We start from the raw sequence: 72,089 nt of genomic DNA on the forward strand, positions 1-72,089 counted from the left end.
ACAAAGGTAAAATTTAATAATGACAGAACTAATCAGTAAAACAACAAAATCAGAAAGTTTAAATCAGGGTAATCTATCATTTTTTCATAATATTTTCTGATGGTTTGTTCATTCTGATTTTGGAGGGCCAAAATAACATATATTTCAAACAGGTTTTACAGCAATGTATTTTATTCAATTGGCTATTGCTTTTAAATTGTGTCATTCATTACAGGTGAGAGATTATAGGATACAATTAATATAATTCAGAGCTTATTTGTTTGCCATATGTTGCAGATTACTGTAAATAATTAACATCTATTTTAAAACATCAGCTTCTCCGAATTCAACTTTCACTTCACAGTAAGTTGTTTGTTTTATAGTTGCTTATAATTATTATTCATTTATTATTTTTGCAAATACCAATATGAACAAGATAACACATTGATGTCAAAGTGGTAGGCACTTAAAGACAGAAGAATTAGTCACAATGTTTAATTCCAATGCTTACTATTCCAACAAGCAGAGCAAACAATTTCCTGATGTTAGTGGTTATTCATATAGCCATTATTGTATTTAGCTCATTAGATGCTAATTATAGACTTGACACTGTTAGAAGTTGAGAAACACTGTTACATTTACCAAGTGCTGAAAAGAATACTTTGTCTTGAAATGTCCTTTCTCCTTCTGTGCTTGATAAGTTTAGTTTCTTCAGCATTCCTGGATTAGCTGTCTGGGTCTTCAGATTCACTGTCATAGCAGCATACTTTGCCATTTTATGTAATCTTTTTTTTTTTAAATAAATTTCTCCTTCCCTTTAAATGAAAGACTAGAAGAAGGAGGACATTAAAAATGTGAATCTACCTCTATTTAACTGAATTAGTGACAATTCTTTCTCCATAGAGGTCAATGTAGCATATTAAGCTATTGACAGGAAATACAAATAAACAATAGATTTATGAGTCCTTTAAACTGAGACATAGGCATAAGGGAAAGACTGAAAATCACACCAATAATGAGAGATCAAGTCTGTTTTCTTCCTGATTTCACATCCCTTCCCTTGTCCAAAATACACATTATTTATGAAAAAGACCACTGATAAGAACATGCTCAAAACAAGATCCAAATTTGACCATATGTAGAAAGACTGAAGGTGAAGATTTTAATGGATTGAATTTTCCATGACATGTTCTTTGAATATGTTTTCTCTAATGGACATAGACAAGTTTCTATCTCAAAGTCTGTTATGCCTACTCTTTAATGCAGCCCAAAACTAGTTAAACAATGTAGTTAACAGCTAAGATTTTGAATGAAAACTTGATTCCATAAATTTTAGTCTATGCATTCTAGTGAGATTTGGAAGTAGAAATGGGAGTTGTGTTGCTGTTTTTCTGCTTGTTTTCTCCTGCACAACGAGAGGTGAATCTGTAGTTTATCTTCCATAGGCTTTCCAACACAGGTAAAAAGTTCATTTTCCTTTTAGCACCCTATGCAGCTGGATTTCTGCAGAGAGGCTGAGAGCTGGACCGCAGCTTTCAAATAACAACTAGCATTGTTCTGAACAGGTTTCTTCAAGCTCTGAGTGGAACTGATTGCAGTCTTACTAGGCAGTGAAGGAAAACATAACTGATTGGTTAATGGGCTCCTGCCTTCTTCCTTTTCTTCCCCAGAGAAACATTTTTTTCTGCTGCCAAGTTGCTGCTTCTTATTTTTTTTAAAATAAATTACCTCATTATATGAAGCACTGTCTAATCTAAGAGGCACTGAGATCCTTGAGGGCACATATCAAAAATGTTCATTTTGTTTACTTGCTTATTTATATTTAATTGACATGTGATGTGTGTATTTATTTATCATATAGTATATTTCAGTAAATTCATATAATATAGACTGATCAAACTAGAATAATTAGTACTGTCATCTTTTTATTATGATTATGTTTATGTGATGAGAAGTTCTACCTCTTCCCTAGTCAATCTGAAATGCATAATTAAGAATACATTGATAACTGTTATTATCCACATTTAATAGCTATTGTTTTGCCCCATTGGGCAACACTGTGTTGGTACTGTTTTCTCATAATATTGTTACTAACTTTGCTCATCTTACTACTACTTTGTGTCTCTCCATTCTAGACTCTACAAGACTCTCATCTATTTTCTACTTTTCCATGGTTCAATCAAGAATGTTCATGTTTTTATTCCCTAATTCTGTTTAAGGGGCTGACTCCTGCTTTACTCCCAGGTCAAGCAAAGTAGCAGACATGAGCTTTACCTGCTTGAGTGCAGACAGGCCACTCCAGGCTGGGCTCGATGGCAAGTCTCCATCACCTCAAGGGGGTCATTCCACTCTGGGCCTAGCCAGAAGTACCCATCCCTAGCCCCTGAGTGATTAAAGAATGAGTTTTACTCCTTTATTTCCTTGCTAATACCCACATAAGAGGGACCCCAATTCCAGTTCCTTGTATAACCCCCAAACTCGTGGGAAGGTATGTGTCTCTCATTGGCAATAAACAGTCCTAATCTGTTGAGAATCGAGTCAGGTTTATTCCTTTTCCATTGTCTTCCATTTTCTTCAAACTGTGCAAAATACATATATAAAAAGTAAACAATTATTTTTATACATTAGAACTTGTGTTTAGCTTATTTTTTCAACTTACTAGAAGTTTTGTCTTTAAGAATAATTATTATTTTTAATTCAGATTCCTAAATACGTATGAATAAAGACCCCAAATACTTAGGAAAGAGGAGAAATGTTTTTAGATACCTATCACAGCCTAAAGTAGTAAGGCACTGTGATGAGAAATAAGAATGTAGCAATTTTCTTCAGTACATGGCAGAGGGTTCTGGAAAGCTGTGGATCAGTGCCAGCTAGGAAATGAAGGCATTGAAATTTATATTCCTGGTTTTCAATCCTACATTTCTGTATATTTATTTCCTTGCTGGAATTTTCATTTTGACTAATCAAAGCAGCATTTAAATGAATGATACTAAGTTTCTTATAGTTCCTGTTTCTATTTTTGAAGACAGTTTAAATACTGAATCGAAGGACACGTAGGTCAGAGGATCAGGCTCAGTGTTTTAACACAACTGTTTCATTGATCATATGTAGTCCTTTAAAGCCCTCTGAACCTGATTTTTTTTCCAGGCTATTTCATGAGAGTCAAAATAGTATTAAGTGTTTGATTACTGCATGTCCCATTTTCTGGCTAAAGAAAATGAAGTTGTTAGAGTACACAGAAACCACAGAGGCCAGAAAACATAATATGGGCCATGTGTCTGTATAGATGGGAGAAGGAGGAGGTAGATGAGTGTGTGTGAGGGGGTGAGCACATGAGACAGTATGTGCTTCTTACTATTTTTCTCAGAAAATCTTAGGGAAATGTATTAGAGAAAATATTAGTGAAAAATCAGCTACTAATTTTCCAACTAATTCTCAAAGATTGAAGGACTGCCTGTAAACAAGTGACCCAATTTCATTTCATAATCTATTTTCCAGACTAGAAGACATTAGGAAAACTTGGTTATAAAAGATTCATTATTCCTACTGGATTTTTTCCTCTGAGAATTTGTCTATGTTTCACCCATTCAAACAAACCTACACATGAGGAAATCCACATTATTGATAATAACAGACCATCTATGTATCCATTTGTTATAATCCATAAATAGAAATCCAGAAATGAGGGATTTAATTTTTTGAGCTGTATGTATATTTTAGATATAAGGCCCTTATCTGTTGTGTGGCAAGTGAAGATATCCTACTCTGTGGGCTATTTATCTTGCTGGCTATGTTCTTTGGCATACAAAGCTCTGCAGTTGAATGCAAACCCATTTGTCCAACATTTCTTTGATTTGTTGTGCATCTGGGCCTTTGTTAAGAAAGTGTTGATCTGTGCTGAGGAATCCAATTGTGTCTCCTATTTCTTCATGTAAAATTTTCAGGGTATCTGCTTTTACCTCAATCTTTGACCCATTTGGAGGTGATTCTGGTGCAGGGTGACATATAAGGATCCAACTTAATTTTCTACAGATGCTTAACCAATTCTACCTGCATCATTTGTTGAAGAGGCTCTCTTCCAGCCAGGGTTTTGTTTTTTCTTGTTTTGTTTTGTTGCGTTTTTTTGTGGGTCATTTGGCTTGAACCCTGAGCTCTTCAGCTCAAGACCACCGCCCTACCCTTGAGCCAAGCCCCACTTCCCTTTTTCTAGAGGTTAATTGGAGACAAGAGGCTCAGGTCCTTTAGTGCCCTGGCTGACTTTGAACCCTGATCTTCAGATCTCATCCTCCAGACTAGCTAGGATTATTGGATCCCTTACTGAAGATTAAATGGCCATGGGTCTGTGGGTTGATTTCTGTATCTTCAGAAATCCATTGGTCCTCAGTCCTGTTGTTGTACCTGTACCAAGCTGTTTTTATTACTGTAGCTTTGTAATCGAGTTTCATGTTTGGTATTGATCTTCCTCCAATGCTGTTCTCTCTGTTAAGGATTGTTTTTGCTATATGTGGTCTTTTATTATTTCATATCAATACTTGGATTGGTTCCTCTATCTTGTTAAAGAATAACACCAGGAAATTGCATTGAATGTGTAGACAGCCATTGGCAGGATTGGCATTTTCACAATGTTAATCTTCCCAATCCAGGAGCTTGGGAGGTTTTTCCATTTCCTCAGTTCTTCTTTTTTTATTGTGATTAATAGAAGGGTTACATTACAATCACCAGACAGAAGGTGCATAACTTCACAAACATTGATACCCTTTCTTATGACATGGTCCCCATTCCCCCCCCCCTTATCTTGATTTCCCTCCTTCCCTATCCAATTTCAAATAACCAATTAAGCACATATAAAATAAATCAGATAACAATGCGAAATATTGTAACAATATGAGATAACCAAGGGATGGGAAAAGTGATGAGAGATAACATAGTGCATTAAGAACAACAGTCATTCAAATTATATGGCTTTTGTTATCTTATCTTGGAGGTCCTTACATTTAGTGTCATACTATTTGGCCTAATGTCTCTACATTTTATTCTATTGTAAATCTCTGCTAGGGGAGCCCAAGGTTTCTAATGATTATGACAAATGAGGGAGACTATTGGGCCTATGTTCCTTTGAGTCTGGCTTACTTCACTTAATATGATTTTTTCTAAGTCTTTCCATTTCCTTACGACTGGGGCGATGTCGTTCTTTCTGACAGCAGCATAGAATTCCATTGTGTACAAATACCACATCTTGTTAATCCACTCATCAACTGAGGGACATCTGGGTTGGTTCCATATCTTTGCTATGGTAAATAGTGCGGCAATGAACATCACTGTGCTGGTGGATTTATGTCCACCTGATTTTTGATAAGGGAGCCAAAAAAATAGAATGGAAAAAAGACAGCCTCTTCAACAAGTGGTGCTGGCAGAACTGGTTAAGCACCTGCAGAAAACTAAAGGTGGATCCTTCTTTGTCACCCTGCACCAGGATTAACTCCAAGTGGATCAAAGACCTCGAGGTAAAAGTAGATACATTGAAAACTTTACCAGAAGGCATAGGAGATATACTAGGCCTCCTTGGCACAGGTCGAAACTTTCTCAATAAGGACCAAGAAACACAACAAATCAGAGAAAGGCTGGATAAGTGGGACTGCATTAAATTGCAGAGCTTCTGTATGGCAAATGACATAGCTAGTAAATTAATTAGGAAGCCTACAGAATGGGAGAAGATCTTCACTAACCATAAAACGGACAAAGGCCTTGGGCCGGGAGTTTGGCCTAGTGGTAGAGTGCTTGCCTACCATGCACGACGACCCAGGTTCGATTCCTCGGTACCACATACCTAGAAAAAAAAAGCCGGAAGTGGTGCTGAGGCTCAAGTGATAGAGCTCTAGCCTTGAGAAAGTCACAGGACAGTGCTCAGACCCTGAGCTCAAGCCCAGGACTGGCAAAAAAAAAAAATATATATATATATATATATAGATATATAGATATATATAAAGGCATGAGCCATCAGTGCCTAGCTTGAGTTACTTTAAGGGCCGGGAGTTTGGTAGAGTGGTTGCCTAGCATGCACGAAGACCCGGGTTCGATTCCTCCGTACCACATACATAGAAAAAAGCCAGAAGTGGTGCTGAGGCTCAAGTGGTAGAGCTCTATCTTTGAGAAAGTCCAAGTACAGTGCTCAGGACCTGAGCTCAAGCCCAGGACTGACAAAAAAAATAATAATAACATGGCCGGGAGTTTGGCCTAGTGGTTAAAGTACTTGCCTAGCATGCATGAAGACCCGGGTTCGAATTCTCGGTACCACATATAGAAAAAAGCCGGAAGTGGTGCTGAGGCTCAAGTGGTAGAGCTCTAGCCTTGAGAAAGTCCAAGGACAGTGCTCAGGCCCTGAAATCAAGCCCAGGACTGGCAAAAAAAAAAAAACAAAAAAAACCAAAAAACGGATAAAGGCCTCATATCTAAAATATATCAACAGCTCAAAAAATTGAATCACTCCAAAACTAATCTCCAAAGTAACAACCATCCCATTAAAAGATGGGCCAAAGACTTAAAAGAGAGTCTTCTCTGAAGAAGAAATAAAAATGGCCTATAGACACATGAAGAAATGCTCAACATCTCTGGTCATAAAAGAAATGCAAATCAAAACAACTCTAAGATTCCTCCTCACTACAGTTAGAATGACCAGGATCAAGAAAACTAATAACAACAGATGCTGGAGGGTATGTGGCCAGCAGGGATCACTACTACATTGTTGGTGGGAGTGCAAACTCATTCAACCACTATGGAAAGCACTATGGTAGTTCCTCAAAAGACTAAACATAGAGCTTCCCTGTGACCCAGTAATTCCACTACTTGGCATTTACCCAATCGTCCAGAAACAAAGGCATACTAAATCCTCAGTTCTTTTTAATTTCCTTCTTCAGGTTTTTAAAGTTTTCATCATAGAGGTCCTTTACTTCCTTTGTTAGTTAATTCCTAAGGATTTTATTTTCTTTGAGGCTATTGCAAAACGAGTTGCTTTCCTGATTTTAGCCTCGCTCTTCTCGTTGTTGGTATATAGGAAAGCCATTGACATTGGAGGGTTAATTTTATACCCTGCTACTTTGCTAAAGTTTTGTATTAGCTGAAGTATCTTGAGAATGGAGACAGTAGGGTTTTTTCAATACAGAATCATGTCATCTTCAATGAAGGGGAGTTTTACTTCCTCTTTCCCTATATCTATCGCCTCTATGTTCAGCTCTTGTCTTATTGCTCTACCTAGGAATTCTCATACCATATTGAAGAGGAGTGGGGTGAGTGGGCATCCTTGCCTCATTCCTGATCTTAGAGGAAATGGCTTTATCTTTTCACCCTTAAATATAATGCTGGCTGTTGGGGTGGCATATACAACCTTTATTGTACTGAGGAATCTGAATGAAATAAATATCCCATTAAAGTTGGGCTAAAGACTTAAAGAGAGACTTTTCTGAAGAGGAAGAATAGCCAATAGACACATGAAGAAAATTTTCCACATCTCTGGCCATTAAAGAAATGCAAATCGAAACAACTCTAAGATTCCACCTTCCTCCAGTTAGAATGGCCATTATCAAGAACAACAGGTGTTGCTGGGGTTGTGGCTAGAAGGGATCACTACTACATTGTTGGTGGGAGTGTAAACACATTCAGCCACTCTGGAAAGCAATGTGACAGTTCCTCATGTATTTACCCAATTTCCAGAAACAAGGCCATACTAAACCGACCATCACAACCTTGTTCGTTGCAGCATTATTCACCATAGCTAAGATATGAAACAAACTCAGATGCCCCTCAAGAGACAAATGGATCAAGAAGATGTGGCATGGATACACAATGCCATCAGAAAGTATGACATGGCCCCATTTGTAAGGAAATGGAAAGACTTGGGAAAAACCATATTAAGTGAAGTAAGCCAGTCCCAAAGCAACATAGGCTCCACGGATTTCCTCATTTGTAATAATTAATATGTATCTATGATTTTCCTAGCGGAGGAGTGCAATAGCTCAAAAGCTACATGCGTATGGCCATAAAGGAAAAGGCTGAAATGAACTCCAGGAGAGGGAAACAGATTTATACTTGTGGTTGTTGTTTTTAATGTTCTATGTGAAGATTCGTCTTTACTCTTTTTTTCTTTGTTTTCTCTTTTCCTTTTTTCTTTCCCTTATGGTTTATCCTCTGTTGTTGCTGTATCTGACTTTGGTACCTGGTATATTGTATATGCAGTTTACTTATTAGAAGCAGGGAAGGGAAGGGGAAAAACTAGATGATGAGCCAAAGGACAAAGGTTAAACCAGTATAACAGAGATGTTCATAAGACAATATGTTGGAAATGAACTCTACAACTTGGGAGGGGAAGTGGAAAAAAAAGCGTGGGAAGGGGTAACAATATTTGAAAAGTAATATACCCACTATCTTATGAATGTAGCTGTAACTCCTCTATACATCACTCTGATAATAAAAGATAAGTTAAAGAAAAACAAAGAAGAAATCCAGAAATGAATTTTTTCCATCCAGTTTCTAAAGATTCAAAAGAATTGTCAGATTGCTCACCAGCATACTGTCTTGTTACCTATGTGTCTAATCCATTCAAAGGGATCTAAAATAATAGCTCTGAATTGGGGGCTGTTAATTGATATTCTCTACTTCATGCATGGCACTTTTAAAAGGTATGGATTAGCAATATAAAGGCAAAAAAACTTAAAAAAATAACTTTTTTGTATAAGAGGACTTCATATGCATTCTCAGCAACAGATGAAGTCAGAAGCTAATCATTATAATACCCCTTTGCTTATCACTTGTTTTTGGACAAAGTATAGGAGTCCTTAGCTTTGTTTTCCCTGTTGGTAAAAATACCATGATCTTTGTCTACAAATTACATGCTGAGGGAACAAGCTTCAAGGGTCCCCTGAAAGCACTAAAGCAAAAGACCTGAAACCAGGATTAGGTCTCATTTGATTGCATTTGTTTTCTCAATTGCTCTTACAGAAAGTGAAAATTTTATTTTTGCATATAACACTTTGCAGTTTCAGTTTGAGGATATTCTGAAACCTTAATATTGCTTTCTACTTATCGTATAATTGTGTCAGTAATTGATTTCTTCAGTTTCAAAACTCTAGCCCAGTGCAAATTTTCCCCTTTCATATATGTTAAAAATAGTTCTTTATTTCAGCTCTAAGTTATTCAGGTAGATTTAAGCATATAAACAGAATATGTGTTACATAACTTAAGGATAGTAAGTAAAATGAAAAAGATGGAAATGAATAGAGCTCTGGGACCTTATAGAAATGTAGTGTAGATATTGTATTAGTTAGTGAAATAGAATATTTGTTTAACAACCCAAATTCTAATAAGAGCATATTTATTTTTTAAAGACCAGATGGTTTGGGAGGTAAAATATCTCCTGACCCAAAGAAGGAAGACAAGCTTCTAACTGAAAATTAAATTTCAAATTTGACTAAAGTAGGGCAAGGAGGCTAGAATATATTTGTGTTTATAAATTACATTTCAATGATTTTTCTCATTTTAAGTCAGATGTCAAAAATGTTTAGATGTTCTTTTCCCTAGACATATTTGTCTCTAAAGCTCCAATTCCCTCACATTTTATTGCTGAACTTCTGGGTGCAATTTAGTGGAGATAGAGCACGGAGCTTTCAAGATAGATGTAATTTCAGTGTTCATTTGAGTTCATCTCATCATTACACAGTTTATAAATTTGAAGCTGAGTGAAAATATGAAATATATTCAAGATTACACAGCTAGTTTAACTAAAGACTCTACTTGACATCAGATCATTGCTATTTTTAATTATTTGTAATCTTCCTTTTGTTCCATACATTGGAATTTATGATTGGTTGTCACAATACACTATTTCAATGAATAAATACGTACATAAAATAACTTGAATTTTTTTTGGTGTGAGTGGGAGATATCAGAATGTTGAAACAGTGGCTATTGAGGTACAAAATGGAAATTTTGGCCATAAGAAAATAGTACCCAAAGTTTTAAAGAATTAACAGATGGTATTTGTAGAATGATTGCAATCTGATACATGGGACCTAAAAATTATTTACTAATCATTTAAGGCCATGTTTTTTTGTAAAATTTTAAAATATTTTATTCTCATTTCTCCTTTTCCCCCTCACACTGCTTTTGCTTCAATGCCCTTGGTTACAGAAAAATAGAATCATATATATGGCTTATTTTAAATAATTATAAAAAAGGCAATCATCTGTCTTGAAAACAAAATATTTCCCTCTTTTGAATGCAATAAAGTCAATGAACTTTGAGAATTAGCTAATGCTAGGATGCAAAAAGATAAATGTACTTCTCCCAACTGAAATGGGCTACATTAAGTGTAATATTTTTGTGCTACAGATGGTTAAGTTAGAAATTAAATGTCCCCTGTGCATGTCTCCTACCTGCTAAAGGCTAAATCTAGACTAATGTTTCCTGTGACTATAGAATAATGTAATTTTTAAATATTCCAGTTCTTTGAGAAGTCATGCTGTTGACCTATACATGTGGACATCTTGAGGAGTACCATCTATTTTTTAGAATTATTAACTGAAGGTGACATTTTAGTAGAAATTGCTGAAAAAGTAAGCATCCAATATAGTTATGAACTCTATGGCTTAATTTCCTATTGAAATATATAATGAGTATGTAACATATTAAGACATTAAAATTACTATACAACTGAATTTATTTGGCAACATAATTATAATTATATGACTTTATCAATGATCATGCCTTCTTAAATATACTTTAGTCTTTTGGGGAGCCTCTGTGTGTAAGAAAGTTAAGAGAAACCAAATCTATGAGTTTATTCGTCTTTGAAGATTTATTACCAATCTACAGATGCAAAGGAACTAATGTCGGGCTATTGCTCTTACATTTTTAGAAATACTACCCACTCAGTAAGATTTCCTGACCTTGCAGGCTAATAAAATGTTTTAATATATCAGAATCAGCAGAGCATGTGGGCGGATAAGTCACTGAGCTAATTAGTCATCCTTCTCCCAAGAGCAGTGTATGACTTACTGGAGTGTGTTTAGCAGCACAAGTAAATCAGCATTGTTTCATTGGGAAAGCAACGTTTCCATAACTCTGCCACCTTGACTTTCCAATAAAATCCTCAATGTTTATGGCTCTTGTAGCTTATAAAAAGGGAATATAGCAGGAAGGGAAATTGATGTCATGCATAATCATATGATAACTATAGTATATAAGCTTGAAGAATCAGAATGGAATTCTTAGTAATGGAAGTAAAGATGCAAATAAGTCAGTCTGTGTATATAAATGAAACATGGTGAGTAAGTCACTTTTATTAAGGTTGACCCAAAGCTACAGCTTTGGTATTTTTTTCTTCTACTTTTATTTATTTATTTATTGGAGTAGAGTTGAATAGAAAAGTGATTCTGGAATTTGTAGAATAGCTGGATTTGAGTCTCAGGCAAGAATTCTGAGAGTTGCAAAGAGAATTGACATAGCTTTTCTTGAGAAAGCTTTTGAAGAGCAAACAATAAGCAGTAACAAGAATGAAATTTATTAAACATCCTGAATATTCCATTTCATAGTTTTTAACCCTTTTTCATTCTTTATAATCTATTTCATTGCTATTCCTATATTAGATTTCCAGAGAATAAATTTACAAGGTGGGCCAGACTAAGGATGATCTAATTTTATTACAAGGACTATCTAATTTTATTGATAGAAAATGAAATAATTATGAAATCAACTGATCAAGAGTATGTATTTAAATTAAGAATAGATGTATGATTTAATACTGGTACTGGATGATGAATGAGAGCCTCCCTAGCTTCCCAGTTTTCACATAAAAGTATAGATCATTGAGACCTTATAAACACACACACACACACACACACACACACTTCAGCATGTCTCACAATAGGGAAAGTCTCTCAAGATGCCCCTGGCATTTTATCTATTCTGCCTCAATACCAACTTCACATGATGTGCACTATGTGCAGAGTTAGTAGTGTAACAGGGAATCACAACAAGTCATGTTTACCTTTTCTTCTTTTCACCCTTTGTCTCAAAGAATACATGAAGTCAGCTTCCCTAGTTCTAAAATTCAATGCCTTGGCTTTGGTTTTATTTCCCATTTCTCTTCTGAATTCCAAACATTTGAAAAGAACAAACAACCTTTACTTTCTTACCAACAATTCCCTTTATAAACATTTGCCATCTGGCTCTTGCGTTTCACTACGTAGAAATTGTTCTCTTGATAGTCACCAGTGTTTATCCCTAACTCCAATATTTTGTTCTTGATAATTCCTCCTCTCTCCTTGGGCTCTTGGCAACATTTGGAAGACTTGAAAACTCCTTAAACTATCTGTAGTCTGGACTTAACTAATTGCTGGGAGCATAGGAAGGAGTGTTTTTTTTTTCAGGCCCCACATCTGATTCTTCTTGACTTTAAATGAGCCCTTGTGAAGTTTCTTTCTTTATATCTATGTCTTGTGTGCCAGTCTCATGTATTCCTAAAGGCTTAAAACATGTTGCCTGTTTCTGCCAAATTGCTCTCCTCAGTTTCAACTTTTTTCTTCAGCAACTATCCCATATTTGTAATTAATCTATTAGAATTTTATGTACACTCAGTTTAACTAAAGCTACATTCATATAATCTTATTCCTCAAAATCATTTCAATTATTATTTCACCATCCATTGGGTCACCTAGATAAAATCTTGATCTGAAATTAAGAAGTGTACAATAGAGTCACTATTTAACAAAGTGGTTTAAGAATACACTATCTCTCCATCAATATCACCCCTTTCAATATTCTCACTCATTCTTCCCTTACCCACCCCTTCCCTCATACTTCTTAATTTTGTAGGATATGCATTGGATTACTATCTCCACTTGGATGTAGGGGTCAGGGGACTTGGAACACAAATCTGGCTTTACACCTGCTAAGCCAGCTCCATGTCACTGAGCTACATTTCTGACTGGCAACATTTTTATCTTCCTCCTCTCCTCTTCTTTTTTCATCCTCCTCCTTTTTCTCCTCTTCATCTTTTTTCCACTTCCCCTCGCCTTCCTATTCCTTTTTCTCCTAATATTCTCCTCTTCTTATAATTTTACTACTACTGGACAAGCTATATAATTTATGGAGCCCATTACACATTGAAAGTAATGTTCTTTTCACATCCAGCAGGAAAAAAATAAATTTGTTTGTATTGCCTTTTATGCTCCTAGCCACACTTGCAAGGGAAGTTTCTGATTTAGAATGAGCAGTGCCAGAAAGAAATATTTATTTTGTATAGATATTCATTCAATATAAAGATGGATTTTATTATGACTATGAAAACAAAGAGAAAGAAGATATTAAAGATGCTGAAATCTGGGCTCAACTCCATTGTAACAATAGTGGGAATCTTTTTAATTGTTGGGATGTGCTAAAGGAACGGTACTGAAGGGGAAATTGTTTCATGTGACTGTTGAAGTTTGTCAGATCATGATTGTCTGAAGGAGAAGCAAACATTTCTGCATTTGGGATAAGGGGTTACTTTGCTACTGTGACCAGTTAGCCATTAATGTGATGCTCTTCCTTTTCCAAAGCATTGGAAGAGAGAAGCTTCCTCTTTGGAAAATGTATTTCAGAGATTGTTCTCAGGTCTTTGAGGAGGTAATTCTGGGTTGTAGAATATTTACGTCTCCAAAGGACGCAAAAACGCTCAGGTATAATGCCCAGACCCTGAGCTCAAGCCCCATGACTGACAAAATAAATAAATAAAATAAATAGAATGTTTAGGTATCAATATCTGCTATTTTCTGAGAAATAGAACTCATATATGACATGGGAGTTTATGCACACACACATATGATTTGTCTGTATACATCTTTATTTCAAAAAAGTTAGTTGACATGATTTTGGATCTTGAGAAGTTCTGAGATCAAGTCGGAAGTGAGTCCAAAATCAAGAGAAAGGAGATCCTGTGAGTGACTTTTCTACTCTGAAATCTGACAGCTGGCCTGATACTCAAGAAAAGCAAATATTTCAGTTTGCATCCAAAGACATCATCAGAGGAGGGCAAAATATGATTATAGTATATGAATGTTTGAAATACTAAGTTAAAAATAATTTGAGCAATTAACATATACTTAAAAATAGAAGTTAAGACTGTAAAACAGGTGTAGGTACTAGTGGGAGAAGGGCTGGTGAAAGGAGAGTAAGGGAGGATGAATGTGATCAAAATGTTTCATATACATTCATATATATGTATATGTACATATGGGAAAATCTGTCCATGAAACTTGGAACTGATTTGGCAAGAGGGAATGAGGGAGAGCACTGGAGTAAGCAAATCTGATCAAGGTACATTATATGCATGTGTGTGTGTGTGTGTGTGTATATATATAGAGATAGATAGATAGATAGATAGATAGATAGATAGATAGATAGATATTATCTGTATCAAATGGCAACCTCTTGAACAACTAACTAATCAAATATAAGGAAATATACAGTATTGTATTACAAGACAGGCAGGAATAAACCTCTCATTCATTGGAAGGTCAGGTATTTTTGTTCTGTTTAGGTCTTCAACTGTTTGAATGAATCACAATCATATTAGAGAAGACTATTACCCTTAGCATTCTATTACCATTAAAATCTTACTTTATAACACTCTTACAGATATATCCAGAACAGTAAATGATGAAATATCTGGACCAGATGAGTTGTTTCAATCATGTAGCTATTAGAGTTGTATTTGGGTTTCTCAGGTAGTTGATACAGGAGATCTGTGGTAATACTTGAGAGATGGCCAGTGGAAGCTATGGTAGACTTTGGTGCACATTTCCAGTGTGAAGGGTTCTTGAAGTCATTTGAGGCATGATTTGCTAATTATTGGTAATCAACTAACATCAAGATGTTTTATTTTTCCTTATGAGCATTTTATGAGACTCTAAAATATTTTAAGCCACATTAGAATCTAAGAAAAATTTAATTGTAGATTTTCTCTGTTTTGTTAAAAATGTTATAGTAAAGATGATGCACAGTTACCTAAGTCAGGTAATGAGTACATTTCCATTTGGACAGTGATACTCACTCATTCTCTCCCAGTTAGATTTTCTATGAAAATAAACATTGATGTATGTATCAGTAGAGAAATCTGAAGTGTAGAGTTGAATTAATTTTTGTATTTCAAAGAAAATAAATTCAGCTCGTACTGTTTTTTATATTCAAATTGCTGATTCATTGATGTCTTTTTTATATTTTGCCATACACATGGTCTTCAGTACACTGAAAATTTGAGAGCAATGAACTCAGCGATACAAGTTTGTAATTTCAGAAAATATTCTTCAGGCAAAATAAAGAGTTTTATGTCATATAGTTTTCTTTCTAAAGATCAGTGTTCTTCAATTTATTATTATTACATACCTGGATCTCCTTATAGAATTTTATCACTATAATTAAATGAATAATGAGTAGAATAAATATTTCCTAAGTGTACACATAGCATCAGGCACTATAGAAGACAAGGTTTTTTTTTCTCATTTTGAATACACATTTCCAGCTCTAGTATCCTTAATTTGAAAATCCCTTTCCAAGTGTGATTGCCTGCTCACCTTCTAAATCAAACCTCAAACTTAAGTCACACATCTAGTTTATTTTCTCCCATGAGTTCCCTAAAGTACCTTTTTTGAGTTTTTTTATTAAAGAATTTATTAACGTTGATTTTTACATCATATTTTAAATGACAAGTTTAACATACAAGTGTTCAAGGAGGGAATCTCTATTTACAATCACTGGGACTTAGTATTTAGAACTTAATCACAATTAGGCTAAGGGTTTGTATGTCATAGAAACATTAATTTATGAAATAAAACATTATGTCTATAGAGTCACAGGTTTTTTGCATTTTTTATTGCAATTAGTAAAAGGGTTACATGATATTTGCCAGATAGAAGGTGCATTAATTCACGTACATTGATACCCTTTCACATGTCTTGGTACCCATTTCCCTCCCCCCCACACCCCCCACCCATCTTGGTTTTCCCCCCTTCCCTATCAAATTTCAAATAACCAAATACAAATAAATTCAATATATCAGATAACAAAGTGAGATACTATAACAATATGACATAACCAAAGGACAGCAAAGGAGATGAGAGACAACATAGTACATTAAGGACAACAATCATTCATTATATGGCTTTTGTTTCACTATCCTGGAGGTCCTTTCAATTAGCTTCATACTATATGGCCTTATGTATCAAGATTTTGCTCTATTGCAGATCTCTGCTAGTAGAGCCCAAGGTTTCTACTGATTATGACAAATGAGGGAAACCATAAACTATTTTGCTTCATAGGAAGCAACTCAAGCCAAGTGTATATTCCTAAAGCATATCTTTCACTGTACAATTTAACCTATTTCCTTAACATCAAGCTTATAAATACAACGTTCCTATATACAGTAGCTAATTACCAAGAAATTCATAAGAGAGATCAACTTGTATTATCTCAGATACATTTATAACTTTTCAAATCTTACTGTATATAATTCATCATTATTTGAGCTTTTATTATGTGCTACATGCATTTATTGTCTGCTTCTAACACTTCAGAATACATTAGACAATGAAAGAGAATCTGAGCCCACCTGTATCTTTTATTTTAATTGGGCAATTCAAGGAATAATTGCAAAAATTGAAGTTGATGAATGATAAGGTTTATGAATGAAAGCCATGAGGAAAAAGAAGAGAAAGTAGATGACTTTTGTTGAAGCCTTGGTTCAAGAATATAAAATAAAGCCATACAATGAATGATTGTTGTCTTTAATGTACTATGTTATCTCTCATCTCTTTTGCTATCCCTTGGTTATCTCATGTTGTTACAGTATCTCACTTTGTTATATTGGATTTATTTGTATTTGGTTATTTGAAATTGGATACGGAAGAGCGGATAACCAAGATGGGGGGGAGGTGGAGGGAAAGGTAATGGGGACCAAGACATGTGAAAGGTATCAATATATGTGAATTAATGCACCTTCTATCTGGCAAATATCATGTAACTCCTTTATTAATTACAATAAAAAAGAATTAAAAAATAATATAAAATAAAAGCAAACAAACAAGCAAATAAAAATAGATCTAAGGAAACAGTTCTGTGCCTTTCTTAGTATCTAACATTTGGAGACACAAATAGTCTCTGTCAGCAGCCGACTTCAGAGAGGATATGAGGGGATTTCCTGGGAATCCAGTGAAGAACGTAGCAAGAACACCTTCTCAAGTAAAGGTAAACAACTAATAACAATTTGTTATTAGATCTACAAATGTAAAAAATATAGGAGAAGGCAAGTTCAGTTAACTGTTGGGTGAAAGAATTGGTTTATAATACAATGCAAAAGAAATCATGACATCTAGTAAGATTCACAAATTCCTTTGATGAGTTACATTATTACTAAAATATGTTTATTACTAATAATATAATATTAGTAAGATATAGTAGCAAAAGAACATCTATTAAATAGTGGAGAAATTATACTGCATGTGGTTATCTATGGGACAGATTTTAAATCCTGTTTATATCTGTAGAAGAGAATTGCATGGTAATCTCAGTATCATTTAGAAAGTTATTTAGAGGATAAGATCTTATCCTTATGAGTCAGCTAGAGAACATAAAAAGAACAATAATTGTAGAAAAACAGTACATGGTACTCAGATGAAATGGAAACTTGATATCCTTAAACTTACAAAGCTTGAATCTCAAGATTAGGAAGATTTCATCTCCTTTGAATTTGCAGTCATTTTCTAAGCATGCTTATGTATCACCTTGTTTTATATTCTGAAAAGCCTCAGTGATAAAGGAAAGCTATTCTACTTTCATGTGAAAGCAATAAATTGTGGTTTCTAGGTTGAGGGGCTTTGCTTACCCTTTCCAGTAATTTTTTTTCCAGTCCTTGGGCTTGATCTCAGAGCCTGGGCACTGACCGTGGACACGTTTTACTCAAGGTTAGCACTCTGCCACTTGAGCCACAGATCCAATTCCAGGTTTTTCTTTCATATATTTTTTATTGTAATTAATAGAAGGGTTACATTATATTTGCCATGTAGAAAGTGCATTAATTCACATACATTGATACCCTTTCTCATGTCTTGGTCCCCATTTCCCTCCCCCCCACCCCTCCCCCTCATCTTGTTTTCCCCTCTTCCCTATCCAATTTCAAATAACCAAATACAAACATATCCAATATATCAGGTAACAAAGTGAGATACTGTAACAATATGAGATAACCAAGGGACAGCAAAAGAGATGAGAGATAACATAGTGCATTAAAGACAACAATCATTCATTATATGGCTTATGTTTCTATATCCTAGAGATCCTTTCATTTAGCATCATACTATATGGCCTTATGTATCAAGGTTTTGCTCTATTGCAAATCTCTGCTAGGAGAGCCCAAGGTTTCTACTGATTATGACAAATGAGGGAAACCATTGAGCCTAAGTTCCTTTGAGTCTGGCTTACTGCACTTAATATGATTTTTTCTAAGTCTTTCCATTTCCTAACGAATGCCGTGATGTCATTCTTTCTGACAGCAGCATAGAATTCCATTGTGTACAGGTTTTTTATGTGTATGTGGTTCCAGGGAATCAAACTAAGGGCTTCATTTATGCTAGATGAGCACTCTACTTCTAGGCCATGCTCCTGGCCCACCAGTAATTTTTATTTCCACACTGGTCATTAATAAATACCATAGCTTTGTACTTTTGCACAGTCGTTATCTTTGCACTTTAAAGATACAGTCACCTGTATCTTTATCTGTATTTATAGCACAGTCATTTAAGAATATAGTCATTTAAAAATATAAAATATGTGTGTTTTAGACACCAAATTCTACCATCATATAGATCCACATAGGTGCAAATGCATATATATATATATATAATCACATTAATTATACACGAGTGAAACTGGTTGGAGTAAACCTTTTGAATAATTTACTACATTGCAACAGTAAAATCAGGAAACTCAAATATGGTTTGAATGCAGAGAAGGATTAGAGAAAGTGGAATGAATGAATATAGAAAAGGGACTGTTAGATGAATGCTAACATAATACTCCATGCATATATGTAAAAAAGTAATTGAGAAACTTGATATGACTGGTATAAAGAAAGGTGTAGGTATGGTACAGAAGGAAAAATTGTAGAAGGGGTGACTGATCAAAATTTACTGTATACATAATGGACATGTTTCATTGTAACTCCCTTGTACACCATGCGTAACTAAAATAAATAAGGGGAAAAATCAAACATTTGCAAGAGATAAGTTGGGAAATGCAACAAAAATGTTTGTAGTCAAGTAAGGTACAGCATATTTTCATGTAGGGAAGAGACATCATAAATACAGAGAACAATGAGATTTTGGTTTCCAGCTCCACACAGACAGAACAATTCAGAAAACAACAATCACAGCAACACAACCAGGATGAAGAGGGCATATGTTATCCTTGTTAAACACATTTTTAATTAATAAGGAATTATCACACGAGCTATAGCAGGAGGATGGCCTATTTCTCAAAGAATTAGAAAGCAATAGAATGTACTTATCACTGCATTAAACCTAACACAATTTAATCATTTAAATGACTCCAAAGTTCACTAGAAGTATTTTCCAAAAGTCAATGAGATTCAACAGTTAGAGAATGTGACACAAATATAAGAAGCAGGTTATTGATTAGATTCTAATTTGAGGTGGACTAACAATACTTAAGTTCAACTTAGAGAAATGGATAGGTCTGACAAGTGATTGTTGTATAGATGAACTGTGACAAAAGCATCTTCATTTATTCAACCCACATTGGGTGACAATATGAAGTGAGGTTGAAATTGTTTGAGATGTACTGAACAGAATTATATTAACAGATGTTTGTAACTTCAGGGAGCTGACAGAAGCATTCAGGAGGCAGAGAAGGAAAAGATGGGAACATTTGCTTATTATTGTAACACAAGAAGAAAAATTTAGAAAGAGAAACTTTAGGGGCAGAAAGGGTAAATGCCTTTGTACAACTGATCATACAAAATAATATTTATTATAATGAGCTTCCAGAAATGGAAACATGAGTTTTGTGGTTTGTTTAGTTTTTGGTTTGGGGGTTGTTTTGGTCTGTTGTGGGGCTTGAACTCGGCCTTGACACTGTCCCTGAGCTCTTCAGCTCAAGGCAAGCATTCTACCACTTGAGCCACAGTAACATTTCCAGTTTTCTGGTGCTAATTGGAGATGAGAATCTAATAAACTTTTAGTGACCACCATGATTCTCATATCCTCATCCTCCTGAGTAGCGAGGACTGCAGGCATGAGCCACTGGTGGCTGGCGGCTTTCTTTTCTATCTGGTGGCTTGCTTTTCTGTTTGTATTGTTTGTCTCTGTGTTTTTCACAGTGAAAGAAGGGACACTGAAAGGGAGGAATAAAGAGTAACTGAGTGCCACTCGCTGGACACCAGGTTGAAAATGAAATATACAACTTGTGGCTAGGATGGGAGGGAAAACTGGAAGCATGTGAGAGAAAGGATGATGTTGTCTAAAAGGAAATGTATCTGATTTATGGAACAGTAATGCTTCTATTTGTAGCACTTTCAAAATAGCAAAAAGAAGAGGCACTTTAAGGGCTGGGTGTTTGGCCTAGTGGTAGAGTGCTTGCCAAGCATGCAATGAGTTCCATTCCTTGGTACAACATATACAGAAAAAGCTGGACGTGGTTGCTGTGGCTCAAATGATAGAGTGCTAGCCTTAAGAAAATCCAAGGACAGTGATCAGGCCCTGAGTTCAAGCCCTAGAACTGAGGGAAAAAAGAATGCTAAGAAGATAAATTTAGAATTGAACTTGAATAGGAAGAAGGTTCACTTTGTTTGTTTGTTTGCTGCTCTTTGGTCTGGAGCTCAGGGCCTGGGCACTAGCCCTGTGCGTTTTTTTTTTTTTTTTCTAACAATTGCTACAGGCAAGCACTGTACCATTTTAGCCATAGCTCCACATTGGGTGTTTTAGTGGTTTATTGGAGATAAAATTCTCAGGGCCTTTACAGGTTGGGCTGGTTGTAAACCTCAGTCCTCAGATCTCTGTCTCCTGAATAGCTGAGATTACTGTGTTTGTCACCACAGTATATGGCTAGTGCCTCTTACTTTTATATTCCTGGGGTTTCTCACTGCTATATGTTTAAGATATATGAAGCATATTTAATGTGGAGGAAAATTCGTGAATGTAATCAAGTGAACAAAGGCAGGTAATAGTCTGGTTCTTTCACATTACTTGTTTACATTTTAAGAGGCATTAGTGTTGGAGTTGACTGAAACAGTGTTAGAAGTTACTTTTCACTGACTTAGCACTACCATGAGTGACTCATATTTTATCTCTAAAAGTTAATATATGTATCCCACGATAGAATTTAGCACAAAGCATCATCCTATTTTAATATATTTGATTTTAAATTCAGCGTATGAACAAAAACATGTAGGCAAATGGATTGAAGCAATCCATTAAGTATTTTAATAGTGGCATGTTACTGACCCAGGTAGGAGACAGAAGTCAGACAGTCTTTTCAATAAGGTTTGTTTCAGTGTCATTTTGATTTGTTTCCTTTTTCTTTCTTTAATGAAGACCAATGAATGTTTGCTGCCACTCACTGGAGATCTTCGAGGTGATAAAGGGAAGACTAAGGTGTCAGAAGCTAATAACTGGTGGACAATGGCTCCCTTTAAGGCTGGAAAAACTGAAGCAGGAACTCCGAAAAAACAGGATTTCTGTGCAGTGGCTCATGCTAGAAATCCTAGCTAATCAGGAGGCTGAGATCTGAAGACAGTAGTTCAAAGCCAGCCAGGGCACTAAAGACTGTGAGACTCTTATCTCCAACTAACCACTAGAAAACTGGAAGTGGCGCTGTGGCTCAAGGGGTAAGGCAGTAGGTAGCCTTGAGCTGAAGAGCTCAGGGACAACACTCAGGCTAAAATTCAAGCACCATGACCCACAAAACAAATAAGAAAAAACAGGATTTCTGCATAATATCTCAGAGGTTGAAAGAGGGGTTAGAGTTGTTGCTTGTTTCATTGATGCTGATCCTTTGAAGGCATGTGATAAGGCTGGTTTTTAACATGTTGGGCCAAGTGCAAGTTGAAATCAACTGCTGCTGCTGAAATGAGATGTTACCATCAGGTGCAGAAGTGTTGCTGTGGCAAAGCTGAGTGCAGCAGGAAGCAAAATAAAAAAGGTGACAGGAAACAAGAGCATCTTTCTGTTCTCAGTGCTTCAAGAGCTGTTTTTACATGACATGCTAGAGACTTACAGACGCCAGCTAAACACAGCCAAAGTATCACCAGCAGGCTGAAACCCCCGCATGGTAATTCTGTGCACAGAGGATGGGGGTTTGAAGCTGAGAGATAGTCAAAAGAGAAAAGAATTTAAACCCATGAATCCTCAGCAGTTAGCCCTCCAGAACACACGTTTTCATTAGTTCTCTGTAAATTCAACTGGTAGCATGAAAGTTGTATTTTATCCACTGAATTGGCTCATGAATTGGCTGTTGTTCCCACTGGGCTAAATATATTGGCTACTCACTCATCGTATTTCAACTTGTAAGTTTGGTATGACAAAATTTGTTACATGGTTGTTCACTAGGATCTCCATCTGGTTCAAAACACAGAAAATGCAACTGAGAGGATGGTGATTGTCTTCCTGTAGTTTTCTCCTTTTCCATTTTAAATAGAAGTGATACTTTATTTTGTTTCCTGGATGTAGTCTGAAAGTTTTCACTCAGTTAGGTCTATCAGAGCATCAAAGATAAAAATATGTGCCTAGCCCAACAGTCTCCCTCATTTGTCATAATCAGTAGAAACCTTGGGCTCTCCTAGCAGAGATTTACTATAGAATAAAATCTAGAGACATTAGGCCAAATAGTATGACACTAAATGTAAGGACCTCCAGGACAAGGAAACAAAAGCCACATAATAAATGACTGTTGTTCTTAATGTACTATGTTATCTCTCATCTCTTGCCATCCCTTGGTTATTTCATATTGTTACAATATTTCACCTTGTTATGTGATATATTTTATATGTGCTTAATTGGTTATTTGAAATTGTATAGGGAAGGGGGGAAATCAAGATGAGCAGGGGGAGGGTGGGAGGGAAATGAGGACCATGTCATGAGAAAAGGTATCAATGTTTCTGAAGTTATGCACCTTCTATCTGGTGAATGTAATGTAACCCTTCTATTAATCACAATAAACAATTATAAAAAATATGTGTCTAGGCTCTCCTAGCAGAGGTTTACAATAGAATAAAACCTAGATACATAAGGCCATATAGGATGACGCTAAATGAAAGGACCTCCAGCATATAGAAACAAAAGCCATATAATGTGTGATTGTTGCCCTTGTACTATGCTATTTCTCATCTCTTTTGCTGTCCCTTGGTTATCTTACTTTGTTATAGTATCTTACCTTGTTATCTTATGTATTGTGCATATGTTTATTTGGTTATTTGAAATAGGATAGGGAAGGGGGAAACAAGATGAGGGAGGAGGGGAGGGAAATGGGGAGCAAAACATGAGAAAGGGTATCAATGTTTGTGAAGTAATGCACCTTCTATCTGGCGAATATAACTTGACCCTTCTCTTAATTACAATAAAAAATGAATGAAAAAATATTTGCCGGACATGTATTTTTAGATATTCTTTTTCATGTCATAAAAAAGAATGTGTACTTTTAGTCTTATAGGAGCAGTCACATCATAGCCTTATGCTTCCTCCTCATATTTTAATTAGCATCAATTATTTGAGAAAGAGAGCATCATTTTTTCATGTCCATATGTGTATACAATTTACCTTGAACAGGTTCAACCCTCTGTTTTTCTCTCTCATCTTCTCTGCTCACATCTCAAAGCAGTATCAACAAGCTTCCTCATTCTATGTTCACATATGTACAGGAGTTATTATTTTTTTAACCAGGCTTACTCTTCTTTACCATCCATTTACCTTTCCCATCTGACTACTATTCTCACCTCATAATAAGACCTGTTTCACTTTCCTTTCATGTAATTTTTAAGTGTATTTACATAATATTTTGCACAATATACAGTTCTCTAATCAGATTATCCTTAGCTCGCACTCATTCTTCTTTAGCGTTTTGTTTCTTCTACATTGTTCATTCTTTAATAATCTTTTCTTCTCACCCTCTAATCTTCTCAAGCATTCTCACATACACAATTTTCTGTGTATGTTTGTCTTCTAGGTTGCATCTTCACATATAAGAGAAAAATGATAGATGATCTTTGTGCTTCTGAATCTTTGACATATTGATTTCCAGTTCCATTCATTTCTCTGTTAACAACATAAGTTTATTTTTCTTGGTGGCGGAATAATACTTCATTGTGTGTATATAATATGAAAATTATGTACACATATATTATATACATAAAACATTTTCATGATCACTTGCAGGCCATCTCAACTTTTTCCATAACATGACTAATGTGAATGTTCATGGCAGCCTTAAGTAATTATAATTTCTCATATTTCAATGAACAATCATTCTTGGCTTTCTTTTCTCTCTAGTAATCTGAAAAAGAAGATGAGCTTAGAATAGCCACAAATGAACAAGTGAAAGTATTACAAATATTCTAATAGTGACTCTACTCAAAGAAGTTAGTCAACAATGAAATTGCAAAAAATCATTTATTTTACTGTATTAATGTTGGTATTGAATTGTTTGACTGGGCCTCATGTCAAAACTGAGCTGTGTATTTCTTAAGGGAAAAAGGTAGACAGAGAAGTTGACCAAGCAAAACAATAAGAAATAAGATTTTGTAAAATAAGTAGATTTGAATTGCATCAATTGTGAATGTGGTTTTTCCCTCAAGTATTCTAAGCCAGTTTTATGTGCATCATTGCAGAATATCAAAGTTACTTATCCCTCATTTAGATTCTTGCTTCTATTCTTAGTTTTTTCATCTACAATTTTAAGCCTATCTATATATATACACGTACATATATTACCTACTCCTAAAGATAATGTAGTTAAGTTTTTAAAAATTATTCAACAACACAATTCATTACTGTTGGTGTCTTGAAAATCCTATGGAATTTTGGTTCTATTTTTCTGATGCTATTTGGCCAGTATGAGAATTGTAACATTATGTTAGAAGCTTATGCCTAATATAAATTTTGACATTTGTCTTCTCAGTTTACAAGGGGATATATTTTTGTGAGAACTTTTTAACAGTATTTACTTCACACTAAATGAAATGTTAATACAATTGCATTTTGATGCAATTAGCTTATTAAGATGATAAGCTTGGCTTAAAATATGATTTAAAGCTTAAGATTTGATATTTTTAGAAATATCAACAAAATATTTAAGCATCTTTATTTAAAAGGGAGAGCAAGTGAAGACATACTAAATTGTCCACATATTGAATAACATGTTTTTACAGTTAAATAAGAGTCTATGCTAAGGAGTTAAGTCAGGTTAAAATGATATTCATGTCAGTACTGTTTATATTATGAGTTTAATCATTTTGATCAGTATTGTGTAAATTTATTTATGCTCACTGAACTATGTTTATTAATAAATTAATTTTTGTGTTTACATATTAGGCAAAAATCAAGAACTTCAAACTTTAAATAAAGATTGTATATTTGTGAGTGTGTGTTTGGGGGGGAGGGAACAGGGAGAGCTGGATCCTGAACCCAAGGCTTCAGAATTTATACGCAAGTTCCCTTAATCTAGATCCTTTCTTATTTCTTTATAGCTAAAACAAAGTAAGCTAAAACAAAAAAAGATTTTTAAAAAATATGGTTTCCGGGGCCGGGAGTTTGGCCTAGTGGTAGAGTGCTTGCCTAGCATGCACGAAGACCCGGGTTCGATTCCTCGGTACCCCACATACACAGCAAAAAGTCGGAAGTGGTGCTGAGGCTCAAGTGGTAGAGTGCTAGCCTTGAGAAAGTCTAAGGACAGTGCTCAAGCCCTGAGCTCAAGCCCAGGAATGGCGAAAAAAAAAATATATATGTATGGTTTCCAATGACTTTATTTCTTTACTCTTGTAGTGATTTAATGAATACAAGGTCTGTGTTGTATTCAGATAGCTTACTAAATAGAGGTAATTCAAGATACCTTCTGACAAGGAACTTGTACAGGAGATAAGAGTAAATGAAATTGATATATTCATACATGCTAAGTCATATCCTTGTAAATACTGTGGAGGCCAGGTGTGATTATAAGAAGGGGAGGAAGGCTTATCTTCACTACTAAAGGGGATTGAGAAAGACCATGACAAGAAACTTAAATAAAAAACTGATGTATGTTCTGATGGAGGGAGGAGCCAGCATTTTAGAAACAAAGACTGGTATATTTTAAGGCCAGTTGCTATGGGGAACACAGAATTTAATAGTTAAACAAAACAAAAGTGAATATTAGATAGCTAAAATACAAATTGAAATACATTGAAATGCACAGTTCACAGTAAACAATTTGATATTTGTAATAGAAATTGAGATAATCCTGACAGACTTGCATGGATTTTCTTTTTTTTCATATATTTTTATTGTAGTTAATAGAAAGATTACATTAATTGATACTCTTTCTCATGTCTTGGTCCCTATTTCCATCCCCCACCCCCACCCCTCATCTTGTTTTCCCTCACTTCCTTATCCTCAAGAGTAGGGCAGTAGCCTTGAGCTGAAGAGCTCAGGGACAGGACCCAGGCCAGAGTTCAAGCCCCATGACACTCCCCCCCCAAAAATATATATATATATAGCTATGTAGTTGACAATAGGACAATGTTGCTTTCAACATTCATTTCTGTGAATTTGAATGTAGAATATATGTTTCAACTTACTTTTTTTGTAAGTTTTGTCATTAGGAATCAGGGAAATAGTGAGTAAAATTATTCTCACACAGGTACTTCTCTCTCTCTTTTTCTTTTTTTGCCAGTCTTGGGGCCTGAATTCAGGGCCCGAGCACTGTCCTGGGGCTTTCTTCAAGGCTAGTGCTCTACACATTGAGCCACAGCAGCACTTCTAGCTTTTTTCTACATATGTGCTACTGAGGAGTTGAACCCAGATCTTTGTGCATGCTAGGCAAGCACTCTACCACGAGGCCAAACTTCTGGCCCACACACTGCTCCTTCTATGGTGATACATGTATAGATATGTGAATGAAATATAATAAACAAGGGTTATTAAGATTATTGGGGAAAAAAGTAAGTAAAGTAATATTTTATTAAATACTAGTAGACTCAAAAGAGAATAGGTATTATATGAAGATTGATAAAGATGAATGCTTTGGGTTTCCAGTTTCACATTGCTAGAAAATATTTAAAATACGCTACGGAGTTGGCCTAGTGGTAGAGTGCTTGCCTAGCATGCATGAAGACCGGGTTTTGATTCCTCCGTACCACATACATAGAAAAAAAGCTGGAAGTGGTGGTGTGGCTCAAGTGGTAGAGTTCTAGCCTTGAGAAAATTCAAGGACAGTGCTCAGGCCCTGAGTTCAAACCCAATGACTGGGAAAAAAAATTAAAAAAAATGTCTTCTCCTTGCTTTTTCATCAGAGACAGATCTGTAATCTCATTTTATACTTTTTTTTTAATCATTCATTCTTGTAGAATATTTTGTTTCATAATAAAGGAGAAGAAAAATCACACCAACATTTAAACTATAATGTTACTTTTGAACTTTGCAACACATTAAAAGAAATAATAAAGTAAAAACAAACTTATTCAAATAGTACTATAATGATAGCAGAATATTTTCATCTTTCTCTCTCGGGTGCATTCAGGGCTCTATCATCTCTTCTTACTTATCCAGAGTTAGAAGGAGCTGTTCACTAGAGGAATGCTGAATACCTTTGCAGAGATTTATGAAATATTTTGTGAGGAGCATATAGCATGTTTGAATGTTAATGCCATTCTGCACGCAATTTTAAAAATAATATAAATTCATTTATTAAGCATAGTTAAGGGTTGACCATTTTCACTGATCCTCTAATGTTATCTCTCTCTGCATTTGGTCTTAAAAAATAAGTTTTATAAAAACAGTAAAAATAAAATGTAAAAATGTCCAACACAACAACAGTAAAAATTCCTTTCATGACTTAACTTTCCACAAACAAAAATCCATACCAGTGGTCAGCCCTATGCTTCCTCTAGTCAATGATAGATTCCAAATACTGAAAATATTCCAGCTATTTTAAATTCTATCTTAACTTATGGCCCTAATGTGCAAGGTAACAGCGTATCTTTTATAGTGCTTGCAAGGAAAGTACATTTGTGTCCTTGGAAAATTATATGGATAATATCTAGCATTTTATTAACATTGTGGTATATACCCTAAGGAGGTTCATGGAATGAAGACATAAAATCCTGCACTCTCCAATCATACATTCTTAAAGCACTGAAAAAGTAACATTCTACAATTGTTTTTTAATTTTTTTCTTTTGTTGCTCTATTCATGTTTAAGTTAAACCAAGCTTGCTTGATTTCTTCCATGATTTAACAATTCTCTGTTTGCCTAGTGCAAACAAAATAAAGCTTTTTCTACAAGATAAAGGCTTGCTTTTTGCCAAGTGATTGCAAAAGGATGCTAAACAATAGTGAAATGAACAATGCTAACCTTGATTGTTAATTGAGGTCATTGGTTAGTTTTAAAGTACACTGTATACACAATTAAGCACGCATCTCACACTGCTTATTTCTTGTTAACTAGTTTTGAGATATTCTGCTGGACAGGAAATTGATAGGCTCAGTCAACATGTTCTAGTTGCCTAATTAGCTCAGGTAGTACAATTAGGGACGTTCAATATCCATCAACAAAGCAAAGGTGCTTTAAATGTCACATAAACACTAGAAATAAAATGAAAGCACTAAGGGATTTCACATGACTAGCCATCTAAATGGGAGTTGAATTTTTGTGAAACCCAGTTTGGGATCATGGAAATTCAAAACAAAACAATTAAATTTCAAATAATCCTTCCTGACAGTTTGAGATATATGTAAGAAAATGTCTTTTAGATTTAAAAAGTCTCAGATTATCTTGGCCTGCAAAAATAGCCATTGTATCCCAATAACTTAAATGACAGTACTATCAGTTTTTCCATTTGTGTCCTCTTTTATCATGATTTGTGATTTGCCAGCAGACTTCAATGACTAGGAATTCCATCCTATGAAATGCTGTGAAATGAGCACCCACATATTAGACTTTCATGTTCAATTTCACTTCAGGTATAAATGTCTATAATATGGTTTTATTCTTGTGTATTATCTTTAAGTGCTTACACAAAGAGGTTTCAGTTCAATATGTCAGTGTGTGAGTAAAATGAGTCTTGGTCAATATCATCCCTTTCATATCCTCCTATTTCTTCTAACTTCCTCCATCCTCTCAATTTGCCTGGCTTCATTTTCATATATGTGCATTGAATATTATGGCTTTATTTTTAGCCTACTCTTTCCCATTCAATTTATCTCTTTCCTTACTTCCCCCTGTTTTTCTAATAGCTTCTCACAAATGATTGCAAATGACCTTCTTAGTATGCCCGGTCTTCCTTCATGCAGTTATTGACCTGTCAGGTTCGGGATGGCAGTAGCATATATTTGATATATGGACAGGCTGAAATGGACAGCCATGGTTGGTATTTCAGTGTTCAGTTCTTTTCCTTTTTCTGAAAAGACCTCCTTTCTTTAGTTCCTGTGATTCAGGCAATTTGCTTTTACTCTTTATACACAGGTGATGCCTGATCATATGACATAGTTCTAACCAGAAAATTACCAATTTGAAAGGTCCACTGTCTTTAGAAATCTAGAGACTGAGAGGCCAGGAGTTTGGCATAGTGGTAGAGTGCTTTGCCTAGCATGCATGAAGACCCGGGTTTGATTCCTTGGTACCACATACATAGAAAAAAGCCGGAAGTAGTGCTGAGGCTCAAGTGGTAGAGCTCTAGCCTTGAGAAAAATCCAAGGACAGGGCTTAAGGGCTGAGCCCAAGTCCAAGACTGGCAAAAAAAAAAAAGAGTGTTTTGCCTGGAAATCTAGAGGTTGAGCTAGGTGAGAACAGCAATGTATCTGGATTCTGTAGAATGTATTCTGTAGAACAGAATAGTTTTGGTGAGGGCATACATGTACCTGTATTTGTGGGTATATATTAGGGAGAGACAGATGGAAGACTCAATTTAAAGACTATTATGCAAAAGAACCCTAGTTGCATTTGCTAATGAACAAAGTTGTGATTCCGACTTTTGATGACCCTAAGTCAGACTTACACAGCAGCAGTCTAAGAAGCTGTTTTAGTGTATGACTCTTTGGTTTAAAAATAATCAAAAATAATCAACAGGGTTGAAAACTATCCCTCATTTATATGCTTTTAAATGTACAAGTGAGACACTCAATGAGAACTCCAAACTGTTTGTGACATGTACACTTATCCCCATTGATTATATTTACATTTCCTATAAAAGGGAGCGTGACAGAATGAAAGAACTGCACACCACCGGCAATTACTCTGTATTTAAAGTAGGGAGGGAAAGCAGGATTGATGTCCATGGCACTTGGTTCAAGTGCAGTAGTAAATTTCCCCGTTAGGCCCTCGCTCCCTTGTCGAATTTAACCTTGGACCATGTTAGTCTTTACTCCTCTGTGACTTACAAGGCATAACAGTTATTAGCTGAATATTATGCACAGTTGTTACCATTAATTACATTGATGGTTGAGCTGGGTAATATCTAGTTTAAAATGCATGAAAACTTTTTATAGCTTCTTTTTCTAGAGTCTGACTTGTTAAAAGAAGGTGGGGAGAGAGGGAGAAAAAAAGAACAAGACTCATGCTTACAAAAAGAAAAAAGAAAAGAAAAAAGCAAATAATTAACCTGAGAATAACCCAACAGCAAAGTAAAACAAAAACACTAAAATGTTATTTTTGGCCTCCATTCACCAATTTAAATTAAAAAGAATTTACTTTTTACAAGAAGGCCCAAAAAGTTATTGTCTACTAATTCCATATTGTACATGCTGGTTGCTCATTTCTCATAAAGTATTAATAAATTCATGATACAAATGAAAGCAATACTGGGAAGGCATGTGTTAGTCCCTCAGTTATCTTTTCTTTTTAATCCATTTCCTTCATTTCTCTCAATTATTAGGTTAAGAAGAGATTTTAATATTAGCCTTCAAAATCTTAATTCTGAACATCTAACAAAAGAAAAAAAGGTGTCTACATGAGAGTTTATCAATACGTTTGAGAGCTGTCAGACTTCTCTGGAAAGTTAATTAATAATTCATGAAAAATAGAAAACTATCTCATCCATGACCATTTGGTCTCAAAGGTGTAAACTGAGGCATAAGATCAAAAATAATCTGTAGAAACCTATATGACTACAGGTTTACCAATGATGTAACTTAAAGCCTAAAAATACTCAAACAACAGGAACAACAAAAACCCCAAAATATAAAAATTTTCCCTGTCTTGTAACAAGACATTTGAAAAAGTCCCCCAATGTAAGCAGTTTGCATGAAGAAATAAAGACATGACACTTGGAAGTACTTTTACTTGGAAGAAGAAATGCTACATTAAAAGTTAAGTACCTCATGAGACTGTCTGATGCTGATGTAGCGAATGCATACATTTCTCTGAACTATAAATGTATATTACAAGAACTGTATTTGTTTTCTTTCCAATTTTTATCTCTTCCTCCTTGCCAAGCTCATTATGAACATCCATATAATGTGAAAAATAATAAAAGGAAATATAAAAATCTAACCACACATCCACCTACTTAAGAAATGTGTATGCAGGTATGCATTTTCTAGATATTTTTTGAACTGTGGCTAGGTAAAAGCATTTTCCACAGTACAATAGGAGAAACAAAGGGTAATTAGGGTGTTGGTCCAAGAGAGACATAGTTGGCAGAAAACATAGTGCACAGTTGGAAGACAAATGTGGGAGTGGGCTTGTTGCTTCTAGTTAACTTTTGATTGGCTGTTACAATACTAGTTACATTACTTTTGATTCCACCTCTTTGGTGGAACCTATTCATTGTCTTTTTTCTACCCATGTCTCAAATTTTGCATGCATAGAAACGGCATGAGCAATTGTTTTCATATCTGCATTCCACTTGGGCCACTTCTTGGCTTGATCAGCTTCCTCACCCTACCTGATCTGTTCTTCATGCTTGGCTTTCCTACCTGGTCTTTGCTTTACTATTATTATTCTTTCCGTTCAACATATTCCCTTCAGTGGCAGCCTTTCCCACATATATCATGTATTATTATCTTCTGTTCTAAGAATATAACTCATTTTGTTTGTGAATTTCAAAGACCTGTTCCATCAATTAGCAATCTCTTGTGAGTCTTTGCATTTCTTTCCTAGATCCTACAATATAAAAACACCCAACATGCAGAAAATCTAGGCCATTTTTCAGTCTGTGAAGTACATTGTACATACGGCTGGCCCTTAACCACCCTTCTTAGACATCTGTCTAAATTATCTGCTAATTCAAATTATTGGTGTGAACAGACAATAATTATAGAATTATTATCTTTTATCATTATTATTATCATTACATGGTAATGATATTGATAAATCGCATCTCCATTTATGCTACCAAAACACTACAGATAGGCATATGATCGCCTTGTAATGTTTTGTAACTACGAAAGATGTTGCACTAGAACTTCTGTAGATAATATCCTAAAATAAAGGAGCATATTTGGAGAAAAATGGAATTTATTTTAATTAATATGTAGAATGCCAAATTAAATTATTTTCCAGATATCCCCTAGTAATATTATAATTGATTTCACTGCATGCATCAGTGGTTGCCATCATTGTGTTTATGTTTTCGTTCAAGTCTATTTAATGAGTACCAAGTTTGTACCTACTTTCACATATTTCATTAGCCTTAAACTTAAATCTTTTATGGCATGGGTGAGATTTTAATTTCTCTTCTTTTCTTTTCCTTTCTTCTTTATTTTTCTTTTCTGTTTTCTTTTTCTTTCTTATTTTTTTTGTCAGTCATGGGATTTGAACTCTGTCTGAGCTTGCGTGCTGTCCCTGAGCTCTTCAGCTCAAGATTAGCACTCTACCACAGTGCCACTTTCAGTTTTCTAGTGATTAATTGGAGATGAGAGTCTCATGGACTTTAATGCCTGGGCTCACTTTGAACTGTGATCCTCAGATCTCAGCTTTCTGAATAGCTAGTAATATAGGACTAAGCCACTGATGCTCAGCTTTCAATTTCTTTTGAATTTTAGTTTGTTTAACATTCTTAAAATAACATCATACTTACTACATTTTGTATCAGAGATAATTTCCTTATTGACATTGCTAAATATTTCCCTACATTTTTAGATATATTTGATTTATTTATGCTATACTAGAGCATGTTTATAATTTCAAAGTAAAATATTTATGATTCACCTGATGCTTATCTTTGGCTTCCTATAAATGTTATTAATTTATTAAGTTAATATCTGAGTTTATAATCTATCTAGTTCTTGCTTCACATAGTGTAAGATAGTGAGATCCACTGTTATTCTATTATAGCAAGTTTATTAATATTATGTATTATGCACATATTCATTTTCTACATTGCATGATTTTTTTCAGGTACTTTGATGGTATGGCTTTAAGATATGAATTGAGAAAACATAAACATTCACTTCTTAACACTCTTCAATAGCCTTTCTCGTTTCTGTTTAGCAACAAATGTGATATTTACTTCACATCTTCAAATACCCACTGTAGGGTTTCATAAATTTAGATGATTTCACCACCACTCTCCTCTCTGATCTCCAAGTTGAAACTTTGTCCTCTACCACTAAGCTGAACTCCTAGCCTTTATTACATTTTTTCTTGAGTCTTATTAATTTCTTCAAATCCTCAAATGATAAAGTAAAATTTAGATGCTGAAATGGCCCTCTGTGAATTTTTCTGTCTTTGCATAAGAAAGCCAGCCCTTGCAAATGCATTTCCTAAAGGAGCAAGATGATGATAAATAGGAGCAACAGAATGATTAATAGGAAACCAGCTCTACTCTGTATGGAGTACATATATGGAATTGTTAATATAGATGCTATTTCCTCTGGTATAAATTAGAGTTACTACTGTTGCTATTGCTTGTACGCTTGTTCAGAAGATAACAGGTGAACTAGGAAAATAGAATTTAATAAATATGATCTACCTTATTATAAATGCTATACTCATTAGGAGTATGATCTTTAGCTCACAATTTATGACACATGCAAAAATGACTTTCAATTGAGAGGGCATGGTGGACAGACAGCCAGGTGATCTCCAGATTATCACATTCTAAAGCCATATCTTGCCATAATCTCCCACTTTGAAGACTGGGAGGGCCTGTGACTGTCTAACCAACAGACTATGACAACAGTGAGGAGATGTCATTTCTCTGATTACCTTGTTAAAAAGACTGTCTAGCCAACAGATTGTGGAGTCTCTGTCTCCATTGCTAGCTGTGAAGCAGGAAATTACCATTTTTTTTCAACTGGGGTTGGATACATTCCAGGCATTCCGGGCTCAGTCAGTTACTGGCAGAGTTTGTTTCACCAGCAGGCAAATTCCGCTGACAACCAGAATACACCTGGAGCTGTGCTCACTCCTAGTTGAGCCTTCAACCATGGCCATAGAACCTTGCAGGCAACTCAGGTAAGCTATGTTTCCCTATTCACAAAATCCAAGAGATTAAATATGTGCTGTTTACAACCATTATGCCTATGGTAATTTGTTCTATAACAAAAGAACCTAGGAAAGGGAACCATAAGGCTATTTCCACACAGAGCTAGAAATTATTTGAATTTTGTTTCAACTCTGTCAATCACAATTGTTAATAAAAGAAGAGTAATTTAGTAGTATATTGGATAGAAATATACAAAATTCAACAAATATAACCATGTGCAGGTCTTTACATGAAAGGCAAAGTAGGTAACTTACTTATTTTTTTAAAATTAATGATAACTGCGGTTAAAGAACAATCTGGAAAAAAAAAGCGTGGCATGGAAAATTAGACTTCCTACTTTTATTTCATAACATAGACAGCCAAAAGGTAGCTGAAGGATGGCATTTACCTTCCTTTGATTACAGTTTTAATGACTAGTGAAAAAAGTCACTAAACCATTATAGAGATAACTTTTTTTTTATTTCCTGACCTAGTTTAGTGGCAGAATGCTACAAAGAGCTATCAGGATTTAAAGTGATTGCATAAATATTCAATTAAATCCAACACAAAATTATCGAGCAGCTACTAACGTAAGAAACTACCACAAGACATTAAGAGTTTAGAGGTACAAGTTAAAAGGTCAGCTTAAAGGCACCGGAAAATCTCATATGACTATCTAATGGAGTGTAATGCCTCTCCAGAATGCTATCGATGGCTAATTTTTAATGTATTATTCAATTTTTTAAATTTTGACATACAATTTGACATTTTTAATTTGAATTTTAATCTTTTTTTCTGGCTGCTATTAGAATGACGTCTTTCTGAAATAAGAGAGCATAAAGAAATAATATTTTAATATATTTTTATTGTAATTAATAGAAGGGTTACATGATATTTGCCAGATAAATGGTGCCTTAATTCCCACACATTGATACCCTTTCACATGTCATGGTCCCCATTTCCCTTACCCCCACCCCCACCCCTCATCTTGTTTTCCCCCGTTCCCTATCCAATTTCAGATAACCAAATACAAATATATCCGATATATCAGGTAACAAAGTGAGATAGTGTAACAATATGAGATAACCAAGGGACAGTAGAAGTGATGAGAGATAACATAGTACCTTAAGAAAAACAATCATTCATTATATGGCTTATGTTTACATCATATTTTAAATGACAAGTTTAATAAACAATTGTTCAAGGAGGGAATCTCTAATTACATTCTCTGGGACTTAGTCTTTAGAACTTAATCAAAATTAGGCTAACGGTTTGTATGTCATAGAAACATATCAGTTTATAAAATAAAACATTATTATTATAGAGTCATAGGTTTTTTTGTCTATATAGTTATGTTTGTATTTCCATTACCATGTCCATTGCTTTGGGTATGCAGTTATTGAGTCCTCGCTCTTGTACACTTTGGATTTAATCACCACATATTAAGGGTACCATGCGTCTTTTGTTCCTTAGGTCTTGACTTGTCTCACTCAGCATGATTCGCTCTAGATTCATCCATTTCCCTGCGAATGCCATTATTTTATCTTGTCTGTTGGCTATGTAGAATTCCATTGTGTATATATACCACATTTTCTGTATCCATTCATCTGCAGTAGGGCATCTGGGTTGTTTCCATCGCCTGGCTATTGTGAATAGTGCAGAGATGAACACAGCTGAGCAGGTGTCCTTATCATATCTTGAGTTATGGTGTCCAGGATGGATGCCCAGAAGTGGTATGGCAGGATCATAGGGAAGGTCTATTTTCAGTTCTTTAAGGAACCTCCACACTGCTTTCCAGAGTGGCTGAACTAGTTTACAATCCCACCAGCAGTGCAGTAGGGTTCCTTTTTCTTCACAACCCCGCCAGCAACTGTCATTGTCTGAGTTCAAAATCTTGGCCATTCTTGTTGGGGTAAGGTGGTATCTTAGGGTTGTTTTTATTTGCATTTCCTTTATGACCATAGATGATGAACATTTTCTCATATGCTTTTCTGCCATTTTAATCTCTTCTTCTGATAGGTTTCTCTTTAGTTCCCTTGCCCATTTAGTGAATGGTTTATTGGGTTTTCGGGGGATTAGTTTCTTGAGTTCCCTGTAGATACTGGATATTAAGCATTTGTCAGATGTATTGTTGGTGAATATCTTTTCCCAGTTGGTTGGCTGTCTCTCTACTTTTGCAACTATGTTTTTATCTGTACAGAAACTATTTATTTTTAGGTAGTCCCATCTATCGAGTCTCTCTCCAATCTGTTGTGACCCTGGAATTCTGTTCAGGAATCTGCTGCCTGTGCCTATGAGTTCCAATGTCTCTCCTACTTTATCATGTAGCAATTTCACGGTTTCCGGTCTGACATTGAGGTCTTTGATCCACTTTGAGTTAATGCTTGTGCATGGAAAAAGGCTAGGGTCAATTTTTAGTTTTCTGCATGTGGCTGCCCAGTTTTGCCAGCACCAATAATTGAATAGACTGTGTTTGTTCCATTGTATATCTTTGGCTCCTTTGTCAAATACAAGTTGCCTATAGGTAAGTGGTTCTATTTCTGGGTCTTCTATTCTGTTCCAGTGATCTTCTGGTCTGTTTTTGTGCCAGTACCAAGCAGTTTTTGTTACTATGGCTCTATAGTAGAGTTTGAAGTCTGGTATTGTAATACCACCAGCATTGCCCTTTTTGCCTAGAATTGTTTTGGCTCTTCTAGGTCTTTTCTTGTTCCATATGAATCTTTGGATTATATCTTCAATTTCCATAAAGAATGTCTTTGGGATTTTGATGAGGATTGCATTGAATTTGTATATCAATTTTGGCAGTATAGCCATTTTCACTATGTTGATTCTCCCTAGCCATGAGCATGGGATGTCTTTCCATTTCCTAGTGTCCTCTTTAATTTCTTTCATTAGGCTTTTATAATTTTCATTGAATAATTCCTTTACTTCTTTGGTTAAGTATATTCCTAAGTATTTGGAAATAATATTTTTTAAAAGGTGAACTTCTCTGTTGGCTCATGTAAATGAGTTGGATGAAAAGAACAATAGCATAGAATCTATTCCCAAAGAAGCAGCCTCTTGAATCCTGGGATAAAGCATGGAATTATTACACTGGTGGGATTATTAGATAAAAATAGTGTCATTGTCATAGTCTTCTCTGGAGGTAGTGTCTATCTCTCTCTATACATATATATGTAGTAAACCCACATACTTATAAACCTTAAGTGTATATCCCCCTTTACATTCACTTTTATAAACATTTGTCTACTTGTCTACACATTTCTGATGAAACTAGTCTCATTTTAAAAATCTATTTTACAGATATTTGTGGGATGTTTTGTGTCCTAGGCTTTGTTGTAGATGTACGGGATATTCTGATGAGCAAGGAACATGAAACTACAAATAACCATGGATACTGGGAACAGAAGGGCTATAGAGATTCTCAAACTTGTAACAAGAACGCTTAAAGCTGTTATGTCTGAATGTGAAGGAAGGCTTTCTTGTGAAAGGCAGGTAGTCTGAAGCATTGCTTGGAGTTGATATAAGTGTTTATGTGAACACTTTGGACAATGAAAATAAGATGCAGATGCTATGTGCAGAGTGGGAATTCAAAAAGTGTGAGGAGTAGGCAAGTATGAATAAAAGCTCCAAATAAATGCAATAAACACAATCATCCCCCCCCCAAACCCATTCTTCATCTTGTGTTTTCCAAGTCACAAAGAAGTCATTTATTTTTCTTACTTTGGTATTTTTTTGTTCTAAAATCCTTATAGATGAAAAAATAGAGACCATTTTTCCTCTGAAATAAATTTTAAATCTGATATGTAGACATTGTTGTGTGAAAAAAATCTTCTTTACCTCCTGACAAAGGTTCTGTGAGAGCAGAGGTTAAAAAAGCTGTTGAAACTTCAAAAACACATGTGAGTGATGAATATCATTTCTGATTTTTCCTGTAAAGAGACTCATGGTCAATACATGGCAGCTCTAAATTCATGCACATACAAAAGCATATTGAAAATGTTCAATAAAGTCTATTGCACTTGGGTTCTAATGACATACTCATGTACCTGTGTTTGACTGTCAATAATTTTGAAAGTATATGCAAATATTAGCTACTTTTCCTTTACATGGGAGATTTCTTCCCAAAGTTCATAGGGCTTGGCCAGCATTACAGGGTCATCGTTTAAGGATAAAGTGAGGGACACTAACATTCATTTTCTGAGTTTAAGTACTCATTTAAAAAGCTGAACTGTTGGAGATCAATTGTTTTTTTGCATTCAGGTTTTTGTTCAATCTGTCTTAAAAATCTTTAACTAGATTCAGAAAAGTGTTTCAGTCAAACAGGTAAACTTATAATTATAATACATCTTGATCAATGGTATCCCTTCTGTCATCTCCCCACAACATCCTAGGTCCTCTCATCCCCTAATGTTCAAATTTTGTTTTACAGGCTTTTGGTTATTGTTGTTTTTGAGTTGGGGCAGAAGAATGATTACCCCCCAGCCATTTTTATTAGATTATGAGAAAGCTATTTTGTACTTTAAGATGGTCAAATAAGTCAAATCGCTGCATGTTTCCTTGTTTCCTGGGGTGAAAATCTGAAATACTGGACTGTTCTCTTTATCAAAACTCAGTGACTAGAGAGCTGATTGAGGTCTCCCATTATTGAACCTCCATTTTCAAATGACTTAAATGTTTCTCCTCCTGACCCTATTACTTTAATCATTACAATTGGCATCAAAGCTTAATACCAGCCTAGTCTCAGAACATTCTCCGGCAGTCTTTGACACTTTTTTTCTGTGCTATAGCATCTTGTAACTTTGCTTCCTTAAATCTCCTTTTACTGTCCTTTGATGAGCCTTATGAAAATATTTTTCTTCCTTGCCCATGCCATAAATCTAAATGTATTGCTCCCTCTGCTATTGTTTAACGTTTAACACTAATAAAAATGCTACTTAGCATTTATACATGGTTCCTATTTTTAAAGTGCTTTACAAGGACTATTACTCAGGTCTTTTTTAATGAGAGTATTTTCAGAGGTAATTTGTATAAATATTCAGGAGACAGTATTAATGTGAAAATTAAAGCTCTGATCCTATAAGTGTGAATCTGTGATCTATTGAAATAGGTAAGCTGGCACATTAAGCATAAACTAAAAGGAAACATGTATATTGTATAGAGGCCAGAACAAAATATTAACATCTGTAGTTCTTGCTATATGCTTTTATATTACTTGGAAAGTTTTTTTAATAGAGGAAAATGCTTATGAACAAGTTTCTTCAAAAACTTGAGATCAAGTGGGCTAATTCATCCCTATAATCCCAGCTATATAACGTGGAGTGATCAAGCAGATTATGGCCCTAGGCAAACCCACTTGTTAAATTGCATCCAATAAGTGGGGTGTGATGAATCATACCTGTAATCCAAGCCAGACAGGAGGCATGGGTAGGAGCATAATGGCTGAAGGCTAAACTTAAAAAATAAAAAAATAAGCAAAAATCATATGACCTTATCAAAAAAATAACTAAAAGCAAAAAAAGGTCAGAAATGATAACTCAAATAGTAGAGCATATACTCAGCAAAAATAAGGCCCTGAGTTCAAAATCCTACTAGTACCAAAGGTTATATATATATGTACATTTGCACACATTCATACACATACATGTATTCATATATACATGCATATATATAATCTTACTAAACTCAGATATTTTCATTAAAAGCAAGGTTCTATTTAATTTTAAATCTAGGATTTTAATTTAAGGTTTCCTGCACTGTTGGTCTATCAGTTTAGTTTAATTATGGAGTTGATACAGTTTAAATTTATTAAATTTATTCTGGCTTACAATGGAGTATATTCTATTCTCCTATTCAACCATTCATAGTCTCAACATAAAATTCATTGCTGTAGATGGTGAACATTAAGTCTCATAATAAATGCAAAACTATTTGCACTCCTAATAATTCTATCATTATTTTTTGTCCATGAGTAAGTAAATTTACCAACATTTCTCCATAGGCATATATAGGTGTATATGGCATAATATTTCAAACCATATAAGTTGCTAGTTAAGGAGAGTTCTTGGGGTGATCATTTCATGGGTTTTCATTTTGTCACTTGTGAGCAACGGAAAACCATATACAAGTTTGGTATAGGGTTCAAAACTAAATTTAAAGTGCATACCACAGTTCAACTGACCTTCATCTTGATTCTCTCTGGTATTCTCTGCTTTACTCCTTGTCCCCAGAACTCCAGCCACAGAACCTTCTGTTCTCTTGATTTTGATAACACTTTTGTCGTCTTCACCATCAGTTTCTTTTATCCTCTGTGCTTTGTCTGTTCAGTCCTTGTCATAGAAGTCTACACACCACACACACACACACACCACACAAAATGTCCATTCTGGTTCTTAAATTCCGGGCCTAAAAGCTGTCTTCTCTAAGACAGCTCAAGACTCATGTTCTATCACTTGTGCCACACCTTTTTGGTGTTTTGGTGTTTTGTTTTTATGTGTTTATTTTTACTATCTTCTTGGACTGGTTTTGAACCAAGATCCTCAGATCTACTTTTCCTGACTAGCTAGAATTACAGCCATCAGCCACTGGTGCTTGGCCTGTAAACATCATCTTTAAATGAAAATTCCTGACCTCTTAACTTCCCAAATTCTGGGAGATTTTATGAAAGTTTATTTTTTAAGTGGCTTGGCCACTTAAACTTCTTATGGATATTTCTGTAAGGGTGCTTTGGAATGAAGTTTAAGGTTAGCATGGTTCCCATTGACATAAAAGCATTCTGATTATTCTTCATAATATGTGTCCATCTCATCCAGTCAGCTTGGAGGCCAGGGTAAACCTGTCTGATGTTTCACCCAAGTTCCAGCTAGAGGAATTCTGCAGCTGAGTACTTTACTCACACTTGGACTGAAAGTCAAGCTCTTCATTGTATTCAGTGGCAGATCACCTTTGGCCTTTGCACAGAAAGCCTCTTTTCCTGGGGCATCTTGAGAGCCTGGAGTAAACCTGCAACACTGGCAGCCCATCCTGCAGATTTTGCTCTTGTCAGCCTCCATACTTGAATTCACCACTTTCTTTTAATATAGTTCATTTAACATCTATTTGTACACTATAGTATTCAAAATAGACATATCTTTCCTGTTTCCTGATGAAAATTAGAACTCCTCCATGTCAATCATATCAAGCATATCATATCCTTTGATCATTTCTTAGAGTACATTCAAATTCTCTGTTGCTTCCTACATGATATATTGATAATGACCCCCACCTGCTATGTCATGGAACAACAGAACTTAGTCCTCCTATTAAAAATGACATTGTATTGGTCACTTCAATTGTCCTCCAACCTATTTTTTCCCAGCACTATTCTATTCTCAACTGCTATGAGATCAACATTTTTATATTTTACTTTTCTGTGAGATCATATGGTATAAGTCATCCTTCATGTTCTATGAGAACATAAGATTAATAATTTTGTTCTTTATTGTATTATCAAGTCCTTGCACAAATCTGCTAAGATAGAGTAAATGCTATTTTAACTGATGGCTTGTTTCATAAATATCAATTATATAGACACTTAAAGAAAAATAATGATAGCACTTTACTTTTAATTTACATTCCCTTGTGTTAGTTACAAAACCAATTATTTATGGACATATGAGTGTAATCTAATTACAAAAAATCTATTGAAAGAAAATATTAATTTTGAAATTATTCTGTAGTTTAATTACCTTGTCCAAGTATTAATAAAAGCTCAAATAGCATCTATTGTATTATTATTAACTGTGAATGCTTGATAGATTATTAGATATATTTAATGGTTGCAGTATTTATCAATTTATAATAAAATAATTCAAAAGGATAGTTACTATTCTCATTGACCCTATGTTTATTTCAGTTTGTTCATGTATAAAGGAGGGCAACGAAATTATCTCATAGAACTATTACATTAAATGAGCTAGAACACTACTTGCCAAATTGTTTCTGTTAGAGTTGTTATTACTATAATTGTCATAAATCTGCAAAGTATGGATCAAACAATTTTACCAATTAGGCTAATGAAATGAAAACTATAAAAATGAAATCTTATTAGTTACTTTCCTTGAAATTATATTTTATATTATATATATTATATATATAGAAACATTTTTTCTTTTTGATATTTTGTCTGCCAGGGCTCCCATCCCTGATATCTTCAGCTCAAGGCTACTGCCCTACTCCTGGGCCTGAGTGATGTCCCTGAGCTCTTCAGCTACCTTTGAGCCAAGCCCCATTTCTCGTTTTCTAGAGGTTAATTGGAGATAAGAGTCTGAGGTTCTTTTGTGTACAGGCTGGCTTTGAACCTCGATCATCAGATCTGAGCCTCCTGAATAGCTAAGGTCACAGGCATGAACCACCATACCAGACTCGAATGTTTTCTTTTTTAAAAAAATAATTTTTCTTTCTCAGGAATGCAAATTTAACTGTGGACATTGTGTTGACTTCACTGATTATTTCAATTTCTATGGTTTGTTTGCTTTCCCAAACTTCATAATTTATTTGGAAAAAACATAGTTTTACACTTTTCACCATTCTTACCCATCTTTCTCTTCCCCTAACATTCCCTTCTCATGTTCTTCTTAATTTTGTAGGCTATACTTTGAATTCTTGAATACATTCTTCCCCTCTTTTCTTCTTAATTCGTCTACTGTTGCCCCATTCACCCCACTAAATCCCTTTCATGTACGTGCATTATGGTGTTTATTTTGTTGAACTCTGACTTTGCCTTTCTAGGGAGCTACACTATTTGAGTTCTTTGAATCTACCAACTGGAAATCAACCATATTCATTGCAGTGCCACAGCCAAGGTATGGAACCATTCCATGGCCCTTAATGAATGAAGGATAAAGATAATGTGGTATATATTCACAAAGGAATTTTACTCATCTGTTATAAAGAATGAAAGGTACCATGTGTAAAAAAAGAAAAAAAAATCCCAGAAAAAATTATCTTCAGTAAAGTCAGACCTAGGGAGATTTAAAAAAAGAAAAGAAATAACTTTATATAATACATTAACAACAACAACAACTTAAGGGGTGGAAGTTGAGGGGGGAGGGAAAATGAAAAGAAAAATTAGGAGGTGTGTATCACTTCTATATTTCCCTGGTTTTAATTAATCATTCATTTCTGTTTATGAAGATCTCTTCACTTCCTCCAATCTTCTGATACCAGTCTAACAGTTTCAGGATTTGCCAAAATAATTAGAACTGTTTAATGAGTCTATAAGACAATTAACTAATGCCATATCATAACTGTTAAGGAGTTCAATTGATGTGCCTCTCTCCTCATTATTTCTTATATCTTTGAGAAAAGGTTTAGCGTTTTGGAGAATTCTTGGTAGTGCTATATTCAGTTTCTACTTACATTTAAACCTATGGTTCTCTTTGTTATTTATTTCTAGTATTTTGAAATAGTATATACTTTTTAAAATAATACTTTTCTAAAATAGTAACAGTTAACTGCAGACCATTTGCAATAAAATAAATTATTTCTTTTAAATTTGAATTTATTCTAGTGATATGGGGCAAAGGAGAAAATACTGATTTTTTAATTAAAAGTGTTTAGAAGTTTTCCTTATTGCAATATTCCTTATTAAGCATAGAACATATTTAATTGTTTTCTGCTTTCTTAAGTATCATGTTGGAGCATTCCTTTTGTAAGATTCCTATTCACCAAATTCAGTAATTTAATCACTTCTTCCACTGCATTTTCCTATGGGAATTCGCTACTAACTCTTTTAATTTTCTCTATTCCAATAATCAGATAGCATTTTTTGAAGAGATACAGATGAACAAGTTGTTAAAAAACAAGTTGAAACAAGTTGTTAAAAAAAACCTTTTGCAACTCATCCCAGAAAATTCTGGGGTGAATATCTTTGCATCATACTCATTCTTTCATAAAAGATTTCCTCTTAGAATATGATACTGTCACCATTGCTTGAGAATTATCTTTGACATCTCTAATCCACCTACCTAAAAATACATATATCTCCAGTAGGTTCCTGATGGCTCACTCTTTTTTTTTTATTGTCCGGGTAATGTATAAGGATTACAATTACATTCTCCAGATTGTAGGTGCATTACTTCTTATACGTTGATACCCTTCTCATATTTTTGTCCCCATTTCCCTCCTCCCACCCCTCCCAATCATATTGTTTTTCCCCCTTCCCTTTCCTATTTCAAATAAACAAATAAAGATATATCTAATATATCAGGTAACAAAGTTAGATACAGTATCTATGAGATTAACATAAGGGCAAAAAAAAAAGAGAAGAGAAATAACATAGAACATTAAGAACAGCAATCTTGTCTTGTGTGATGGCTTACCCTTATAATCCTAGATACTCAGGAAGCTGAGATCTGAGTATCATGGTTTGAAGCCAATCTATATAGGAAACTTCATGAGGCTGTTATCCAAAGAAAACCTTTATAAGCCATCCATTATTCTCACCATCTACTGATCTTTCTTCTGTCCTTTACTAACAGAACAATGATCAAACACCTTTCCAACATATCTTCTCTAATCCCACCGAAAAGAAGTGGGCATAACTTTCCTTCTTTTCAATGTGTTAGTAGCATTGCTTTTCCCAAGTCTTAATTAGCAATGCCATATTTGAGAGTAGCTTTCTTTTACTTCTTTGCTTTCCTTTTGGCTCCATGTGGTTTGGGAGGAATCTTTGTGGGATGTGGCTTCAAGTAGCTGCTATTATTCTCTGAGAGCCCTAAAGCCCAAAATGGTTTTAAGACTTTATTGGCCAGTGTGCATTTTCTTATTTTCTCCTGTATATGTGGCAACTCAAGGCTGTGTGTGTTATACTCAGGCTATTGTCTTAAACTAAACACTCAGTGGTCCTTTCTCTCCATGACCTTGTATGGTTGTTCACAAAGAGATGAAGAGCCTAAAACATTGCTAGCTACCTTTATAATGTGAATTCATCTGTATTCACATCATCTAACAATTGTGGTGGAGCTCCTTTTTCCAGCATTGCTTGTTTGAGTAAGATTAAGGAAATAATTTTGTCTTTGTCTGAATGTACTCTGAGCAAGAGTACTCAGTACTGTAGTTGAAGGTTTCAACCTATGTTTTGATAGCCCTTTAGTCTTTAGCTGAGTATATATTGGCAAAAATGCTACAACAGCTCCTCGTCCTCATTCTATATTAGCTAGAATGATTGTTCAAAATGTGAATATGTTTATGGGGAAAAAATAAATAGTAATTACTTCTTTAAGTTCATAAAAAATAACAAAAGGATCACTTGCATAATTGGTAAGGATGCACAGAACAAGTACAGCATAAAGACAGAAAGCAAAACAGTTGATCCCAGTGTGTCAAGCATGCCCAGACTGATCACTCCTGTTAGATACCAGAATGGAGGGCTCAGAGCAGGGGTGGATATGATAGAGCAGGAATGTCGATCTGAAAAGTTCCTTTCCCAATGGGTCTATAAGAATTGTGCTGCCACAAAATACCAGGAGTTTGTAGCGGAAGTAACACTTCTTCATTTCAAACGTTTATAGGTGTTGGGCAGAATAGAGAGCAAGCACTCACAATTACTAATTGACAGACTGATTTAGGACTGAGAGACTATTTCAGCAATCATTTTCGAAACCCTTGGAAGGAAATACTCTGGCAAAATGTAGGTGAGGACTGAATTACTGTGAAAGCACTTTTTTTTTCTTTTTAGTAAGTGACATTAATTGCAAAATAATGGCCATATATTTTACAATCAGACTTGTGCTGACAGATGAAATTTTATTATTGTTAAATTTATCACCTTATAAATTCAGTTGGCCTGCCAGAACTCCTTCCTCAATTTCCTGGAAATCAGCCTGGGCTTTGTTAGCAAGCCCCTGCTTGATACATGCCAAGCTGTGGAATCATCTCAAGTTAAGCCTTTATTATTTTAGCATCCCAAATACCCAAACTAAATCTTAAAGATCAATAAAAATTTCTTTCCAATGTTGGATTCCAGTGGTTCTTAACTAAGCTGTAAACATGTGATATCCCAAGACACTTGACATAGCACATTTCAAGGGTAAAAGTATCTTTTCATGCAACATTGTTCATTTCCGCTCCGTTTTAGAAGTTTAATGCAAACAACTTTTTTTCAGCATAGTGCAGCATTTCTGTTATTGATGATAATGACTAAATGTTGACAGGTTGTTTTTGACAGGCTTATATTGCCAGAGTTACATCTTATTTATTTATTATGAGCACAAACAAAACATCTTTTACTTGTGCTTGTTTCCCTTGTTTGGGAGGACTACATAGTCCCAAGAGAAGATGGTAGCTGCCTTGGAGAATGCAATGCTTAACTAGCTCAGTTCACTAAAATAGTGAGTTTGGGGTCCTTATTGTGTTGTTCTTTTCTCGTTCATTAATATGCATAGAGTTTTGAGCTTTTCTTTTTGTTTCTAGATCTGTCAACTTTCTGTTACAAGATGATTCACTATGATTGGGTGAGCCCCTCACATTTGAATCTGTGGGGAAGTGGTTTATCATGGTAGAGGTGAATGGTAAAACTCTTGCAATTGTGACCATGAGCAAATGGGAGAGGAATTGAGCAGGGAACCATAATCCTCTTCAGAACCTATTTGTGATGACTATCCATCTTCAGCCAGACTGAACCTATCAAGATATCCATCATTTCTCACTGCTGCCAAAGAGGGAAGGATCAAACCTAGGTCCAAATGTAGCAGTTTTCTAACAAATCCTTCTCTGTTACTCGTTCACGGCTAGTGTTATTAACTTATGCCCTAGCAGCGGTGTTTCCTGCGCCCTAGCAAATTATTTGCCTGTGACAATTTATTAAAAGTTTAGTAAAGCAATGGACAAATGCAAACTACCTACATTACAAAGGATTTCCAAAAGATCTTGACTCATGTATTCAGAGAGCGTCCATGGCGATTCTAATAATGTAGAATTAGCTTTAAAACCTGGCATAGTCACTAATCTATGATAAAACTTTCACTTGCTCTTTCTGGCCTCAATATTCTAAATGGTCTGCTTTAAAGAATTATTATTGTTTTATTTATTTATTTATTTATTTATTTATTTATTTATTTATTGGGCTTGAACTCAGCCTGGGCTGTGTCCCTGAGCTCTTCAGCTCAAGGCTACTGCCCTAGCTTTAAGCCAAGCCCCACTTCCTGTTTTCTAGAGGTTAATTGGAGATAAAAGTCTCAGGTCCAATTGTGCCTGGGCTTCCTTTGCTCTCAGCCTTCTCAATAGCTATGATTACAGGCTTAATTGTTGTTTTTCATATAAACAAAGATAAGGCTATTAAATATTGGGTTCTTATGGATATTATGTGAATTACTCTAAATATATAATCACAATATTATTTACAAACTACTAACAGAGAAATTTTTTCATAGGCTTAATTGGTATGCTTACTATTAGCAAATTGACCTGCTTTTTTCCCTTCCTTGTTTATTTGCTTGGCTTTTGATTTAGAATAATAAAACCTTATATAACACTAGTGAACTCTATTAAATGCGATAAATTCACTACTACAAATTAACTTTTCTAAGCTCATATTTTCCTGTATAGAAAGGTTTCCTTCGGTAACTAGGTTTTAATTTCTTTAACAGATATTGCCATATCCTGATAACCGTTTCATTTTTCATAAAATTTGTCTAATTCACCTTAACTGTTAATTTCACTCCAATGATTGTACTTGATATAATTATATAAATTAAAATCTTTCTGTTATTGAATATATTGTCCACAATAAAATATTCAGTGTTTATCAATTTTTGTGATATAGAATATCAGAAAATCCAATATTCCAGAAAAAGTTACATGAAACAACAGATGATAAGCTGAAACTGCTAAATTTAATCAAGTATCTTAAAATGGTATTAAATATGAATAAACTCCAAATTTTAACAGAAAGAAAAAGGTTTAGACTGGTCAAAGAAAGCAGCTACATTCTATTTACAAAAGGTTTTTTGGTAGTTTACTAGATATTTATTTATTCTTTCCCTTTTTTATTTTTTTCTTGTCTAAAGATAGATATGTCTTTATATTCATAGATATGTATTTTCTTACTTTGCTTTACTTTTAGTCACTACTTACAAAATGTGTTCTATTCCAATCTTTTGTTTGTTTGTTTGTTTTTGCCAGTCCTGGGCCTGAGCACTGTCCTTGTACTTTCTCAAGGCCAGAGCTCCATCACTTGATCCTCAGCACTGCTGCCCCCTTTTTCTTATGTATGTGGTACCAAGAGTCAAACCTGGGTCTCGTGCATGCTAGGTAAGCACTGTACCACTAGGTCAAACTCCTGGCCCTCAATCTTTGTTTTTTTATGCAAATATTTAAATTATACACTTGCCTATCAGACCAACTTCTGCTTCATCTTACAGACTTGGAAAACTCACCTATTTATATATTTCAGTTAAAATATTTTGTTGTTTTTCTAGTGATTGAATATCGTGATATTTTGGTTGACTTCTGAATATTTTGAATTTTGGAGACATGATGTCTAGTTTAATCATTTTCATATGTAAATGTATTCTGCAAGAATCAATGTTTTGAATTTTGGATGCTTTAAAGTCCAACAAGTAGTGTTTTATCAGTAAGAATTCTGGTTTGAGTATGAAATATGTCTTTTATGCTCCTGTTTTGATGATCTGCTATTTGGAGAGGTGGTGGAAATTTTAACAGGTACAACCTGGCTAGATGAAGGAGTTCATCAAGAACAATGTTTTGGAGTAATGCTTGCTTCAGAGTACTTTCCTCCTTCTCTTCTTCCTTTCACCATGAGACGAGATACCACCTCCTCTACATACTACCGTGGTGCCTGGCCTCACCATGAGCCCAAATCTATGGAGCCAACTACCAAAGACTGAAGTCTCTGAAAGTGTGAGCCAAAATCAATCTATATTCCCTTAGGTAATGAGAAAAGTAACTAACTCATGAAGATTCTAGCTTTATTAAAAAATAATGAATTTTCTATAGTAGTTTGGTGACCTGTTTACACCCATTAGTTTAGCTGGGTAAGTGTTTATTTTGTTGATTAACTTTATAGATCTATCCATGTACTTTTCAACAAATGATGTAAAGATTAGCAATCCTGCCATAGATGTATCTATTTCTCATTTGTCAGTTTGATTTGATTTGTGTGTTTATAAGCTCTGTGACTATTTAGAGTTTTTTTTTTAAAGTTTTATTTAATTACAGGAAATAAAATATAATTCTATTTATTCCTGGTCAATTAATCCTTTTTCCGTGTGAAAAATTATTCTTTTTTTAAATAACGCTCCTTGATTTTATTTGTGTCATTAATGTTGTTTAAGCTCAACAATTTATATATACTTAATGTATAGTCCAAATATTGATTAATTTTACTTTAAACTGTCAGTTTCTTTTTATTTGAATAGCACCTTTTGTAAGTAGCATGTAGCTGTTTTCTTTGACCAGTCTAAATGTTTTTTTTTTCTGGTAAAATTTTGAGCTTATTCATGTTTAATACCATTTTGAGATAGTTGATTAAACTTACCAGTTTTGTCTTATCTTCTGTTGTTCCATGTGATTTTTTTCTTGAATACTGGATTTTTTGATATTCCATATCCCACTTTAAGTCACCTAGTGAATTTTGTTATACTTCTGTTTAAGATTTAACACTTACCTAAGAACTAGGATATTTAACATAATTTATCTCAATTTATATAAAATAATGCATATGATTTTATGTAAAAAATGTTAGATTCTGGGGCCGGGAGTTTGACTTAGTGGTAGAGTGATTGCCTAGCATGCACGAAGACCCGGGTTCTATTCCTCGGTACCACATGCATAGAAAAAAAGTTGGAAGTGCTGCTGAGGCTCAAGGGGTAGACTCTAGCCTTGAGAAAGTCCAAGGACAGGGCTCAGGCCCTGAGCTCAAGCCCAGGTTGTTAGATTCCTCTTTAGTCTATCTGTAATATTTTGCAGATTATTAATCTGCATACTTAAGACATCAAAATTACTCATGAAGAAAATTACACATTTGATATTAGTTAACATTAATTTATGTAAGGATTTTACAGTGCGGAAATGCAAAATAAGTACATGCTGACAGCAACAATATAAGGTAATCTTGAATTTCTAAGTAGGATAACTTGTAAAAGTTAATTTTAGGTGTAATAGCTTAAAACTTTGAAGCATATTTTCCAAATGGCAACAGTGATATGTTTTGAGGATAATCTATGAAAACACATATAACAAAGCAAACAAATGTAACAACTATTTGTTATAACCAGTATAACAAATAGTTTATGAACCTGAAAAATACATCAAAGTTATTATTCACAACATAAATGATCACTAGTATCTGATAATAAAAAAGCTTGGAAGGAGATCTTTACATCTATGCATGTATTTAACCTGTCTAGTAGACTTCATTTTTTCATTAAAATTTAGTTTCTACCTAAATTTTCTTTCAGCTTGCCTACCTGAGTCTTCTTACAACATAGAATTTATTTTTTAAGAAACGTCATTAATAGACTTATTTTCCAGATATCATTTATTATAGTGTTCACAGCATATCTTTGTAGATCCATTGGAAATGTATTAAGATCTTTATAATTCACACCTTTTATAATTACCTTTATTGTTCATAAGTAGTTGTACAAAGGGATTGACATTAAACAAAGCAGTTTATGAATTCAGTCCATCTTGATCAATGTTCTCACTCACCCCTCGCTCCTTTATCCTTACTTTTCTGAAATTTTAAAACATTTATTGAAAATGTTTTGCCATTTAACAAAATAGTATATATGAATACAATGTATCTTAATCTGTGTCATCCCTTCAACATTTTTGCTTCACTTTAATCCACCTCTTCCCTTATTTTTCTCAATTCTGAAGTATATAAAATTCTTGATTGTGTCTCCCCCCCCTTTACTCCTCTTCTTTTGTATGCCCCTCCTCCTTGACCTTACTTTTTCCCGCTTGCAAGTACCCATTTCCTTGTACTTATTTTGTGGAGCTTTGACTTAGTGTTTCTAAAGGATTATACACTTTGGGCTCTTCATAGAGCCAATTATACTTTACTTAATTCACTTATAACTGCCTGCCTAGTACATTAAGTGTTTACTTACAGATTTGTCCAATACAGCATGAACAAGGCTACAGTAAAGCCACAGCACAAATATGCTCATTGAAGGGCTCTTTATCATAGCCAAGATGTGGACTCTTACCAGATGTCCCTCAGATATGTTATATATAAACACAATGAAATTTTACTCACTCATTGGAAAGGAGAATGTGTAAAAGAAATGGAAAAGACTTGGAGAAAATTATATTAACTGAAGTAAGCCAGAACCAGAGAAACATAGGTTACATGGTTTCTCCCACAGGTGATAGCCAGAGTATGCCTTTAAATGATGTTGAGTTCAGTATGGCATTTTAATTTCTCTAGTTGTTTTGCTGTTTTGGTTGTCCATTGAGTTTTCTGAAATTGATTAGACATGACAAATGTGTGTCTAATTTGTTGGGGTTTATTACTCCACTTGGATAAACAGTTGATGCTTTTCTCCAAATTTGGGGTACTCTTTGGTATTAAGTCTTCCTGTGTTGTTTTGTCTGTCCTATTCTCTGGCTTCGTAGAATTCTAATTTTCTGTATAATTGAGAAGGCTTTAATATTTGATTGTCTAATTTTAGTACTTTGAAATGTTGCTATCATAAAATAAAATTCAAAATTTATAACAATGATTCTCAATGAATTATAGCTTGACTTTCATGTGTGTTAAGTATATAAAATGGTGCTGAAATGATACATTTCTGAAGAAGACATATTTTAACTTCTGATTTTTGTTTCCACCCACACTGTGTGATGTGGTGGAATATACTAGTGATAGTGAGCCTTACCAGCCAGTCAGTTCCTAGATCACAGGAGCATGCTCTACAGTATATGCTGTTGCTAAGATACAATATTTGGCACAGGAGTTATATCATATGCAGTTTTGACTTATGATATTTTTAACTTAGGATGAATGTATTAGGATGTATCTTAGTTTAAGGAGCACCTGCACTGCTTTAAATTGACCTATTTCTACCAATTAAAATAATAGTACAACTCATCTTTTTCTCAATTTAACAGCATGTAAGTTGGCAAATGTTTGTTTGTTGTTTGTATGAATGGAATCACTCTCATCTTTTCTAGCACAAAATTACACACACACACACACACGCACACGCACACACACACACATGTATTTATAAATTCAGTTTGGGTAAAGGCACTATAGTTTTCTTAACTGTAGAAGAGAAGTGAGGTCAGGCATGAGAAGATGTGAAAGTGAGGTTCTTGTGTTCCGTGCGGGATTTCCTATACTGTACTGATGCAGTATTGCATTATATGAGTGTTTGCTTTTCTTATGGTGCATATGGACTTTGGCTGCCTGCAAAGGACTCTACCCCAGCACCTACTTTGTTTATGCAGACTCAGATGTTAATCATGTCACTTCTCCGCCCCCCCCACAAACATTATGTTAAATTCTTTGGCCTCTGGGACCTTAGAAAATAACTTAGATTGGAATTTACATCTTTATAGGGGTAATCCAGTTAAAATGAAACAATAAACAATAGAATGGGCATTAGTCCTGTGTGACTGATGCCTTTACAAAACTGGGATATTGAAATCTGGAGACAGGTATGCAGAAAAGGAAATCCATCTGACTTGAGCCACCTGAAGGCAGTGGTGGGGTGATACATCTGCCAACCAACCATGCTGAAGAATTCCAGCAGGCAGGAATGCTGCCTACAGTATGTTTTCCCTCATGGCCTTCGTAAGGAAACAGGTTTCTAAAACATGACACTCAAGCTCAGCCTTCAAAATGGTGCAAAAATAAATTTAATTTTTAAAAGTACCCAATTGTGTGTGTGTGTGTGTGTGTGTGAGTGTGTGTTTAAATGAGGTAATAACAAACTATGAAATGTGGCTAAGGACATTAGTGTTTTGGCATCACCTTTTCTTCTGCTGCTTTCTTATCTCTTACAAATTACACAGACATAACAAAAAACAAACAATAATAAGTCCTTGCTGTTGCTCACACCCGTAATCCTAGCTACTCAGGAGGCTGAGAGCTAAGGATCATGATTCTAAGCCAGCCCAGGCACTAAAGTCTGTGAGACTCTTATCTCCAATTAACCACCAGATAATCAGAAGTGGCTCTGTGGCTGTAGGGGTAGGGCAGTAGACTTGAGCTGAAGAGCTCAGGGACAGCGCCCAGAATCCAAATCCAATGACTGATTTAAAAGAAAGAAAGAAAGAAAGAAAGAAAGAAAGAAAGAAAGAAAGAAAGAAAGAAAGAAAGAAAGAAAGGAAGGAAGGAAGGAACACAAATGCTCCACATGGTTGTATCTTAGACATGTAAAATTTGGCTGATATTAGAAATAAAGCTGATTTTTCCTTTTTTTTCCTTTTTGTCTGTGTGTTTTCCAGAGGAACTTGTAATTTTCATTGTTAATATTTTCTTTGAATTCTTGACTTGGTTACATGAAGGAAGACACAGGTCAGTCTATCATGAGCACTCCTGTGATTGAGTCTAATTAAATCTACTTTTTAACTTTGCTTTCACCTGAGCACTTAAGAGTTCCCTGTAGGATTATCAAATGACATAATTTCAAAACTGTTGTGTAGGAAGAAAGCATAAAGACTGAGGGAATATGAGAGAGATGGACAATCAAGTAGTAGAGCAATCCATACACATGCATTTATATTGTTTATTATCTTCTATAATGCAGTTTGTGATGTTCCTGAATAGTGACATCAGAGATGATGAGTACATATTAATACAGCAGATAAAATAGTCAGAGAAGTCATCAAAACACTGTGAGAATGACAAACATGTGATTCAAAACAAATGAAGGAAGCAGAGACTGCGATAAATGCTTGCTTGGTGCAAGACCGCCACAAACTGTCAAATTGTGCAAAAAGTATGTTTCTAATTAAAAATCCTTTCCATAAAGTTTCCTGAGAATTTTTCATATAAGCTTTATAAAATCACATGACTTCATGATTTAATTATTCACTATCTACAGAGAAAATTGTTACTTTCATTTGCTTCTGTCTTGTTTTACAAACCTCTGACTCCATTACCCTCTTCCGGCAAATGTTCACTGGCTAGAATTTTGTGAGCTATCTAGCTTTATCAGCAGCCTTTATCTAACCCATTAACTTCCTAAGAGACAATGACAATTACAAAGTCTTAAGAGTGTTTTCTCTTAATCTCTTTGGTGACTGAGTCAAACACACACACACACACACACACACACACACACACACAAATTCTTTATTTGCTTTAGAGTTCTTTCTTCAATTCACTTTCAGTGATTTGTAATGGATAACATATTTACTTCCCTAAAACTTTAATTTCCAGCTACTTCATAGAAAGAAAGGTTTGTTTTTCTGTTTTTTCTCAGTCATAAAAGATCCAGGATGATTTCTTCAGCAAGCGCTTACAAGGCTTTTTACTTATGGGACCTCAAAAGACTGTACATCAGCTAAGATTTCAAGCCAGATTTTATGGCTTCTATGATCTTTAACTCTTGTCACTGTAGCTTTAAATGTTGAAAGAAGGTGAGATGAAGCCAAGGAGACTGATGGCATGTGGAGAAAAGAGCACAAGGAGCAGAGCGATTGCAAGAAAGTAAATGGCTTTGAAAAAAATAATAAAAAAAAAAGCTGAGAAATTTATGTAGTGCCATGTGAACTTTCACCCTAATTCTTGAAGTGTGAAGGAAGGCAGAGACATTGTCTTTACTGCAGAAGCTTAGCACCTGAAGAAACATGTTTTCTGAGTGTTGTTTATAGATGCCCAGTTGTTTATAGGTGTTAGTTCTTTGTGGATTTTACAATGGAGCTTTACTGCATTATAATTTAGTCATTAAACATCCACAGTTTGGCCACAGTCAAAATACAGATAGGAATAGAAACATTTGTATTTGAACCTATGGGGGTTCTATAGTTTCCATAGTTTGAAACTAGTCACTTAAAAGTTGTCCTTTTGGTTGTTTGTTTTCTGTTTCTGAAGGAAGAAATTTTTGCATCAGGCTTTTTAGAGAAATGTCTAGGCATGACTAAACATTCCCACAGGAATTATTAGCTAATTACATCTTCAGGAGAGACCAAGTCCTGTGTAGATAGTTGTTTCTGTGTTTTGATGAAGTCATCCACAAGAAATTGAGATCAGAAAAGGGCAGAAGTCTTAAAATAAATTTATATTTCCATAGATGTAGAGTGCTACAGGGAAATTGGGCAAGTACAGTCAATGTCCATTTGAAAAGAAACCAGCATATTAAAAAGTCAGATTTTTTGGAGTGGAACCGATAATTATCTCTATTACATTGGGAAGACTTAGCTCATGTTTGTATAACCAAACTCCCCCAAACCATATAAGGACAATGACGATGTACAAACTAAAAAAACAAAAAATAAAATGTTCCTCTAATTTCTACAGAAGCATTTGTTCTGTAAAGACAGCTTACCTAATTAGTTAAATGTTAGTAGGTGTGAGCTGCTCCCCCATGTTGGAGGGTCATTCATCCCCCCCTCTGGTCTCCGCAGCTATCTGTGCTGTCCATGCACCAGTCTGTGTGGGTTCCTGCATCTGGATTCTGCCACTTGCTGTATTGCTGCAGTTCGGGGCTTCCCAGGCCTAGCGCCCTGGGCCTGGCTCCCTCCTCTGCAACTTTCATGGCTTGGAGCCAGCGGCAAGGGGTGGAGAGGGGTCCTTGCATTTCGGATTCTTTGAGATTGTTGGATATAAGCTTTATCTGGATTTCTTTTCCGGTTTGTGTACTTCTCCATTGCTTCTTGAATTTGTTGTTGTGGATTTCTTAAGGTAGTTGGCTCATGGGATTCCCTGATTCTTTTTGTAGGAGAGAGCTAGGCTGAGTCCTTATTGTCTCGGTGCCATCTTCCAACCTGGACAACATACCCAAGATATGATAAGGACAGCTGCTCAGCTATGTTTATCTCTGCACTATTCACAATAGCCAGGTGATGGAAACAATCCAGATGCCCTATTGCAGATGAATAGATACAGAAAATGTGATATATATATATATATATATATATATATATATACAATGGAATTCTACATAGCCAACAGACAAGATAAAATAATGGCATTTGCAGGGAAGTGGATGAATCTAGAGCAAATCATGTTGAGTGAGACAAGTCAAGAGCAAAGGAACAAAAGGCACATAGTATCCTTAATAAGTACAAGAGCAAGGACTCAATATTTGCATACCCAATGCTATGGACATGGTATTGGAAATATACACATAATTACATAGACATAACAACCAATGACTCTATAGACATGATGTTTTATTTCATAAATTAATATGTATCTATGATATACAAACCTTTAGCCTAATTATGATTACATCCTAATATCTAAGAGCCAGTGGTTGTATATAGAGATTCCCTTCTTGAACACTTGTTTGTTAAACATGTCATTTGAAATATGATGTAAAAAATCAATGTTAATAAATTTTTTAATAAAAAATGTTAGTAGGGGCGAATTTGAGGATAAGTTAGAATTCCACATGAAACCTGAAAAGATTTCTGGAGACCTGAATTTATATACAATTACTTTGGAACTCTAATGATACAGTTTATTTCATAAAAGTTAAATTTTAGAGATGAAATGGAAATTAAGAGATAAGTGCTTGCTGGTGTTGGGTTGAGTCACTTCCTTAACAGTTTTTAGTGTCTGTCAAGACCATATTTTCATTGATATCATTACGTGTTGAAGAAGGTTACTCAACCCACTATGACACTAAGTAGAATATATTGACCCATATCTGTCTTCTCGACCAATTTGTTGGTCATAAATCCTAGGGTCCTGAATAGGCATTTTTAAGTTTATTAAATGATCAAGCACAATCTGTTTCTCTTTAACTGGTTGTATTTATATCAGACTTCCCAAACTATTCCTATAGTACAGGTTATGATCTCCATCTCTTCTTTTCACCCTCACATTTTTGTACCTATCAATTAAAATATATTTTTGAATGCTATGTCTAGCAGAACAAGAAAACCATGTACCAGTGAAACTATGCTAATCATCATGGCTTTTGTAATAACATTTTGAGAAAAAAAGTAAAGCTGCAATACAGAATAATGTCTTTAGAAAGATTTGTCACAAACAATTTGAAGGATTCAGATTATCTCTTAGAATTTTTTGGAGCTCTTTGAAGCACTTAAAAGTCTTACTGACCATGGTGATGATTTGATTTTTAGTTCGTAGCTCTTTCTAGAAAATGCTGAGCACTAGCCTTGAGCTGAAGAGCTTAGGGACAGTGCCCAAGCCCAGAGTTCAAGTCCCACAGCCAACAACAAAAAAGAGAAAGAAAGGAAGGAAGAAAGAAGAAAGAAAGCAAAGGAAGAAAGGAAAGAAAATATACAATTGAATAAGACATATATCTATGCTCCAATGAAACATTGGGGTGATCGTTGAAGTTTCATATAATTGGCAGCACAAAACATTTTTGTGGTTTCAGTGATTTAAGCATTTATAGCCCAGTTCATGGACTTTCCATTAATAGGCAGGAGAACAGATTGGACCCACTATACATTTTTTAAAAATCAGCATAACCCAGATAAGAAATTCATATTTTACCACTTGGCTCAAAGTTTATTACAGATTTTTTACTAAGATTTCTTAGAGAGTAGAAGCCACAGATTGTAGGAGGTATTTGTTCAAAATAACTTCCCCTGGGGGGGAGGGGAACCTGTAAAACAGATTAGGAGCATGACCTTATCATAGATATGGAGAGAGGAGGACAATTATAAAAGGATCCAGAGTAGCTGCTGCACTATTTTATAGGATGTTTTAATAACAGCCACGCTCCTTGGTGGCCCTTGAATACTAGTTGATCATGGCTGAGACAACTGCATAATACTGTGGCCAACAGTGACAGCAGGCCAGACAGGGGACACCAGTCTGGAAGGTTAGCCAGAGGCTTCTACTGATCTCATTTAAGTAGGAGTTTGTGTATATAATCCCTACACACACACACACACACACACACACACACACACACACACACACACATCTTATCTTTGAAGGAAATTTGTAGCTTGGTTCTTAGAAAAGTCATCATTTTCTCAGAAATATCTACAACTGTACAGATACTCTTAGTAGAAACATTAAATCTTGCCTGTCAAAATGTCTAGAATCAGGGCCTCGATTAACATAGCTACTTGGTTGGGTGCCTTAGGCACTTACCTTATCCGGAAGGTATACTTTTATTGTAGCTCTGTCGCTTGACTACTTGGTCAAGTTGCCTGTCCCCAGTATTCTATGGGAATGTAATTTTGTTTTTTCTTTAAAGAATTTTGCTTTGCTAGGACGCCTCTGTCTGTGTACCCCTGAATTCTTTCTTCAGTAAAACAAAGAACTCTCCATCAGCCTACAGTGACAAGAGTATGGGTACTGGCATGAAGAATTGTATATTTCCACTCAAGTGAAAACTATGAAGAAGGTGAAATTATTGCGCAAAAGTGAAGAGTTTTATAAAGTTGTGTTTTGTGGGTCTGGGAGTTTGGCCTAGTAGTATAGTGCTTGCCTAGCATACATGAAGACCTGGACTCCATTCCTCAGTACCACATGCATAAACAAAGCAGGAAGTGCTGATGAGTCTCAAGTAGTAGAGCTCTAGCCTTGAAAAAGTCCAAGGATAGTTCTCAGGCCCTGAGCTCAAGCCCAGGACTGGTAGAAAAAAAAATTGTGTTTTGTTTTGTCAGTCATGGGACTTGAACTCTGGGCCTGGATGCTGCCCACAGCACTACTTCCATTTTTCTGGTGGTTAATTGGAGATAAGCATCTCAGGGACTTTCTTGCCCTGGCTGGCTTTGAACTGCCACCCTCAGAGCTCAGTTTCCTGATTAGGTAGGATTAAAGGCATGAGTCACTGGCACCCAGCCTGTAAAATATTTTTGTACATAGACTTAAAAGCATAATTCAAAAAATTTTATTACTAATTGTCCTAAAGTATTCATAAATTTAAAGAAGACATTGGCACAGTGGTATGATGTAAAACATATGAGATCATCAGAGAGGGCTTCAATGTAATAAGAAAAGTAGGCCTATTAAAAGAGTCAATTTAAGGGTAAAGAATGAAATGTGCTAAACAAACATATATACAGTGAGTTATGTTGAAATGCAGTGATTACATGAGGCTACTGGAAGCTCAAGGACTGTCATGGAGTAGTATATTTGCTCTTACAAGGAACACACTTGGTGACATCTGGGTTTCTGACTTTTAACTTATTGAACTGAAAAAAACACCTGAGCTGGAGATATTTTGTTACAGCAAACCCTGGAAATTAATATAGAGTCATAAAAGAGAAGATGCTTTGCCTTGAATTCTTTCTTAGCACTGGTCATTGATGTTGACAGCGACAATAATGATATAAAGGTTGAAGTCGAAATTTTTAAAGAAAAAGAAATGTTTTAGTATCAGTAATCTGGTTCTGGTATCAAAGGGCCAGGTTGTGGAACTCAAAAGTGTTTATGCTACTAGTTTCATTCCATCAGAATTTCTCAACTCTCCTAAAAGTATGAATGGTATTATTGGCATATAAGAGATTCACCTCAAAGACCATTACTTGTTCCAAATATTAGAAAAAAATATTAAACTATTAGAGCCTTCAAGAGTGTGTTGCCTTTCACTGTTTTTGTTGTTTTGCATTCAGATTATCTCCCATTTTGGCTGCTGACTGTTCTCTTAATTTAAAAAATTGAACCACATACTTCAGAGTAAAGGCAAAAGACTGAAAAATAATGCCTGTCATAAACACTGTATGTCTTTTTGGGGACATTGACAATCATTCTAAGTAATATCTGATTTATGCTCTAAGAACCAAATTTCTGTTTGAACATAGTTGACAACTTGGTTCCATTAACAAAATAATCCAGTGCAGCTATGTATCTTAATGAGGTAGTGGTAATTACAATACTAACTTGACCAAGTGGAAATACTTAAATTAGAGATTCAAACTCTCGCCTAATAAATTTCTTTCTAAACCCACAAATGTATTCACATGCAACTATTACCTAAAATGATTATGCAGTGGATTTGAATAAATTAGTTTTGTTTGTTTTCTCTAAAAGACTCTGTTGAAACTAGTAAGTTTTAATCAGAGAAGATAACCAATATAGTAAAATCTGAGATGCAACAATATATTCATTGGATGTAGGAAAGAGAGTAAAGGAATTTTTTCAGTAGAGCTGTCCCATGGGCACAGTGATCAGGCATCACCCTTCTAGCTCCACACATCAAGTAGAATTAGTTTAGCATACAAGATGAAGCAAAAGAGGCAGTGAAGGAAGTTATGGATATAATAGGATCAGAGGCAATGAATCTTTTTGCTGGGATAGAAAGAGGATTAGGCATAAAATAGAATGGAGAAGACTCCCTTCGCATTTTTTTTGCCAAATTCCTATTCTCTGCAGGTGTCTATCTTCCCAAGAAGAGATAAGAAAGGCAGTTTTTCTTGTTTTGGATCTGTGATTTTGTGATTTCTCTTGATTTGCAATTGTGACAGAAATAAAAGTACTCAAGTAGTTCTGGATTTAGTCCTTAAGAAGCCTAAAAGTATTCACTTATAATTTATCATCTAGTAGCCATGGTGCAAACAGGTCCACACTTTTACATACATACATACATACATGTTGAAAGGTACTAGGGGTTGAATCATCATAGATAAACACTAGGTGGATGAATACAAAGAATAATTATTTTTCAAGGATGAACGTTTTCATGGTAAAATTGAATAAAGGTGTAAGGAGGAGAATCAGAAACAATCATAGACATTAAAACTGAGGATATGAGCTGTCTGTATGCCATTTGGAGAATGAGCTCTCTATGGGTATTATATAAGCTATGTGTCAAGTAACCATTTACTGCACAATTTTATGAGGAGTTAATATGAAAGCTGAGTTATAATTACTATCGAATATAGTTGACATTTTAGGTTCTTTTTTAGTACACACTATCTACCATCTGTATATCTATGAATGTATGTATTTATGTATGTATATATGTATGTATCTCTCTCTGTCTATCTCCCAGTTTTCTTAGAATATACATCTGCAGGTTTCATCACTATGTCAGAGCAAAGCTAAAATATACAGCACCCTAGATAGGTCATAAAACATCTCATTCATAAATGTGCAGATTACAACAGGAGTACAGCTTTATTGTTTTTAGGTATGACTGCTTCTGAACAGGTAAAGTATATGAAAACTGTTGTTGGAATGCCCCTGGGCATGTCATGGTATGGAGAAAATCAGTCAATTTTCCCTCTTAAGCATCCATCAAGAAAAATGATTAAATCAATGCTCATCATTTTGTATAACAGAAGCAAAATCACTGTTATAGAGCATAATTCTGGGATTGATTTTCCTTTCTTAGAAAATAAACAACTTGGCTTCACATCCGTGCTTATGTAACAGCAGGAGATCATTATCTTGTGACAAAACTCCATTTTATTGACATTATCTCTAAGTGTTCCCTTGATAGGATACATAATATTTAATATACATTCAATTTATGAAAAACTCAGTTCATTCCATACCAGGATATATCCACTTTTCTATTTACTTTACAGACAACATTTGAATCCAACCATAACACTTATTTCTCTGATGTTTCCTTCCTGCTTATGATAATCAGCAAAAGTATCATACTGATGAAAAATCTGATTGAGAGTTTGACATCAACTGGTTTGAGGAACAATCCCAATTCTAGTAGCGTGACCTTGAACAAAAACCTTTCTTTTTACTCTGATTGAGTGTAATACTAATCAGTGAAATGGAGATGGTAGGAATAATGTGTAATTGCATTATTTTACCTGGATTGGGTGAGGTCATGCATTTCAAGTGCTTAGAGCATTATCTTTGCAGATATTGCGAATGATAGTTACCAACCAGTACACAGGATATAAATTCATATCAATTTCCTAATTGTGTGGCCCAGAATAACAGTTACATTCTCTGAGTTACTGTTGCTAATAATTTCTAGTACTTTCCTTTGTAGTGGGTTATAAGGTACAGTTTGTAAATAATACTTTAAAATGATGTTAAAGAACAGTTCTTATCTAAATAACCCAGAATAATATTAAATACATCTTGACTTCATCAACATGTATCTTTGCTGTATGGCTTCCTAGTGAGTTTGATCAGTACAAAGTAAATATGGGATATGGACTTAGCTCAACAGTAAAGGGCTTGTCTAGCATATGTGAAATCCTATGTTAACATCTCTTACATTCACTCACATAACTCCAGAGGATAAGATCTTGATTGTTCCTCTACCAGGTAACAGTGAATTGAATATCTTTAATGAGAGTAACACTCCTGGATGGTGTTCTCTAAATACCTCTCATTGTTCTCATCCTTACAACTAATCTCTCTCCTAGATATTTAAAACAGAACATTTCTCTGAATGGCCTTAAAGGGATACACATTTTCTTCTATTCTCGGGGATATTAACTCAAGAAGAACAGAACTTGCTAGAGATGCAACCTTCTGATATCATAAGAACAAGTCTGTTCCACTCCTCTCAAGAAAAGAATATCCTTCTATATCCCAGCAATTCATACAGCCTCAGATTATGACCCCAAATGTCACCTGTATTCCAGGGTCCTTCAACAGGAGTTCAAATGGGGTATAGGCATATGACACTCTAACTGCCATGAACAACTTTCCTGATCCTGTGGGCTACTGTCTCATGAATCCTAGTTTTTGGATCACTTCTTTCCAGCAGTAAGCGACAAATCTACTTCTTGGTAACTTGTATGAGAGTAGGTGTCTTCTCTCCCAGAAATTTTGTTACCAATGCATATTAAACCTCTTTCCTAAGATCTACAGGGAATAAATGTTCCCCTCTCTTGTCAAACCTAGGAAAGACACTAGGTTCCCCTAAATTCACTCATGTGGATGCCACCTTTATTCAATTATCCTGAGTTACCCAATTGAAGTTTCCCATCTGTTTCCCATCTAAACATTCGGTGATACATAAACTCAATTCTGTGAAAACAGTTATAACTAAAGTAGGTAAAAAAAAGTTAAGCGCTTCAGAGATGGATTGTACAGTTGTTCAAATTCTTCAGTGTGTTCAGGGTAGGTAGTTGGAGTTCTTGTTTTATATGTAGCCATTTTGAAGATGCAAAAGCCTCTAGCTTTGAAACATTTTAAAAGGAGTCTATAGAATACAGTGTCCTTTGGAAAAATAAGGTCAGATTAGCATTCATTTGGATTTCACTAGGTAACTGAGCATAGATTTGAATTGTAAAGCAGCAGTAATTATCTTTTTTACAGTCACTGGCAACTAGTATTGTAATTATAGACATTGTGTTCTATACAAAGTTCCATGTTTTTGACAGACTAGAAGATGAAAAACATACAAGGACATACGCTTCTTGATTTCGCTGTTTGTCTCCTCACGTCTCCTTACATCCAAAGCTATGACCCAAATGGGATTTACACTTCATTATGCATGACATATTGGTCTCTTCAGAGGAATAAAGAAAGTATGTCTTCACAGAATAAGGTTGAATTTTAGTGTTAGGATACAATTTATTGTTTGCCTGATGATAATAATCTTTTAAAATGAAAAATACATCAAGATATCGCAAATTTTATTGGGGCAAATAAATAGTAACACAAAATATTCATGATATGAATGAAATAACTCACAGTAATGAGATATGAAAGTAAGACATATTGGGAATAAGGAAAACACCATAAAACTCAGGAAAATATTTAGCAAAATCTAAACATTAGTTGTTGTTCTGGGATAACATTTTGAGGGTTTCTGATGTACTGAAGTAGTCACCGCAATAATTTCTTTCATCCAAATAACTTTGCCCCAGATGGGACAGAAATAATTATACCTAAGAAAATTTCAGACCAAGGAAACAGGTTATATTAGCTCCTTGAAACAACTGAATTTTAATCAGGAAGAACTTGAAAAGTTGTGCATACAGTAGAATTGTAGGGTCTAGCAAATACTAGTAAGATTATCACACTATGTGATCTGGGCAGTCATATGGATTTGATGATCAAAGTATATCTGAGAAAATATATGAGTGAAAAATATAAGAAAGCAAGTTTCACAAGAAAAATGGAATCCTTTGGGCAAGACCAAAGGAAAATAAAACAAAACTTGGGAGGTGTAGATACAGGTATAACACAGGTTGAGTCCTCCTCAAAGAAGAGATACTGAAACCCTACCTTAGAAAGAAACCAGTCTTGGTAGTACATGCCTCTGGTTCTAGCTACTCCAGAGGTAGTGGTAAGGTGATTCCAATCCAAGCAATTATTGGTGAGATCCTTTGTGAAAAATAAACTACAGAGGAAATGTAGGCATAGTTCAGTGGTGACTATAGGTATCTAAATTCAATCCCCAACATGGCAAAACAATATATCAATATAAATGATGTAAAAATCAGTTTGGGGGATTGGTTATTGTAACACTCTGCTAATGCCTATAAAAGGCAAAAGTGGGATTTTTTATCAGAACGGTATAATCGGAATTAGGATACTAAAAAAAATAATGCTATATAATCATAGTGAGTACATTTTATAGAGGTAATTCTCTTTATGTCTTTATGAAAATGATCATGGAAACTAACATATTATCAGCATAATGATTATTAGATATTGTTTTAGAAGTTAATCTAATGCAATTTTCTCGAGTTGAGAATTATCAATAATCAAGGCACTGACAATAACAAGGAAGTACATTGATTTAGGATGCTCTTGCATATAGGTAGACTAGAAAATGACAGAATGGCAGAAGTAGAAATCCTGAAACCACACCAGAGCCTAGGAATATATGAGGAAGCAGGGATTAAATCCAAACCTGTACAGGGAAGTAACACAAGGATTTTTGATAACAGCAAAATATTTGCATTAGACTCTACTTTGAAAGACTCTGTTTGGAAAGAGTTTAATCAGAGGTGTGACTTAATGGTGTATTTTTCAGAGATCACTTCAGGTTTCTGCATAATTCTATGTGGTGAGTACAACAAGGTGAAGAGAAGAAACAGATAGATTTCCAGTGTAGTTCTTTCTGATCCCTACCCAAGAAGTGATGACAAAGGCTGGGATGGATGGGCATCTCCCTGAGGTAGAATATATAGAAGTGACTTAAGGAGGAAGAAGGTAGTTTTGACTGAACAAGTGGGTAGCTATTGGTTCTATTTTGAAAGCTGGAAAAGTTTAAAAAATTGGTATTTTGGTCCTTTTCCTAAATTTGTGGTGTTTATTATATTTTGTATGTTAAATGTAAATTTCCCTGTTAGATATTTATTCAGTAGAGACATCAGGAAATTCGTTTAATCTATTCATTTGAATATTAGTGACAAATTCTCAGCTGAACTCCAACAATGAGAGTTCCTATCAATTTTAGTATGTAAAATGGGATCACATGGAAAGGGGAAGCCTAAGATTTATTCTGAAATACTATAAAACTTTTAATTTTGAGTAGTAGAGGAGATAGGCAGCTTAAACAGAAACTGAGGTGCAAGTGGGTGGTATGCAGGACAATTAAGGAAAACATTTCTGGGAAAGATGCCCAGAAAGATGTATAGAGGGTGGAATCTTTTCATCCTTCTAGATCTATTCTTTTTTTCATATATTTTTTATTGTAATTAATAGAAGGGTTACATGATATTTGCCAGATAGATGGTGCATTAATTCCCATACATTGAGACCCTTTCACGTGTCTTGGTCCCCATTTTCCTCCCCCCCCCCACCCCTCATCTTGTTTTCCCCCGTTCTCTATCCAATTTCAAATAACCAAATACAAATATTTCCAATATATCAGGTAACAAAGTGAGATACTGTAACAATATGAGATAACTAAGAGACAGCAAAAGAGATGAGACAACATAGGATCTTAAGAACAACAATCATTCATTATATGGCTTATGTTTCTATATCCTAGAGATCCTTTCATTTAGCATCCTACTATATGGACTTTTGTAGCAAGGTTTTGCTCTATTGCAAATCTCTGCTGGGAGAGCCCAAGGTTTCTACTGATTATGACAAGTGAGGGAAACCACTGAGCCTAAGTTCCTTTGAGTCTGGCTTACTTCACTTAATATGATCTTTTCTAAGTCTTTCCATTTCCTTACAAATGGGGCAATGTCATTCTTTCTGACAGCAGCATAGAATTCCATTGTGTACAAATACCACATCTTGTTGATCCACTCATCTATTCTGCCTATTTCTCCTGCCTGAACTCCATCTTAGAAGACAAAGATATATGGAATCATCAATTGAGGTAACTGAGATCTCTAGTATGAAGTCAGATGGCGAGTAGAGAACAAAGTTCAGGCATTTATTTTGCTAAATCCAGGTGTTTATTTTGGTATGTGACTCTTAAAAGTTTGATGTGACTGCCTAGATTTCTCTATATCAGGTATACTAGCAGCCTCTGTAGGAAGTTCTCTTTCATGGCTTTCCTCCTTGATAAATAAATGTGTACTTATTTCATTATGGATTGCAGTCAGTAATATTCCTATTACTAATTGACCTTGGATGCCATATCTTTCATTTATCCAGATCATCCAACATTTTGTTGAATACCTTTGAATTACTTCATCCTTAAATGAATAGTTCTTTTTGTTGTTGTGTTGATTGTGGGGCTTGAAGTCAGGGCCTGAGCATTGTCCATGAGCTTTTTTGTGTGGAAGCTGGTGCTCTTCCACTTGAGCCACAGTTCCATTTCAAGTTTTCAATTGGAGATAAGAGTCCCATGGGGAGTTTTCTGCCCTAGCTGTCTTTGAACCTCAATCCCCAGATCTCAGCCTCCTAAGTAGTTAGGATTACATGTGTGAGCTACCTGTGCCTGGCTGAATAACACTTTTATTCTGTCTTGTTGAGTCATTTTCTTATTTGTTTTCATTGTGATTACTATGCAAAAATGACAGTAGATTACACTATGCATGTTTAGTGTCCTTGAAAGAACAGTTTCAAGCTGTTCAAGCTGGTGATATTAAAGCCTAAGAAGAGATTATGGACTGAGAAAAAGACATGAGTAATTAGGAACAGCAACAGTAGAGCATATTGGGGGGAGGGAATATTGTATTCTGCTATTGAGAAGGGCATTTTGGTAGGTTTTGTGGAAGGTAGCTGTAGTAAAGAAAATATTACTGAGAACAGCAAAAAAATACAATTTCAAAAGCATTATCCCCTTGATACTGAAAGTTTTTCTTTTTCCTCTCATATTATTGTATCCAGTGTTATGTCCCCGTCTTATAAAGAAGTGTCTTTGATGCTCAGACTCTAAGAGGCATTGAGAGGATGTCCTGAATGAGTACCGGGCAGAAAAGTCAGAAACTCTGTCCCTTGGCTCAACTCTTGTTGCTTCCTTCATCTTACAACAAGTAGAAAAAAAAGCCACCAGAGGTACTTTGAGATTCGTTATAATTTTCCTATGTTTTCATGGAAAAGTTTTTACAGAAAAGTGAGGATTAAGCAGAGAGAATATGCTCATTGATGTTCTTTTGGAAAATTTGTGTTTGATTAACTTATTTGCATGTTATCTACCTAGAGAAGATAAGCCTAGAATGACAGGGTGTATCTTAGTAGTTAGGAACCCAGATAATTTTTTTTCTTGAGAAATAAGGTAAAACATTATTTCTTGAAAATAATAGCTAATTTCAGATTGCAAATGTTTGTTTTCAGTTCCTTAAAATCTGTGCATATCTTGATTTGTAGCTTGTCTCATAGGGAGATTGCTGGCATAAAACACATCTGTGGGGAAAAATGGCAGAAAGGAAGATGCATTGTGATTAAGCATGCCATGGAGGACAAGGGTCATGTAGAGATAATTGTGGAGTCACCTTTCAGGTCTCATTTATTTCTTTTCCAAAGATATACAGAAGAGGCTGTGGAGAGGAGGGAAAACACAGCTGAGCATAGAGAAACAAACAGGGCTGAAGTTGAAAGAGTGGTGTATAAAGATGAACAAATCCTGTCAGCCTTCTTCATTGTCAAGCACTGATCATACGTTATGAGCCTGCTCACAGGTCTCTTGTGAATACAACAGTTGTGTGAGGTGCTTCATTAGTTTTGTTGAGCTGCAAGTGTCGTGACACTATATTTGTGTTACATTCAATAGAGCAACTCTGTGTGTGTGTGTGTGTGTGTGTGTGTGTGTGTGTGTGTGTGTGTATGGTATATGTGCTTGATGGATTCATTTAGATAATGAAAGTGGATTATCACACAGCAAAAATTAATCAACTCAGAAACATTTTTATTTCATCGTTACTGATTTTTTTCTCATAAACAAAGACAACATAAAATATAGGAAACAAATGCAACATATCTAGGCCAAATACTGAAGATTGTAATGCTACCATATTTTGAAAACTTGTAAATAAATAATGCTAAATTATCTTTAGGAGGATGACAGAGTACAATTGACTGCAGAGGATACTCATCTCCAATTAACCACGAGAAGAAGTGGAGCTGAAGCACAAGTGGCATATAGTAAATCTGGAGCAGAAAAATTGTGAGAGATAGCACCCAGATCCTGAGTTCAATCCCAGGAGCAGCACTCACGCGTGCACACGCATGTACACAATCACACAAATATATTGGCAGTATTTTAGAGGATGAATGTGGGAAAGGACACATTCACTGATGCAGAAGGTGCTGTGTCACGTGCTCGAGGTAACTGTGAAGTGAAGCTAGTTGAGAGCAATGGTTCAAGGGAATGCTGCCAGTAGCAGAGGAAATCAATGTGCAGGTGAGTCTGGCCACCTATTGCTATTATAGGAATTTATGTTTAGAAAATGTGATTTGCATAGTTGCTCCCCGACAAAGTCCCAGGCATAAACAGCAAGCAGCTGTGCTCAACAATGCAATTAGCCAGAACGAAAGTCCTATTAAACTTGATTAGGGTTATGTTAGTAGAGATGATGAGCAGTTCACTCTTATCATTTGAAATAAGGCATATGGTTTGGTTGACAAGGCTAAATGTTGAGAAGAATATGAGGAGGATCACACCTCTTTTAAACCAAGATTTCTAGCACATGTCTTCCTGGACTATGCTCTGCAAGTGGAGCACAAATCAGTATGACTGAGCAGGAACCTGGGAAGTTAGTCCTGGAGGTCATTCAAGTTCTTGTTTGGTTAGTGCTGGCTTATCTTTCTCCCTTCCTATAACACCATAAAAGCCTTGCAGGAATTTACTGAGTAAAGTTCTGTGGAGCCTCTCCAGTCATCAGACTCTTAAAAAAAAGAATGAAAGTATTTTGTTGTTACCTTTTTCTCCACATGGGTGGAAAGGATATGGTCCAGTTTCATTAGCTCTTCATTTCTTTTTTTTTTATTGTCCTTTCAAAGAATTATTTTAATTTATTTTAAGAGTGATGTCAGAGGGGTTATGGTTATAAGAAATGAGTACATTCCTTGTCCAACATTTTTACCTCCTCCCTTGTTTTTCCCCCCTTTTCCCTCCCCTCAAGTTTTAAAGTTCATCTCCAACATGACTGAGTGTCACTGTTGAATTGGTTCACACTTTTCCCTTTGTCTTACCATTTTGCCTTTCTTCTTCCCTTTCCAAAATCAGATAAATGTAAATGCAAGACTGGAAAGCCTTTAAATCAAATAGGATATGAGAAATCTCATAAAATTCATGAAAGCTCATAAAATTCACAGTGAACTCGCCCTCATTAACCCTTTCCCCAGTTATTGAAACTATGTGGGTGACTCATGGAAACTTTTGAAAATTATGCAGATTTGGTAAGTGAGATTTCCAGATGTAATCACAGTATTGTATTATCATAGATATACTTAAAATATACCTTGTAGGCTATTCCACATAACCCCTAGAAAAGGTTTAATCTTGTTTTCTGGGTCCCTGTGGCCAATCAGAAGTATTGAACTGAGATCTTACTGATCTCCATATCTTGGATAGGAAAACTTGGATATATTACAGTAACAGAAAAAATTAGATGGACCATTATCATATTAAGTCCTACCAACTATATCTTTCCTCTGATCAATGCAAATTTTTCTCTTTTTTTGTCAGTCACGGGGCTTGAACTCTGGGCCTGGGCATTGTCCCTGAGCTCTCCAGCTCAAGGCTAGCACTCATCTTCTTGAGCCCCAGTACCATTTCTGATCCATGCAAATTCTATGATTGAATTTCCCCACTTGCTAAAAGTATATTATTGCTAAATACAAAAGATAAAATAATTTTAATGCACATTATAGAGTTGTTTTGTGTTTAAGTAGTCAGAGAAATTTAATGAGTATATTCATGCCTCTTGATTTGTTTTCTTTGAGTGCTAGGGCTAAGAACTCTTGGTACCTGTTGTAGTGTTAGTTTTAAGCAGTCTTGGCTTAGCATGTCTTTCGTAGCTTTATCACACTTCCTAGGAGGGAAAATGGGTGTTGACATTCTTTCTCAATATAGAACCGAAACACACATGAGATGACATTAAAAGTTTGATTCTGGAAAAAAAAAAGAAAAAGAAACACCTCTAGCAGATGTTTTCTAGGAGACATAAAAAGTTTCCTTTTTTATTTCTTCTTTATTTTATTTTATTGTTGGGGTGATGTATAGAGTGGTTACAGTTACATTCATCAGAATGTGGGTACATTACTTCTTGAAAACTGATACCCCTTCACATGTTTTTCTCCCACCCCCGCCCCTCCCAGTCATCTTGTTTTCCCCCTTCCCTTCCCTATTTCAAATTTAAAAAACCCAAGCATGTACATAATATATCAGGTCCAAAATACAGATACAGTAACAACATGAGATAAACCATTAGGTGAAAAGAAGAGAAAAGCAATAACTTTACCTAGTACCTTGAAAGCAACAACCACAAAGATAAACCTCTTGTTTCCATATCCTGGAGTTCATTTCACTTAGCCTCTTCCTATATGGCCATATATATATAGCTTTTGAGCTATTGTGATCCCCTGCTAGGAGAATCCTAGACTATATTAATTGTTACAAATGAGGGAAACCATGGAGCTTATGTATCTTTGGGTCTGGCTTTCTTTACTTAATATGATTTTAGTAATTTTTCTATGTAAGCTATATTTAATCATGCAATGGGTACAATGGCTGAGGTGCTAATTATAAGCTATTTTCCTTTAATGAGAGGAAAAGTGACTATGATGACAGATAAGAAATTACTTGTTACAAACACATGTGTATATATGTGTATACATGTATACAATGTTTATATATTTGTGCATATATTTATTATTATTATTCTTTATTTATTTATTTTTGCCTGTCTGAGGCTTGAACTCAGGCTCTGGGCACTGTCCTTGGACTTTCTCAAGGCTGGAGCTCTGCCACTTGAGCCACAGCAACACTACTAGCCTTTTCTATGTATGTGGTACTGAG

This window comes from Megascapheus bottae, chromosome 13 (assembly GCF_031878675.1).
Source record: "Megascapheus bottae isolate mThoBot1 chromosome 13, mThoBot2.hap1, whole genome shotgun sequence".
NCBI classification, from domain to species: domain Eukaryota; kingdom Metazoa; phylum Chordata; class Mammalia; order Rodentia; family Geomyidae; genus Megascapheus; species Megascapheus bottae.